Below are 72,089 nucleotides of genomic sequence, written 5' to 3'. Positions count from 1 at the left end.
TTTTCCCTTTGTGGAATTTAGTGTGTTTTTCAGATGGGTTTTCCCCTTATTGTTGGATTCGGCTGTGCTGGTCCACTATGTTGGTTGTTGCTGTATGTACAGCTTTTCATTTTTCCCTTGTGGAATTTTCCCTCATGGTTGGATTTGGCTGTGCTGGTCCACTATGTAGGGTGTTGCTGTGCGTACCGCGTCTTCCCTTTGTGGAATTTGTTTTTTCAGCTGTGTTTTTCCCCCAAATTGTTGCATCGGCTGGGTCAGCAGTAGTGTCATTTCATCCGCTTGTCATATGTGGGAGGCGGTGTCAGCATGGTACTGCCCAGGCCCCTTTATTGAATTTCCCATATTTGGTTCTGTCTACCACTCAACCTATTAGATATGTAATAGGTATAATGCAACCACTTCAGTGAGACTCTGTCGAACTCTTTTTCTGCCTAGTTTTCCCATTATTTTCACCTACAGGCATGGCTCATGGAACAAACGGTACAAAAACAAGAAGGCAGCCAACTTCATTGCCACTTGACACTCAGCATATTCAAATGCTACACCAGACAACAACATCAACTTTATAAAGTGTACATATGATCTTTGTTTTTGGTCATTCTTTATGATATAAAAATTGTCGTCTCTTGATCAATACGAAGCTGTATTCCTGTCCATTACAAGTGGCCGTTTGTGGTCATTCTTTATGATATAAAATTGTCGTCTCTTGATCAATACGAAGCTGTATTCCTGTCCATTAGACTTCCAAGTTATAGTAATGGCTCATCTATCCTGCTATGTCTTGCAAATATATTTACAAAGGCAGGCCTTCCAATAACCAATCAGAGGTTTCAGATGTTGGAAATCTTCTTGCCAGTTGAAGACCAAGATTTAGGACAGTAACTGTGCAACGTGCATGGTACAGAGTCAAATGTTGTAAGCCAGCTTCCCCTTTTGAGTAGGGTAAATTTATCAGAAAATCAGCTGTGTTTTCTGGTTTGGCAGCGTAACAATCTTTTAACCTTCCTTTTTCAATCTCAGTGCATTATTTCTACTTTAAAAACAGGCTCTCCAGCAATCATCCAGAGGTTTGGATGTATGAAGTCTATTTGCCTATGTGGCCTTACAATCAGTTAAGTTGTACACAAAGTATACATATAGGTCATCAGTTTAAGGCCAAGTTTAGCGTAGTTACTGTTCGCAGGGGCTGCAGTAAGTTGTGCCATTCTAGCTTATTGTCTGATGTCCCTAAAATGTTCCTCAAGTGACAAAATATAAGGAGAAAATAATGTTTTGTTGGGTTGGGAGGACGCTGTTTAGAATTATGTTTATGAAGTAGAGCAAGTTTTTATGGTCACACTATGCGCTTCCTCAAGACTAGCAGATTCATTTTCACATTGCCAACATTTTCTTTGTTATCTTTGCATTCCATGCATTGTGATTCCATATGGTAGACTATGCTTTTTTCAAAGAGAATTTTTCCCTCCAAAAGGGTTTTTTAATCTCTGTGTTTTAGAGCAAGTCTCTCTTTCATTTTTGTTCAGCCACAGTAGGAAATACAGGTTCTCAATTCGAGTTTTGTTCCTTGTTTCCCAAGGTAGTAATAAGAAGAGGAGGGTCAACAAGACTCGTAGTTTTCAGACTTTACCATAGTTACGGCTTTACCTCTATTGCTGTAATACAACAGAAGGTGGTAGCGTAGCCAAGCACTGAACAGTAAATAAGTAGGATGGCTAAATTATTGCTAGATAGACACTGGTACTGTGGTAGTATAAATTTAGCATACATCTCAAACATGCATTTGCCAATTTCTCAACACAACACCGGTCAACGTAGCAATCAAGATAAGACACTGTCGTGGACTTTCTTCTTGTGGGGCCGACACAAGGTGTGTCTTGTGGCGTGTTTGGGCCCACAAGATTGAGGCAAGATTAAATGAGTTACCTATAGTATGTAGGTGAATTCTTTGTTAGACTGTTAATTGGTCACCCATTTTGTGGCCCACTTTATGTATTTTGCAGTTATGAGCATGTTAATAATTGTTGTGGCCTAATTGATGTATCTCACCTTTACAACTTTAATTTTATTACACGTATAAGTAGGTTAGTTACTGTAGGGTCACACGTTTTGTACTACATGTATGTTTGTGTGTCATCAATTAGTGGCCTGATTGATGTATTTTAAAGTTAGTTTTTCATTAAATGGTCACCCATTTGGTGACCCATTTCACCCACACAGACATGAGTTGGGTATTCATTAATTTTGCCGGTGTTGTAGCTGGTCGGGGCACAGCATTACTACCAGTGATGTGGGCCTTGTCTAGCATTGACAGCGTTTGCAGGGGATAAAAAGCCATTCTAATCAAATTAAAAAGCATCAAAACAGGGATTTGTTAGCCATTACTTTACTTACACAGACAAATAATTCCAGAAATATGCAATTTGACAATAAAATGAACAAAATCCTTCCCAACCATCCAAATTTAGACGCATTTTCCCATACAAAATTATCATATTTACATCCACAGTTGTAAGATTTGTGATTGATAACCTGACCTTTTTGGATTAAGCAGTAAAGTCTACTGACAATACAGATGACTCTTTTTATAAATATACATCTTGAAAATGAAAGGCTGGCTGTTTACAAGACCTGTATACAATAAATTGACTCATGGCGACTTCCATGCAACACTATTTGTACAATACGGCATATTAGCTGCCTTGCCAAGACAATCTGACCAATGTTTATTGAGATTTTCATCACGCTTCACTTATATTGCCCGTTAGCATTTTTGTAATGTTGACTTGAACAAATACTAATTTACAGGTGAGCATGACGTGTGCAGCAATGCTCAATATTTTTCGATTTGACCAGGCACTTTAATTATATTATATTTGGAATTTTAAAAAAAATCATACATGTGAAACGTTGCCCCAATTACTAGGTCGGCACCCCAAAACTTCTTTTCAACACAACATATAGACAGTTCCTTGCTATTTTTTGGTAAAACAATGTGTTAGCAACACTGCAAACTTCTTTCTTCCAATTTGCTCATATTTCCTTATACAAATTTCATCAATATTTTGATATATAGTAATCAGGTGGCCCTTTAGAAATTAAAATCCAAATTTCATACCTAGTATCTGAGATCTGATTCCTGAAAACAAGACTTTTGACAAAAAATCGGGAAAAATTAAAAAATACATATATACCAATTTTATGCTTTTTAAACCAAATATCGGATATATTGTTCCTGCTAACATACGTACCAAATAATAACGTAATAACCCTCTTACAATATAACTATTGCAGATTATTAAAAATAATAATTTTTTGTTATTTTTTATCAACTCCGACAAAATTCAATTAGATTATAGATAACCATCTAAGCATTCCGAAGCTGGCTAAATTTAATGTGGAAATTATGCAGTCATGAGCTCCAAAAACTTGGTCTACAGCAAGACTGGCGGATGGATGGACATACATACAGACGGAGTGTGCCTTGGCCCGAGGAAAGTGACAGAGAATAATATAACAAACAGTTGGATTTAATGGCAAAATCGTTATATACACGAGCATTCGGGATGACTATCATACATCGATTTCATTAGTTTCTTGACCTTTCTACTCATGTGATAATTTTTATGACAATCAATCCGCAAGGCAGTTATGTATTGACAAATATAGGCAAACAACTTAATTTGAATGGACCATTTGATATCGTTTAGGGGTCTAGAAGATTGATAAGGTATGTACCATTATTTTTACCTGCTCCATTATACAGTATTTTTTTCCAACTCTCACGTCTTTTCTTTTTGTTAAGCATTTCTGGCGGATTCGTTTTTCAATGGTATTTGCTGGGAATATTTTGTTTTTTTTTCGAACATCTTTCAGATCCCCCGATCAGAATATCAAATGCTCCAACCCTTGGTATTAACCATGTTTACATAACGACATACAATGTCAGATGACAGGAAGTGTGTGACCTTTTTATAACCGTGATACTCTTACACATTGAAACGATTTGGAATATATTTGTTTGAAACCAAACCTGCTAAAATCACCTTCAGCTGTTCTTTCTACTGATTCTTTTACCGCGTTGCAACATCAAACACACAGGTTACCTTATGAAATACTTACTTAATCACATCAATGTACTCTTAGTTCCTGTAGGAATAAACTCGCAAAAAAAATCAGAAAATCTTTCACAAAATAATATTTATTAATTTTGTTCACATCAACACCTGAAACAGTTATCGAATCAATACAGCGGACTATTTCTGTAACGTTTTTCCGTCAAAAATAAGGAAGTTTCATAAAAACATAGCAAATAGGAGATATTTCACAGAAAATTTAAAACAAGCAACCTGGCAGCTCATAGAGATCCTTTGTGTTATGTACAGAATAGCTTTTTGTGACACGTGTTGATGAAGGAGGAAATCTGTGACAACCCACTTAAGGTAAACCTGACAAAAATGGCAAATAGCTGCAAAAATGCGTAATTGAAGAAGATATAATTCGAACATATTTAATTAAGATAATCAATAGGAATATTTCTACGTAATATCACAGATACTGCAAATGAAGATTTTTTGTAACACGTTTTTTGACCAAAAAGGGCAAAAATTGCCTCAAAGTACAAAATTGCAATTTTCATCCTGCTTTCACTACATTACATTAAGATAAACCCTTAGAATCTGTATAGTAAACATCAAACCAATCAAAAGTCTAGAGTAGTTTTTGAGAATTATATCTTTCGACCGAAAATGACCAAAGTTGCCAAAAAAAACCTTTCAAATATGAATACATTACATTTTGATCAACCTTATGAACCTGAATACCGAATATCAAAGCCATATGATGAGTAACTTTGGGAGAAAATAAAATTGTCCGATAATTGGGAAAATTGCCCCAAATTAAAAATAAAAAAATTAACTATAATTTTTACAAACTTGACTCAGGTCATCCCGACGAACATCATACCAACTTGAAAAGTAATCGGACAAGCCATTTCAGAGAAGATTTTCTGACGAAAAACAGAAATAGTACCCAAATATCCAAAACATGCAAATGTAATTCAAAGTTGCACACACCTAATTTAGAATATCTAAAGGAAGGTACATACTAAGTTTCAACCAAATCTGACCAACAGTTACCGAGTTTTAGCAATTTTCAGGGGTTTTCCTGTTTTACCTCATTTGCATACTTTTAAAACTGACATGCTCATTTGAACAAATTCAAATCTTCACCCCTTGGGTGCCTTTATACCAAAAAACTACGACAGTGCAGACATACATACATACATACATACATACATACAACATACATACATACATACATACATACATACATACATACATACATACATGTAAATGAGATGCAAATGTAGTGATCCGTCTTATATGATAAAGTGTCTTTGGTACCAAATGAGAGTTAAAAACCATAACTTCAAACAATGAAGAAGCCAGCGTGTGAGCTCGCATCGCATGCGATCATTGACCTTACCCATCATGGCGCAGTGAGCAGTCAAACAATACTCGTTGTCGCCACCGTTCATGGGTTCTGAGTCCTTGTCGTTTTTCAAAATGACGATAACTATAAATGATACAAAAACAGTATGGCTAAATAAGTATGAATTATAAGTCTTGCCCAAAAAAGCAATGTCGTTATAGCTGACTTTCTCATATACCCTAAAGGAATTACGTTTAAATAATTCTAATTTTTGTAAATTTCAGAGATAAAGAGTCGGCGCACGAAAGAATCAAAAACGTCTTTCTCCAAGTCTCTTTTGTTTTTCAACATATTGAATATCATCCCGTCCTCAAGTTGGTACTGCGCCCTCTTCGGGCCAGAAACACGCGCCCGCGGAAGCCAAACATCGCAAAGAAAAGGAAAGATGACACTCACTGAGAGCTGCTGCTAATCCAACGCAGACGAAGAAGAGCACGACAGAGATAATGGTTGACACCCTCACTTTACTCGAACAATTGCCACCCGAGTTTGACTCCTCCAAACTGCAGCGTTCGGATTTGTTGCTGAAACTCGCAGACATCGTTGAGTTTCCCTATGACTGATTACTGAGGACGAGAAAATAAAAACAATCGGTCAAGACATGTAGTTACTAAATTCTTTCTGATTTCAAATTCGAAATCATCACGTGACTGCTCAATGGATTACCTTTGCCGGTCTACCTGGTATTCACTGTACTTTAATTCAAAACTATTCAAACGTGAGGAGAGGAGGTATACATTCAGTCAATACTAGTTCAGTCAAAAGAAGCAAAAGCGACTCGGCGGTCGACACGCAGATAGTTTTTGCTTTAATCTGTACTTAGTATCCTACAGAATGTTGAACTTTGCACCGAGGAAATGCAGACGTTTCTCATTTCTACTCACACGTGCCAAGCAATAAGGTTGTTATTATAACAATAACATTTATGAGACTATCCATAAGAAGCTGCAAAGTGAATTTCAAAGGCGTAGGACAATAATATTATCAGAAGAAACAATGTTTTGACGAAAATGGTTAAAAATTTGCATATGAAAACGTTATCTAACTTTGAACATACATAAATGACGTTATTTCTTACAACTTACGAACCAAATTTGATTGCTACTATTAAATAGAACAAACAGTTTCATAGACATGAATTAAAGGAAAACTCTGCTAAGAAAGTGAATAAAAGGTCCTCAATATTTAAAATGTGCAGTTTTATGCTAATTTTATGTCAAATGACTCTGAGAAGTAACGTATTTAATTTCAAAGCTACGGGACAGTAGGTACACTAAAAGCATGCATGTTTAAATTAAAGCTCCTAAATTTCAAAACGCAACACATTGCAATGAATAATCGACAAAAATTTCCCATCAACATACGTGGAGATCTCTATAGCAGGCAAAATACTCAGTGTTGCAACATGTCTTCTCAAATAAGACCAATATTCTGCTGTCCCTCTACTTGTCTAATGCCTCATCGTTAAGGAAAGATGATACCCTGTTATGATCTAAACGATATTCTGAACAAACTGAAACATTAGAGATTGGTAAAAAATGGGAGAAGTCTTCGAAAAAAGTTAATGGACGGAATAGCTTGCATTGCAAACATTGGTTTTCTCGAGAGAATATCTTGGCCAAAATCGTCTGACCTACATCTTGATATGAGGAGATAACGCGATGTCATTGAATGTCAAGGGTCAGCGCTGAAAACTGATTTGTATTTGTATTTAATTGATCGCCAAGGGTCGGCCCTTGTGACAGCATGTCAGCAACTATTAGAATCACACCGATAAATGAACTGTCAAATAAACTCCAAGACAAGAAATTGACTTTTTAGGCTAGCGATTCTCTAGTTGTCATTAAGCTCAGAACCCGCGTGAATTATATTTTTCGGAAAGCCTAGATATTCAGGATCATTTTTTACCATATTGTCACCATTTTTTACATAACTATCACATGAAAGGTAATTTTCATAACCTTTCGAAAATCGGTTTTCCCTATGTTTTGTTTCAATGCTTTTAGATATATGGCTGAAATTTGAGTGAGTGCAAGCTTTTCTAACGATCTTCCAAAGTGTGTCTGAGAATTAAAATGTTCTTCAACAATTTTTATGCCGGAAAAACTTATAGAGCGATGAAATTTAACCCCAGTAATTTCTTTAAAATTGTGCTCAAAAAATTAGCAAGATATAAACAATCTGAGACACGCTTTGGAAGAGCATCGTGACAGCTTGCATTCCAGCACGTTTGAGTTAGATATTTTGAATTATTGAGATAAAACATAGGGAAAACAAAAGCAATGCACATTACCTGTCACATGACAGTTATGAAAACAATGGTGACACTGTAGTTACCAAAATGTTCCTCTATATCTAGGCTTTCAGAAATGTATCATTTACGGGGGTTTTGAGCTTATTAACCATCAGAGAATTGTTAGATTGAAAAGGTCAAGTTCTTGTCTTGGAACCTTGAAAAGTTTAGGTGTTGCATCTTGAGTCCTGTCGGCTTGTTGGAGAGTTTTGTAAGGGTACAAAATTCAACAATATAATTAAAATAGTACATCGCGTTCGACATAAATCGCGTATTGCTTATTTGCTCAACCTTCCGAGACTAATTCCATGGTCCCTCGCAACATGTAAACAGAACTGAACTCTTACCTAGCATTCTTATCAAAATTTGAATTGCAGACAATTCTAGCACAAGTTCAGAATTTTTGCATATACGCTTGTGTCCTCCCGCATAGTTTTCACTGTTGGAAGTCAGTTCCTAATTATTTGTCAGACTACACATCTGGCACAAACTCAAAGGAGTTAATGATGGTGCATTTCAAAGCACAGACCTACGAATCACCTTGCATGGCCTCGATAACACTATGATATACAACCCTTATCCTCGCCGTCCAATACAGATTCACTATTTGTTATCAATACGGCTATATCTTGATCTCAGCAATAAATTTGATCAGACAGTAAGGCCATCTATCAAAGTTTCTTTTCGTTCCTGCGGAAGTCAGATGCTTCAGCTCTATTTCAAAAACTGAGTACATACGATGGTCGGTACTCACCAGGCTGCTTTTCGTCTCTACTACTCTTTGAAGACAACGTTTATCACATGACCGAACGTGACGTCATGAAAGTAGCATATGTATGTTCGCCGTTTAAAATTCCAACCTGGAGCGCAATGATTCTTTTAGTTTCGAGCTAACTGTAAGTCAACACCATCATGAAAACTTTATGCCGTGATCGTTTATCATCCAAGTATTTGCTTTGAAAGTTCATAAGAAATTTGAGGGACTGGCAAATATATACTGTATCTGATACCATGCAACGTTCTGACATGCTCGCTGTGATTTCTCGAGCTATGCGGCCGACGAGAGCCTCAAGGGAAAACCATGCTCAATAATATGGATACAAGAGGCCGACAACTACTGCAGTCTGAGCTCTCTCTCTCTCTCTCTCTCTCTCTCTCTCTCTCTCTCTCTCTCTCTCTCTCTCTCTCTCTCTCTCTCTCTCTCTCTCTCTCTCTCTCTCTCTCATACACACACACACACACACACATTTTGTTTACTTTAAGCATGGCAACTTTCCGATGGCACGCATATTTTCCAACTAATGCTGCATTCACAAACACCTATTGAGGGGAGCGGCGCGAGAATTGATGGCGCTTGAAAATATCAAGGTTAAAGTTTGGGAGGGCATTTGAAAGGATCCGCACTGTAAAGTTAAGTGTTAAAGGATAAAACACCAATTAAACGCCTTTTTGTAACACTTTTTGAACGCGTCTAGACGTTCAGAAATTTAACACTACGTGTTCAACCAATGTTCAATTTTTTAACACACGTGTGCAGATTTTGAACACTTCGTGTTCATCAGACATTATATTGATCACCATGTGTACCATATCTGCACACACGTTGCACATGAAATGCGTTCAAAAAATTGAACGCATTTACGCGTTCAAAGGGCTGTAACACTTTTTGAACGCATGGACGCCGTTCAACGATAAGTGTGTTAAAGGTTAGAACACATGATATGCACTTGTTGAACACCTTTAATTTTGCGCGTTCATGGGGTGTTCAAGCCTGGAAATAACAAAACAGACCACTTATATTCAGTAAAATTATTTTATTTAAAAATACACAAAAATTCCTTTAGTAAAATACAATTATTTAGTGTCAATTGGGCACATAAACACCGTTGGTGTTTTCCTCTGACAAACTTTACAAAGTGGCCATATGGCCACTTTGTAAAGTTTGTCAGAGGAAAACACCAACGCTAATTAACACCTTCCTATCAAAACATAAACAAAAGAAAATCCCCATAAACACTGTAGATCGTTTTCAAACAATATGAACAAAGTAGTGACAAAACAGGTTTTCTTTATTGTGGATTACGTTATATGTTCATACTTGCAAAAACGTACCAAAACATCTCTTTGAAAAAGCTAAAAATTTGGCTTACTTGAATATATCACATTTTGATAATTCCTTATGTCTTAAAAATGTCTGAAATGTCTTTAATGTCTCAAAAATACAATTTTGTGTATTTCATCATAACTTGTACATATATGATTAGGAAAATCCCCGGAAACCTGTACTCGAAATATTAAATGAATCGTACTGGCCGTTTTGAAGAAAATTAAACGCTTGGGATGTAAACATTTGAGGATGATGCCACACATTCACCTATGATATAAGGTCTACGTCCTTAACAGCAAAGCTAAAATCAGTAACAAACCGAGAACAAAAGACGTCTTGATCTAAAATATAAAATAATCTAAGATTTGGTAGTAGGCTATGATCAACTAAATGTTACTGGCATAAGCCTTCAAAGACGTGAAGTTTCCTTCATCAGATGCCAGGGTGCAATGAAGATTTGAAGCAGAAAGCGACAGAAAATTCAGAGTGGAAATTTCAGAAAATTCCGAAATTTAGAGTGTAAATTTTTTACTTTGAATTTTCTGTGGCTTTCTGCTTTAATTCTTCATTCCACCATTGCATCTGATAAGGGTGACTACAAGTATTTCTAAGCTTATTCTACAGTAACATTTAGTTAATCATGGCGTTCTGGACATAGCTCAGATAAATTCAGAAAAAAATACAGAAACTTATCAATTCAGTTACTAACCCTCGAAAGTTCAAATCTACATCAGAGATGAACTGAGGTTCTCAAGCTTGTTTCCAGACAGCTATCTGTACACTCATACTCTTCAATTTCTGTACCAATATCTTCTGTAATAACTCTTCGATTTCACGTTCATCCAACTTTTCACATCCTGAAAATAATGTAACAATAGATAATATGGCGACATGAGACTTCAAATGAAAGACAATTTGGCCTTATTAGGTTAAGGAAAAGGGGTGACTTTTGTATACAGTGCCTCTTTTCGTCAATGTTACAAAATATTGGCTTCTTCGTGTCATCAACTGATGAAAAGTAAAAGCAAAGCCAACTCTCATATGCTAAAACAATATTCTTCGATGTCTAACTAAAGTTTTAAATTTACATGCGATTGTGGTTACTAAAAGACATGTGTTAACTGTGATTACGCAGCGGTAATGTGGCATATCGATCGCACTCGGGTCAAGGGTCATCGCTCCAGTGATGACCCTTGACCCGAGTGCGATCGATACCCCATGGCCCAAAACACTGCTGCGTATTCACAGCTAGTGTATGGTCCACCAGCCACTGAAAGAAATAAAGGTTTCTTCACGTAGTTAAGCTTTTTCAAAGTACAATACAATTAATTTCGAAGGATAATAATACAGATGCTTCAAAATCCAATACCTTTTAATATTTTGAAGAGAAAACTTACCCTTTCTGGTCTTGCTTTCGCACGATCACGACTTCAGCGTGCGCTTACAAGAAAAATGTCGCAACTTCCGTTTTGATGCATCATGGGATAAGAAAAGGCACCAAACTTGAACACCAAGTGTTAAGAAGTAGAACGCCTCTTGCACGCCGATGTTAAAATTAAAACGTTCAGTGGTTTTTTGATTTTCTTTTCAAAATTTCAAAATTTCAACCCGTAATAAACGTGTAAAATTATTTTTTATACTTCCTTTTTTAGAAAAAACATGCTTTCAGCAATTGTAGACCGGAAATATTTTCCACTTATTGTGAAATTCGTTACACCGAAATCCGTGTACGTATGCCGGACAGCGAGGTATTAGTAAAGTTAATATAGCCATTGTAAAGTAAAAAACACAAAAGATTGTTAATTGTTTCATAGTATTGTAAAATTGCTGTGATGCTGAGTTTTTGAACACTTGAAGGAGATAGTTGTTAACACTACGTGTTCAGGTTTAGAACATCATTGTTAATAATATGAACACTAGTGTTAACAATATGAACACTAGCCGTTCAAATTTGAACACCGACATGTACATTTTGAACGCGTAAAGACGCGTCTAGCGTCCGCTATTTTTACAGTGCGGGAACTTAAAGGGGGACTTGAAACAAAAGTGTCTCTGATTGATATGAAATATGAGTAGGGTTGTAAACTTTATTATTTGGCTTTAAGGTTTAGCTAATTATTAGAGGTTTTGTTGTATATCAACTGTTGTTAACGTTTCTTGTTGTACTACCTGAAACGTGATGAAAGTCCTGCACAGCAGTATATGTACAGTCGACATTATTGTTATTGTTCAAAATTAAATTCAAGTCTGCCCTAGAACTCAGTTGTCATCAATTACAATGATTACGCCTTTACAAATGTTATAGATATTGCACGTTTTGTCAGGGATAATGTTTGATAGTTTCCATGTGGACTAGCATGAGAAGTGAAATCATTATTTGGGATGAAATCCCAATATCATAGTTTTAGTCAGCATCTAAACTTTCAAACGCCCTATTTTAATCAAGTATAAAAGCATACATACAGTTAGTTTGCAATTGTCCAATGAATAGTTAATTTCCGGTGAAATTCTAAAATCAGATTTCTGATACACATATGCACTTGAAACCACACTATTCTTATTGATTACAATTATTTCAATTATCTGGAGTCTATATATGCAAAGATATTGCATGTTCAGGAAAAACTATTCAAAATTGTCTTATAGACTCAAACGTTATGTCATTTATAGACAGTATCAACATATGCACAAATATTGCAAGTTTTATATCGCGAAAAACTTATTCACAGTGTTGTCACAAACTGCAATGTATAGTGAGTCATGATTATCCGTGAAATTCCAAAATTAAGTTTCTTGTACAAATGAGCACTTGTAACCACCCTATACTAATCAAGTACGACCACCATGCACAGTAGACCAACATTTTCAATAAAGTCCAAAAATCTAATTTTCCCATCCTGTAATCTGGTAATGCATGTGTGGATGATGGATTGAATAAAAACAAACAAAAAACAAAACTACCATTCAGTCTCAGGTATGTTGCCATAGTATGTCAACGTACCATAAATGTTATTCGCTACATCTCGAAAAGACAGGGCTACAGAGCCACACACTGTATTGGTGATTTTGCTAGCGGGGCAAATATTTTGAAGCTCAACAAGCCTATAATGTTCTCCGTTCAGTGATTACATTCAATTGTTTCCAGCTAGCAGAGGATAAAAATGCGTTCCTCGGACCACAAAGCTCATGTTCCTAGGGAAGCTGTTAGTCATCATCATACCATATCCACACATAACATATTTCATTGGAAACTCAGTGAAGTTGAATCTATGCTTGAAGAATTTGCAACAAAAAAAATGCATGTTGCATTTTGCAGTCGATTATTTGTACTCTCTCATTTATAGCAGAGTTTGTTGGCTCAGCACGCCTGTTCATTTCAGTCCTACACATTAGCCCTCCTCCACAGAGTCAAGGGGAAACTCCAGAGGATTAGCTTCAACAGAGCGTTTCGTCAGGATATAGCCTGGTAGAGGACATTCATGAGACAATACAACGGTATTACTATGATATCAGTCAGCCAATACACTTACCCCGATGTAGGCATATCCACAGATGTATGCTGAATTGTTGTGGTGCTTGGTTGCACATAGGAGGCAACAGAACATAGTACTTCTACACAGAATTTCCTCATATACTTCTTGGGTACCACATTGGCATGGGCCATTGAGGTGGTTCAAAAATGTCTTCAGCTTCAGAGTGACAAAAGAGCTTGCATTCACATTCTGAACACTGGCTCTGGCAGCGACAAAGCATTCCTTCGGATCGCCAGGTACATTTGCCTGGTAGCTGCTGAACACAGCATTCTACTCAGGGCAATAAATGTACAAGGAGCTGAAACTGAATTGCAGACTATGCTTTTGACGCTGCCACCTCACCACAAATCATCATCATGAATTTGTTAGGCTTTCACAAAAGTATAACATTAACATTAAGTTTTCTAAAACCTGAACATTTTAAACTTATCTCTGACAGTTCAGTTTCCTTTTTAGACATAGGAGCCTTGCAAGCAGAAATTTTATCTATTTAACGAACACCCTTTCGACCAGGGATATTTCGTAATCTGAAAACAGAACTGAACTATTACCTAGCATTCTTTTCAAAATTTGAATTGCAGATATTTCCAGCATAAGTTCAGGAATTTTGCATGTACGCTTGTGTCCTCTTGCATAGTTTTCACTGTTGAAAGTAAGTTCCTAATAATTTGTCAGGCGTACACACCTGGCAAAAACTCAAAGATTGTGCACCACAAAGCAGTCACCTTGTGTGGCCTCGATAACACTATGACAAACACCCCTTATCATTGCCTTCAAATATTATCTCATCATTTGTTATCAATGCGGCTATACCTTGATCTAAGCACTAAATTTGATCGGGCAGTAAGGTCATGTATCGCACTTGCTTTCTTTTCGTTTTTGCGCAAGTTAAATGCTGCACCTCAATTAAAACCAACATTTCAATTTAAACCAGCATTTCACAGAAGAGGGTTTGACTTTTGGTTAACATTGGAAATTTTATCAATGGGTGGAAGATATGTAGAGAAATGCATTTATTTTCGTCAATGATAACACTTATCTTTTTCCTGTAGATAAATGCTCTGCGATTAAAAGCGGAATGGCTGAAGATAATTTGCCGTCTATCGCACATTATATGATATTATTTGACATATCAGAGTCCATGTGGCTGGAACGTGATATCTCCGACACAGAATAGCAATTATCCGATAGGTAAATTAGTTAACGAGAAACATACTGTATACGTTCAGTAGGTCGGGAAAAGCGCCAGGGGAAAGAGACCTGTAAATTAATTCCCGACTAAGGTTTCTTATGAATAGAATAAAATATGTACATTTATTATTGAAGAGGCGTCTTAACGGAGTTTCTCAGCGTATTCGGGCAGCTAGTTGGTGGCGAGAGACGCCAAAAATCACAATTTTGCCGCCTTTTCGGATGCAGGGATGCAAAAACATTGGGAGAGAAAACAGTCGTCTTTGACAAAATCGTATTATCGGAATTTTCGCACGTCTTAAACTTAGAATTTCCTTTCATTTGTGTCTAGAAAATTCACTATAGACTCTGTCACATTATATGTATTCCCAAGACTACGCAATAGGATGTCTTTTAGATGACGACGAATTTCCTGGGATCCTGCATTTTAAGTATTCAGTACAGCATATTCACTCTCCGGGGCAGGGAGTGACCGTGCGCAGAATTAATTGAAATTTTAAATTTTTGGAACTAAAGTGATTTTTACTTTGAAAACATCTTGATTATGTTTTGCTGTATTTTTCCTTTGCAAACAAATATGGACTCGTAACAACTCTAATCACGGCTATCTGAGCAGATATGGCGAAACGAGTGTCTGCACCCTTACTACCACATAAATTCAGAAGACCCCTGGAGCCACCCTGGACTTTAAACAAGCCAGCCCCCCCCCCCCGACCGCACCAATTTCCAAGCAAAGACCAAATTTACAACGATAAACAGTGACTCTGTGAGAGTTAAATTAAGCATTATGGAAACGCTTTGCACCAGGGCAAGGAGAAAACAACTGTTTGCAGATTTACGCTCTATGTTTGTTTCTTCATTTGAAGACAGAATCTAATCAATGTACACGAATACAACTCAAGGCTCCTGGCCTCAAGCTATTAGATGGTGACTTTAAGGGAATATGTCTATCTGCCTCTGTCTGTCTGTCTGTCTGTCTGTCTGTCTGTCTGTCTGTCTGTCTGTCTGTGTGTCTATCTGTCTGTGTGTCTGTCCGTCTGTGTGTCTGTCTGCCTCTCTCTCTCATTCATTTGACATAAAGCATATTAGAATCGCTTTTAAAGGCTGATTGCACGTTTTATAATATGACTGCAAATTCGTCACTCGGGTATTTCAATGGTATCGACAATGCCTTTACTTACAAATAAATATCGGCTAAAAGAATAATGAATCTTGGCAAGCCACTAAAATACATGCAATGAGGTAAAACCAGACCGGAATTTGATTCAGCCCGTTAATCGGCATTTATTGTTTCCCAACATTATGTAGCAAAGTCAATTACATCAAGCTTCACTGTAAATATACACTAAACTGGATGAGAGTTATAAAACTGAGGGTTAATTCACTAACGTAAGCTATGTGACTATATGGTTCAATAAGACAATTACGAAAACTTTGTAAAAATAGCAAAACAGCAATATTTAGAGATATGATATGTACAAGCAGCTAGTACAAACTTTTGACTGTTCGATTGTATGTGTCTGGGTATCTTTCAGTGAATAGAAGGAAACACTTGCCTGTCATATTTAGCATATTCCCAGTCATATTCTCTTTGTTCTCAGTAGACATGCTCGGTGACAAAACATCGCTGAAGCAAGAAGGAAACCAATTTTTTACACGACACATTTTCTAAGCAAAGGCTACGGAGAGGTTTGATTCTGGCTTTGCAGCGCAAATAACATGCGCAAATGAATTTCTTCCCAATTTAGCACTGGGACACGGCCATCAGAGAGAGATAGCTTTGTGACACATTTTTTGTTGATTATCATCTATCACCATTTATCTTACCAGAGACATTGGCGCCACCTGGACACACAGAAGATGCATTCTAATCGCAATTTATTACTGCCACGACTTAAAAGCAGAGACAGGGGGAGAGACAAAGCATTCCTTCAGATCACAAGAAACATTTGGCTAGCAGCTGTTGAATACAACGTTCTACTCAGGGCATATAGTGTACCAGCAGCTGACAACTGAATTGCAGACAATGCTTTTGACGCTGCTACCTCACCACAAATCATCATCATGCATTGACTAGGCTCTCACAAACGTATTACATTACGATAGGTTTTCTAAAACCTGAACATTTTAAACTTATCTCCGACATTTGAATTTCCGAGGAGCCCAGAAATATTATAGATTCAACGAGTAGCTTGCGAACAGGGATATTTCGCAACCTGAAAACAGAACTGCACTATTATCTAGCATTCTTTTCAAAATTTGAATTGCAGCCATTTCCAGCACAAGTTCAGAATTTTTGCATGTACGCTTCTGTCCTCTCGCAGAGTTTTCACTGTTGAAAGCCAGTCTATAAATTTTTGCCAAGCGTACACCGTAAAGTCGACTGCGAACAAAGAGAATATTGGTCTGCTGAATACGATAGGGAAGGGTCTCAGTCGTTAACTTCGCCGAAATCTCTCCATGTGTCAATGCCAATATCTGACGAATCACTCTGTTGAAGCATGACTGTGCCATCTACTAGATTATTAAACGTACACATGATATTTTCCCTTCTATTCACTGGAAGATATCTACACACTGTCTCGAACAGTCGTAAGTTTGTACTAGTTATATGTACATACCATATCTTTTTTATGATTTATCCCCATGATTTACCATTTTTATGAACGCCTATGAGTTAAATGTCTTGCTAATTTTAATCATAAAGTTGACATAATTGTCTTATTGAACCATATAGTCACATTGCTCACGTTGGTGAAATAACCCTTAGTTTTTACTACTCTCGCCCCATTTAGTGTATATTTACAGTGAAGCTCGATGTAATTGGCTTTGCTGCATAATGTCGTGAAAAAATAAATGAAGATTGTGTGGCTGGATCAAATTCCGGCTTGGTTTTACCAAATAAAATATATTTTTGTGTCTTGCCAAGATTCATCATTCTATTAGCCGATATCCATCGTAAATAAGGGCAATGTCGATACCATTAAAATATGCAAGTGACGCACTTGCAATCACGTTAAAGAATATGTAATCGGCCTTTTAAAGCAAATCTAATATGTTTTATGTCATGAGAGACAGAGAGAGACAGACAGGCAGACAGAAAGACAGACAGACAGACAGACAGACGGACAGAGAGACAGAGAGACAGAGAGAAAGAGAGAGACAGAGAGACAGAGAGACAGAGAGTCTTAAAGTGACCAGGAGCCTTCAGTTCGTGTACATTGATTAGATTCTGCGATAAAATGAAGAACACGTGAAGCAAAAATCTGCAAGGAATTGTTTTCTCTCTGCCCAGGTGCGCAGCGTTTCCAACATGCTAAACTCCCACACAGGCACTGTTCATCGTTGTAAGTTTAGTCTTTGCTTGGAAATGTGCGGGGTTGTGTTTTAAGGTCAAGGGTGACTCCAGGGGTCTTCTGAATTCATGTATTAGTGACGATGCCGCGACTCCTTTTGCCTCATCTGCTAAGAGAGACCAGAGTTATTACCAGTGCATATTTGTTTGATGAAAAAAGAAAAAAAACAAAACTAATCAAGATGTTTTCAAATTAAAAATGACTTTAGTTTTAAGGCTTTAAAATAATAATTTCAATTAATTCTGCGTAGAACGATCACCTCCCCGGCCCCGGAGAGTAAATATGCTGTACTGAATACTTAAAATGCAGGATCCATTATTATCTTCGAGACATATTCAGTAGGCTTGGGAATACAGATAATGCAACAGAGTCTATAGTGAATTCTCTAGACAATAGTGGAAGGAAATGCTAGGTTTAAGACGTGCGAAAATTTCGATAGTACGATCTTCTAAAAGACGACTGTTTTCTCTACCAATGTTTTTTCATTCCTGCATCCAAAAAAGACGACAAAATTGTTATTTTTGACGTCTCTCGCCAATTAGCTGCCCGAATACGCTGAGAAATTCGGTGAAGACGTCTCTTCAATTATAAATGTACAGTTTATATTATATTCCTGAGAAACCTTAGTCGGGAATTAATTCACAGGTCTTTTTTCCCCTTGCACTTTTGCCGACCTCCTGAACGTAAAAAGTATGTTTCTCGTTAACTAATTTACCCAACGGGAAATTGCTATTCCGTGTCTGAGATATCACGTTCCATCCAGATGGGCTCCGAAACGGCGCCTCGCCTCTTAAGTCCGGCTCAGTAGAATGTTCATAGAATGATGCTGGGAGGTTTTACAGCCGAAATATTTTCAACTGCAGATGTGCAATATCAGCAAGACCTCTCACAAGTAAAAGTAGCTGTCTCTCTTCCATTCCTTTCCTCGTAATGTTGACTTCAATGGCCTAATTTTATTTGTGAATTAGTGTGCAATAGGAGGCAAATTATCTTCAGCCATTCCGCCGTTAATCGCAGAGCATTTATCTACAGGAAAAAAGATAAGTGTTATAATGGGCGAGAGGACATTTCTCTACATATCTTCCACTCATTGATAACATTTCCAATGTTAACCAAAAGTCTTCCCATGAAATATCCTTGTTGAATATATACTGGTTTTGAAAAAGGGGAAGTGATTTGCACTGTATTAGGCGATATTACGGCCAAGAAATGTAAGGTATAGTCAGTGTTGTGTGAGGCGACACGACAGCCAAGAATGCCTAGAGAGTAAGTTTTGTACGCTTACAATGCTGTACATATATTCCCGGATAATTCGCCATACCCCGCTCAATTAGGTGCAAGGATGTATTCAATTTCCGAGTCTTCGCAGTGACGTTCGATTGCATGGCTTACTTCTGAGTGACGTCAGGAGCGGGAGAGTTATTGCGTTTGATACATACGATTTTTACTACAGCACGTTTATCATCCACCGACTACAGCATAATACGTAACCAGCAACAATATTCAAATCGGTATAACTCGTCGGATTTCACTTACCGTTACAGTGTGTCTGCGCGCATCATCTCAACCAGCTATTTGATTCTGTTCCACTCTCCTCTTATCGCAGATCCGAGAAGATATACGCAACTTGGCCATTATAACTTGTTTAATGTATACGCGAAAAGTGTACTGATTCCCGCTATAGCTGGAATACTGCGAGTGGCCATTTAGGCTAAGGGTAGAATGTGCTGCGGGAGAGGTGTTCGGACTTTCAAATTTCGACAATATATTTCTGATCTCTACAACTTGTGAGGGATCACTGTGCAGTAAATATTGAAGTAAACACAGTTTTCACCATGTTCAATTTATGTGTTGTGCAGGAGCAGCAAACTATAGCCGAGGTTATAATCAAAGTCGGTGGAGATGCACTGTTCAGAGGTATACTGCACGAACAATATTTGAAAGGTGACATGAACTGTGTTCGCTCTTGCCCTGCCACAACGAGTTTATTTGGTATCCTCCTAATGAACAGGTGATGGTGTGTTTTATTTCACCTAATCAATATTTTGACATTTATGAGCCTTGCTAAAAGTCAAGTTTAGTGGGTTTTGAATAGACATTGCAAGATTCCTTGACAACAGAAGTCAAGCGACATCTTTAGGCATACACACGACTGTCCAATCCCTATGTCAGGCTAGGTGGCGGGCAACATAGGGGTTTGATCCTACCCTGACCATCATGAAATCTAGTGATCTGACAATGGATGACCATGATTTGTCCGTGAATGGAAGTGATGATGATAAGCTGACCACGCAATACATTGATCTAGTAATGAATGGCTACGATTTGACCACGATTGCCCATAATAATGAGTGGATGATCAGCTGACCGTGAAATATGATTGTCATTACACATAATTTGTTTGAACGATGTAAGTGTGACTTTAAGGTGTGTGCATTTTGCCCTTGAAATTTTCTTGGATGTTTCATATGTCTTCCAGAAATTCTTTACACTCATATTCTAGTCAGCGGTAGCAAACTTACAGTGAGCCAGAGAATCGGGTCAGGTCAATATGTTTGCCGCACCCAGTATCTCAATTTTCATGGATACACCATTTTAACTTTCCTTTCAAAGCAATGCTCTTATGAGAACAAAAGTTAACCCTTACTTGACTCTCAGAGGTAAATTAGGTTCAGCTATTTCGTCTAGCAACATTAGAAATGCAAAAATTCTCTTAGTCGGTTACGCTGTGTGGCATCTGTCAACAGGCACTTTCAAGAGTACATAATAATGCATATGGCGATAGGAGGTCTCAGTCTTACAGTACAGCACTTCAGTCAATGTATTACATTTGAGAGTTGTGTTCTGAAAATTTTAGAATTGTTGACTTTTAGTTTAACTGGATATCCGTTTTCAACATTCTTATCATCCGTCGTTCAATGAGCGTGAGAAACAGAATCAAAGAAGTGTAATATCGAAGAAAGTTACCATACTTGGTAGGAAAACTTACAAGGGTAAATTTACTCGTTTTTATTCAGAAAGTCAGTCCCATTGACTCTTTCACAAAAAATCACTTATTGACAATAAGGCTGTGGTCAAGATCAGATGTGTGAGAAACAACTGAGGTAACCCAGCGGGATTACAGTGTCAAAGGTTTTGCCACAGGTTCTGTCGACTAATTTACTGTTTCATACCACGGTCTGTCAAATTGTATGTAGTGTCACTTTAGTCAGCGATGCGTAGTGTTGATTCGGTGGTGTCAGACATAAGAATAATTCATTGGCAGTCACAAGTCAGGATTGGTGCATACACTTCAATCAGACAGGTATTCACGTAATACAATATGCTGATATTTTCACTAGGAGTCTGCTTCCTGAGTTACAAGCTAATATTGCATGTGTGTATAAAATACTTTTTAGGGCAACTAGACAACTTAAGAGGAATGTTGTGCTTCAACTTGATCTATCATCCTAAGGTAGAACGTGCCTCGGGGACAGTTATTCGGATATTTAAATTTCTACAATTCTTTTTTGATCTACCACTTAAGACGGCTCATTTCAAAGCTCTTGGCTTAGTTTTTAGAAAATTCAAACTTTAATTTTCTCCCATGGAGTTAACGTAGGAAGGCCGCCATTTTGAATTTTGAATATCGTAAAAAATAGTGTATAATTTGTCGAGCTAGTTCCAAACTTTGCATGGTGATTCCCGATTTTTATTTTTGATTTGGGTAGAGAATAGTTGAAAGTTTCATTTAGGAAATTTTGAGCAAAAGTTTAAGTCTTTCATTTTCGAGGCGCGTACTAGCTTTATAGCGTGTGCGGTTGAACTAATTTTAGTTTGGTTAGTTCGTACTTTGTGGCAATGTGCTGAAGAATGACCGTGTTAAAGACATATGCAAGAAAGATCTCACAGTCACTTATAAGTGTAGTTGGGTTCAAATTCGATTATAAGGTTATAGTTACAGTGAGTATATCAGTCTGTGTTGTGAAGTATGATTGAATAGGTAAAACTTTTAAGTGCGAAATCTTAGTTATATCTGGAGTGTGTCCACATCTGAATCTGAGCGAAACGTGATGTATAATGTCATGATTTGCTGACCGTAACAACGTAATACATTAGACATTAAGCAATGAGTACAACTTCATGCATAATCTAATGTCGAAGACGACCTTGTTTGTCATCGTTGTTTCATTGTTGCTATAGCAACATTCGCGTACCATTCTTTTAGAAAATCGTAGGTAATAAGAAATATAGACACCTTTTATCAAAAAATCCTTCTGATGACATAGTCACGAACTCCTGCTGCAGCTGTCGGAGAGGCACAACATCTCCCGAGGGTGTGAAAGGCAGAATCCTAGTGGGGAAGGCCCGATGCATAAATCAGTGTGTGAAATGTACGAGCCAATACAAAGGCAAAGAGAGGGATAGGGGATCTTTTGCACAATCATCATACACAAAAGCAGGGCTGACAACCGGAGCTGGAATACTACCGACCATCTGAGAGAACGCCTTTACTGGACTAAGAACAGAATCAGAAATGCTAACAATTTGAATTCCATTCAGCAAATGATGAGTTGCTTAGTTTTACACCACTGTATTTGAATTGTCAAACCCGGTCTTGCGAATAAAAGGTCCATTGGCGCAAATGCTTAGTTGGTTTAAATTGAAGTGCAGCATTTGACTTTCCAAAAAAGCGAAAATAAACTAAGGGTTATACATGACCTTGCTGCCTTATCAAATTTAGTGCTGAGATCAAGGTATAGCCGTATTGATAACAACTGATCAGGTAATATTGGAATATGAGGATAAGAAGTGTCTGTCGTAGTGTTATCGAGGTGTCACGTAGCGTGGGCAGTAGACGTATAAGAGACGGCACGATACACCGAAATATATTCTAAGTCGTAGTACTTTATTCAGCTGAGTAACATAAAGTTACACGTTAAAACTTCTATATCTCACACTGGTCTAATAATAGGCGTCAGTCACGGTCAGTGTCGTCTCGAGCGTCGCAACAGGTTCTCAACAGGTTCTACAGCTTCTACAGGTTTTCCAAAGACGTGGTCCACCACAGTCAAACAGACTGGGCTTCTCACTAAAGTCGGTACGTCAAAGTCTCAGAGCGTCTACATCTCTGTACAGGAACACGTCAAGACGTGAAGCGAAGTGAAGTGAAGTGAAGTATCTCTCTATCTAGAATGTATACAACTTAAATCGTCTCTAAATCTGCATATTGTCATGCTTTTGGTATGCATCTATAGGCCTAATTAACTAAAAGAGAGTCGGCATACGTGAAAGACAGGAAGGTCGCTCCCATCAGTAATCTGTCAACATAACGCAGGAGGTCCTGTTTAAGCGTCCGGTCGGTGTTAATGACTTAAGCTGTTGTTAAAACAATACATTCACTAAAGACGGATGAACGGTTACATCAAAGGTCACGAAAATAAACAAGGGAGTCGTTCTCACGATGCACCACGTGCAGAAGGGGTTACTATAGGTCACTGTCGGTCATTCATTGTCAGTCATACAAACTAAATTCAAGTCATAAAATATCATATAATATTAACTATCGAGTGGCTACGTCACACCTCCCTAATCAAGATCGAAAGGCGTCCTCGCTCGATCTATAAATCAAAAATTAACAAAAACAATAAACAAAACAAAACAAAAATCAGCAAAGTCCAAAATCATAAGAATACAACAAAGTAATCAATGAAAACAAGTGTTACAAAACACTGTGAACTAGAGTTCGTAAGAGGTCGATATATATTCGCTTTTAAATTCAATGTTGTCAATACTCTCAAATGATGATTCAAATTCAAAATCACAGAGTCCGTTCGTTAAGAATAATTACAGAGTCATTGATGATGTTTTCAGTGTAATTATCTCTCATACATACGTGGATTATATTCGCTTCTATCAGTCCACTGGCAAGCAGGTATTTACATAATAAGGGCAGTGCGTTAAGTCGGCAAATACTCGTATTGTCACTACAATATTACACATGTCTTTTACCTTCGTCAATGTCCGTAAAAACGTCGTATTTCCTCGGCATTACAAATTACCTTCGGGTCAACGCCTCCTGTGGCCGGTTGACAGTAATAAGCCTCTGCCGGAACCTCGGTCTTCGTCCACTACAGACCGGAACGTGGGCTGATGATCGTCTCCGCGCGCTGGAATCATCATGCGGTTACTACTGCTACTGTCGTCTACTGCTACACGCGCCATAGTCGTCGTCGTCGGTAATAATGTGAATTACATCAACAGTTCCTTTACAGGTTCAATTTCACATGCCTATTCGTAATATCCACAAATTCTCAGATCGTTAAATGTCCGTATTTCTGCTGCCATGAAATCATATCAGTTGTCATTTCCATCTAGTCAATGTTCTTCATCAAAAGATTCCATCCATTACAAAAGTTCAATCTGATCTCTGTCTTCGGGAATAGCACATAACAAACGGTAGAACAGCGAACAGCATACATACCGATGAAGCAATAACGGCGAAGGCTTCTGGCTTGAGTCGATCCCTTCCGCTGCTAACCAAATATGTCACGTAGCGTGGGCAGTAGACGTATAAGAGACGGCACGATACACCGAAATATATTCTAAGTCGTAGTACTTTATTCAGCTGAGTAACATAAAGTTACACGTTAAAACTTCTATATCTCACACTGGTCTAATAATAGGCGTCAGTCACGGTCAGTGTCGTCTCGAGCGTCGCAACAGGTTCTCAGCAGGTTCTACAGCTTCTACAGGTTCTCCAAAGACGTGGTCCACCACAGTCAAACAGACTGGGCTTCTCACTAAGGTCGGTACGTCAAAGTCTCAGAGCGTCTACATCTCTGTACAGGAACACGTCAAGACGTGAAGCGAAGTGAAGTGAAGTGAAGTGTCTCTCTATCTAGAATGTATACAACTTAAATCGTCTCTAAATCTGCATATTGTCATGCTTTTGGTATGCATCTATAGGCCTAATTAACTAAAAGAGAGTCGGCATACGTGAAAGACAGGAAGGTCGCTCCCATCAGTAATCTGTCAACATAACGCAGGAGGTCCTGCTTAAGCGTCCGGTCGGTGTTAATGACTTAAGCTGTTGTTAAAACAATACATTCACTAAAGACGGATGAACGGTTACATCAAAGGTCACGAAAATAAACAAGGAAGTCGTTCTCACGATGCACCACGTGCAGAAGGGGTTACTATAGGTCACTGTCGGTCATTCATTGTCAGTCATACAAACTAAATTCAAGTCATAAAATATCATATAATGTGATTTATTGTTCTTAAAGGCCTCCGGCCCATATTACAGATTTCAATTGGAAAATACAATGGAAAGTAAGAAAGCGAGAGTACTGTCAATATCTACAGGCATTCATTTCTCAGCTTTGTTGCCTTGCACACAAATAATGCCATTTTAAAAATTACCATACCGTTTGAAGATGACATAAGTGAGTAAATTTTTTGATTTGTTGGGAATGTATATGACCACCTGGGTAAATATCTGCAACGTAAGTTCTGATACAGAGGGCAAACACAAATAAAATGATATTCATCCTCAATCTCGGAGGATCCACAAACTCTACAAATTCTTTCTTCATATTCAAGACCCTTCGCCCGCCCTTCCTCGACTTCCAACCCTAAACAACACATTCTCAGGGAAGCAAGAGCTTTCTTAAGTTTAAAGTCCATATCTGATCTTATGTAATTTTCTGTATGAAACTGAGTCTTAAAATTACAATACAGACGAAGTTTGTTTTTACTGCAAATATCCGAGAACCACTCCTGTTTATACATATCTATTGCTCTTGTCATAAAATAATTAAGAAATAGGTTGAAATCACCAGGGCCCTGCCAGAGCCAAACTTCCCCAAAGCCATGTTCATACAAAAGATGTTTGACATGAGTTGCCCAGGACACTTTGTTGTTTTTATCGAGTGTTACAGCAAGATCATAGGCATGTTTTGTTATTCTGTTCCCTGGCATTGACAAAAGTTTAAACCAATATGAAAGGACTTTTTTATAGGTGGAAATATAAACTGGTAGTCTCCCACAGTCCCCTAGAATACAGGCATCAGGGGTAGACGACTTGACACCCAAAAATGTTTTAAAATACTTGAGTTGCACTCTTTCAGCAAAGTGATACATATCATAACCCCATAATTCTGCTCCGTATGTCAAAACTGGCAATATCATTGTGTCAAAAAGCTTGCAATATTCATTAAAAGGTAAGGTACCAGTATTTCTAATCATACGAAAAATACATCCCATTGCTTTTCTGGCTTGGTCTGCTAGCATGCCAACGGCTTTACTCCAAACATTTCTACTTGATAACATTAAGCCTAGATATTTGTAGTAACTGACAATAGTGATTTTTTTGTCTATTTAGAAACCAATTTTCATTTTTTTTAACTACCCCTCCTCGTCGGAAAACATAATTTGTGTCTTATTCATATTTACAGAAAGTTTCCATTTCTGACAGAAAGATTCCAATACTCTAATAAGTCTTTGTAAGCCAATTGGGGTATCACTGAAAATGGCAACATCATCGGCGTATAAAAGAGCAAACAAATCATACAATTCTTGTGTAAGTTGAATACCACCATATCCTGAACTCATCAACATAGCATTTAACTCATTAATAAAGAGCGAGAACAAAAAAGGGCTTAACATACAGCCTTGCCGTACTCCGACCGAGCAATGAAAGAAATCGGTTACTCCTTGATTAGCCTTTACATAAGATTTAACTTCATTATACATAGATTTTAAAGTGTTGTACATTCTGCCCCCTACTCCTTCTACACAGAGTCTATATAACAAAAGGTGATGATTTACAGAGTCAAAGGCTTTACTGAAATCCACAAATAAACAGTAGAAACGGCCCTTTCGTTTAGTTAGGTATTTCTGTATCATGACATGCAGAATAAAAACATTATCAACAGTACTAAATCCACGTCTAAATCCTGCCTGACACTCAGTAATAGAACCTTTCATGTCAGCCCACCTGACCAATCTCTGGTTCAAAATATAAGTAAAGATTTTCGCCAAACAGTTTAATAGAGTAATACCTCTGAAATTGTTTGGATCTTGAACACTACCTTTCTTGTGAAGTGGTACAATAATCCCTTTGCTCCATTCACTTGGAAACATACCGGTGTCAAAAATAACATTAAACATGAAATCCAGTAGAGGAATTAGACTGACTTTTGCATTTTGATAAAACTCATTTGGGATACCATCTAGGCCTGGGGATTTGTTACCTTTCAAATTTTCAAGTGCCAGTTTAATTTCTGTAATAGTAATTTTCCCATTAAGTATATCGTCAAAGATATTATCTTCTCCTGGTACTTGATCTACATTTGCTAAAAAGTCTTCCACTGTAATATCGAACATAGTTCTATCACACTGAGGATTATGCAGTGATTTAAAATGATTTATCCAATCTAGAGGCGAAATATTCGGTGCTCGCTTTGCAGCCCCTGTAAAACGTTTGACTTGTTTCCAAATGTTACCCTGACCAATGTTCCTGCAAAAATCATTTCTGAACTCACCTTTGTTAACTCTACAAATGGTTTTAAAATGTGACTTCCGTTCCTTATAAATATTTAAACTTTCCCTGTCATTTGAATTTCGAAAATGCCTAAGCGCTTTGTACATTTCTCTCTTTGCCGAATTACAATCTTTGTTGAACCATTTGGGTTGCAGGCTTCTACTGTCACTCCTCTTTTTCAATGTTACCTTAGTGTAATCTGCCGCAGCCCAGTATAACAAGTCATAAATGTCAGCAACTAACTTATTTACATTATTTACATTACCTCTATTTTGTTCAACCAAATGCTTTACACGCTCTTCACCTTCCCTTGATGATATCTTTGCGTCGAAAACACCCGTTTTTTCTTTATCCCATTTTACATATGTATACTTCTCAAACTCAATAGCGCTAAATTGCAGCGTTTTTTCTGCATGACATAACCCTTTAATTCTCAAGGTAAATATCAAGGGAAAGTGATCGGAATCACTCTTTTCTTCAACACTGAAATAAACAATATCATCAAAAATCATCGTGGACGCAATAACATAATCTACAACACTTGTCCCTCTGTTTGCAATGCAAGTAAATTCACCTTTATGGTCATTTCCACATCTTCCATTGAGAAAATGAATAGAGTGATCCCGACACAATTCTAATAGTCTTCTACCAAATGAGTTAATAATTGAATCTTTTGAATGTCGTTGACTGTTAAAGTTATCTATGTAATAATTTTCTTCACTAAGTGGTACATAACTGATCGAATCATTGATAATATAATCATATTCTTCTGCAGTTCTGGCATTAAAATCGCCCATGAGTAACAAACAAGAATCAGGATACCTAACTATAATATCTGAAATATGATGATCCAGCAACTCAATTCCATTCTTTTCTGATGTGTATCGTTTTGAACCTTCAGGGGGACTATACAGACAACCCACAATCATATTCTGAGAAAAACCAAACTTAGTACAATCTAACAAAAGGAACACTGAGTCTGGCATATCAGACTTCAATCTAGTAATAGCTTTAGAACACCAATTTTTAACAAATACAGTGACTCCCCCACCAACTCTACCCACTCTTGATAACTTTTCCCTACACGAGTGATATGTTTGATAATCATCTAAAGTGATATCAGATAGTAGGTCTTTGTGTAACCATGATTCAAGCATACAAATAATATCGAATTTTCTAATGTAGCTGAGGAAATCAATATTTGACAGTTTCGTATATAAACCCTGTACATTCCATGAAATGAAACTAATGTTCTCTCGATTAAAACAGTCTTTTGGACCTTGGCCATCATCCTATCTTGTCCGTCCTTGTCTAATTACGCAATCTGTAGCTTCATCATAAACATACGTTTTCTTTGTGCCGTCTTCATAGGCTACAATTTTCTTATAGTTCACAAGGCCCTTATACCTTGCTGAACAAGTTCCTTTCGCTTACCAAATAACTTCTTCCTGATAAAGTTAGTTTCCATAGAAACTGTTGTTCAACGAAGATATCAGTCCCTCTCAGATTCTTCCCTTTCGACAAGATTTTCTCTTTGTCTTTGTACTTACTGCACATCGCCACAATTGGTCTCCCGGTACTATTGGCACTGGCCCGTGTTCCCGTTGACATCCTGTGCACACGTTCAAATTCAATATCATCTGTAATGTTCATTTTCTCTGATAACAACGACTTTACTTTCTGTTCTGTCTCCTCCCATGTTTCGTTTTCATCTTCTCGTACGCCTCGGAAAACTAGATTGTTTCTTTTGGATCTATCTTCCATTTCCGCCTTGGCAGTTTGTAGTTTCTTCATTTCTATCTCTATCCTGATAACATCATCCTCTAGACTTTCCATCTTTTTTAGTCTTTCTTTATTTCCTTCGGCAGTTTGTCTAACTTCATCTATAGCATCTTCCATGTTATTAAGCTGAGTTTCCATCTTTTCCATCTTCTTGTGTAAAGACTTCGTGTCTCTTTTTAACTCTCTTATGTTGGTTTGAATGTCCTTCAGTATATCTGTTAACGTTTCATCTGTGTTTGCTGCCGATCTGAGTTCGCCAGTTCTTGTTAGAGTTGCTTGGCGGGTCTCCGGTCCAGGGTTCAACTCGATGTCTCCAGAAAGCTGCAAGAGTCTGGTAACAAACGGATTTCTTGTGGCACTCATTTCGGTGTATGTTTGAGTAATGCCAGGGGAAAGTGCGTTCAGTTGATCCGTGAGGCCATTGCAAAGAGAGTCTACTCTACACAGTGTACTCTTGATTTCTGTTGTGTTCAAAGTCAAACGATTTTCAAATTCAGCGGACTGGAATGTTGTTATTCTACCGGCTACAACCATCCAATGGTGTAGCTTTTCAGTGCCATGAACAATGGTATATGTAGATATTGTTATGTAAGTACATATCAATATGCAGCATGCCAGGCGGTATGCAAGATCGTTTGCTGAGGACCATTTGGTAAACGGTGTGTACATCGGGATTTCAACACAACGCCAACTTTTTGGGTGCGCAAACATCCCAATAACTGCTCTCCACTGCGAAATTTCCATTCCCATGGCTTCTCTGGTAGTACTTCCCAAGATATGGCCAGGTTTTGTTCGCAATAAACGACGTCTTCTTGAGATATTTTTGAAATTTTACAGAGCTCAGAAATACGTGTGCTCATTGTACTCTGCCTCATTTGCATCCCCCAAAATATCATATAATATTAACTATCGAGTGGCTACGTCACAGAGGCAACAAAAGGTGAGTCATACGTCTGTGCTTTAATGCTCCATCACTAACTCCTTTGAGTTTGTGCAAGGTGTCACGGCAGGGACAAAACATCGCTGAAGCAAGAAGGTAAGTTTTTTACATGACATATTTTCTAAGCAAAGGCTACGGAGAGGTTTGATTCTTGCTTTGTAGCGCAAATGAATATCTTCACGCTTTCGCCCTGGAACACGGCCATCAGAGAGATAGCTTTGTTACACAGTTTTGTTATATATCATCCATCTGATTCAGCATTTATCTTATAAAAGACGTTGGCACCACCTGGACACACAGAGGATGCAGTCTCATCGCAATTTGTCAGTGTCACGACTTAAAAGCAGAGACAGAGGGAGAGACAAAGCATTCCTTCAGATCACAAGAAAAATTTGGCTAGTAGCTGCTGAACACAACGTTCTACTCAGGGCATATAGTGTACCAGCAGCCGACAACTGAATTGCAGACAATGCTTTTGACGCTGCCACATCACCACAAATCATAATCATAAATTTGCTAGACTTTCACAAACGTATTACATTAAGATAGATTGTCTACAACCTGGACACATTAAACTAATCTCTGACTTTTGGATTTCCTTTTCAGATATAGGAGCCCTACAAGCAGAAGTTTTATCGATTCAACGAGTAGCCTTTCTAACAGGGATATTTCGCAACCTTAAAACAGAACTGAACTGTTACCTAGCATTCTTTTTTAAAATTTGAGTTGCAGACATTGCCAGCAAGGTTCAAAATTTTTGCATGTATGCTTGTGTCCTCTCGCATAGTTTTCAATGTTGAAAATCAGTACTAGTTTCTAATTTCAGGCGTTCCCACCCGACACAAAGGAGTTAACGATGGTACATTTGAAAACACAGACCCAAGACTCATCTGGCGTGGCCTCGATAACACTATGACAGACACCCGTTACCCCCGCCTTCCAATATTACTCATCATTTGTTATCAATGCAGCTATACCTTGATCTCAGAACTAAATTTGATAAGGCAGCGAGGTCATGTATCACATTTAGTTTTTTTACGCTTCTGCGCAAGTCAAATGCTGCACCTCAATTTAACCCCACTGAGCATTTGTGCCACATGGATCTTTTATTCGCAAGACAGGGTTTGACGATTCAAGTATAGCGGTCTAAAACTAAGCAACTCATCATTTGTTGAATGCAATTCCAATTGTTTGCATTTCAGATTCTGTTCTTAGTCCAGTGAAAGCGTACTCTCACATGTTCAGTAGCATTCCTGCACCTGCTGCCAGCCCTGCTTATGTGTACCATGGTTGCAAAAGATTCCTTATCCCTCTCTTTGCCTATGCCTTGGCTCGTAAATTTCATACAATGATTTGGGTATTGCGCCTTTCCCCTAGGATGATTCCTTTCACAGCCTCGGGAGAGGTTGCCCCTCTCTGACAGCTCAGCAGGAGCTCGAGACTGTCTCATCAGAATGGTTTTTTGTTAAAAGCTATGTATATTTCTTACTGACTACAATACTCTAAAAGAGTTGCACGTGGATGTCGTTACAGCAACAATGAAACAACGATGACAAACAAGGTCGTATTCGATAATAGATTATGCATGAAGTTGTACTCATTGCTTAATGTCTAATGTATTACGTTGTTACGGTCAGCAAATCATGACGTTATACATCACGTTTCGCTCAGATTCAGTTGTGGAAACATTTAGAAGTTTGCCTATTGAATCATACTGCACAACATAGACTGATCTACACACTGTTACTTTAACCTTATAATAAAAAATCATTATCTGTTAAACAACAAAATAATACAACAGCATACTAGATTCACAGTCAGCAATCGACACACATTTTGAATTACTTTGCCTGTCACCATACATAACATGCCTTTTCATGCCTCTCTCATCACTCTAAGCCCCAAATGCAGAAAACGGACGTCTGAGAGATCGAACATCGGAAATTCTGCGCCCGAGACCGAGCATTTTTATAAGTTTGGATTACGTACAGGCACACAGTATCCTACGACAAATACGCATTACGTTCATATCGACATTGCATTTTATTCGCATGCAAGACGAACACTATACTTGTCAAAGAATACGTGCTGCAGTCACACAGAAAATGTGTCAAGAGTCCAAATCACATGAAAAAAATAACAAATGTTTTCGTAAATTTATACAAAAACAATAGTCCTGGCTTTTTTTTGCATATTAAAAATAGATTTGTCTCTTTCTGTACTGCATACGCATATACGGTATACGTCGACCGTCGCGACATTCAGGGGTGGCACAGTGAAGTTACAGGATCTATTTTTGATGGATAATTTGGACGTTAACTGTACCAGAAAACAAGCAGTTTTGAAATAATCCAATCGTGCGATGACTATAACTGTGATGAACACTTGTGTAGACTGTGCTGCCAGATGCAGCGAGAGCTGGACGCTGACACTGCTCGTTGCATTTGACATCAAATTTCGTCGCAGTCGCCAGGAGTCATCCCATTGTTATTTTGAACTTCTTGGTTGGTGTACATCGTTAGGACATTCCGGTCTGTTACAGCCCAAGCTTTGGTAAAGATTTATCAATTTATTTGTATATGAACAAATACTATCTTCATTTTAAAGAGTGGTAGGATATATCGCGTCTCGACTCCTGCAATATCAAGCAAAGTGCAAGGTGCGCTGTCACCCTAATATTTGTGAACATCACATCCCAAATGCGCTGCATAACATAATTTCAACAGAACATAATGTCAGGTTTATGTTTTCGCACTGCCTTTGATGCAAAACAGTGCCCCCATGCCTTAATTTAACTACAAGGCAAGGGTTGAACTTCAAATTTGTGCAACCACTCTCCGTATTAATTTTTTTGGGAATATTTTTGTTATTGCTAAACACTTAAGCCGCTTGGAACTAATTTGTGATAATTGGACAGTGAAGTAATTTCAGTTTGATCTGCAAATGTAAGCTCATCTACTTGTTTTTATGAGTAATTTGTGATAGTGCAACATTTATCTACAGTGTACCTAGAACACTTAAGATAATTTTGAACAATAAGGAGATCCAATTCTCCCAAATTAGTTCACGGCCACTGATTTTGAAATTGTTCTAAATACGAATAATTGTGTGAAAGCAAATAAGGGACGTATTTGGACGAGAAAAGTAAATATCAAATCGTGCTTACCAGATACTACCTTGTGCGCACAAGATAGTAATTCGTGCGCACATGATAACATTTATTTTCTTGGTCCAAAATGTACCCAAGGATTTCATATCAGGGATAGACAGGGAAGAACGTATGTTCATGGTCCTATATTGCCGCGTACCTCTAGACTTTGGCTACTTCTCTTTTCTTAAATTCTTAAAATCGCGAAAAATATGTTGATCTCTGGTATATGAGGTAAAAAGAGGATAAGAATAGCTATCACACCAAGGCGAAATGTCAAGAAACCCTGTAACACACTCACCTCCCGTAATGACAGCCACGATGTATGTATTATTATGTAATGACTAGGTTTTCTAAACAACTACGATAATGTCGCCTATAGGGCCTGAGATCTTTTTATTTCAGAATATTTAATCACATTAAGCATATTACCTATCATTTTGCATTTTGTAGTCTTCATCCTCCAATTTTGAATAAACGCGCTATTCTGTACAAAGGATATTGAAAATGACATTGTATGGTACTTTGAAATGTGCTGAAAAAGAAAACAGACAAGCTATTGTACAGAATGCGCCGATGACTCAATTTCTGCTGACCTCGAAAATATATACACTATGTCTTGAAGAAACGATTGATGGCTACAAACCTTACAAACCTCTGCATACAGTCAGATAATGAAAGTTAATATTTGGCACTCGTCACCCTATATGTCGATACTGATTGAGTTACTAGATCGTGCACCGTGACATAGTGTCATCATTACAGTAAGTTATGATGACACGCCGATGCAATGCCATAATCAAGATCGCCTCGCCAGATTACATATTTAGCTGCAAATTGTAGTGGTCATCATATATTTATGGAAAGACAACTTTAGAATCAATATATGAATTACCTAAGTATCAGGTCCGCTGAATACAACTGCTCTTAATGCAATATAAAGGCATCTCTCTCTCTCTCTCTCTCTCTCTCTCTCTCTCTCTCTCTCTCTCTCTCCCTCTCTCTCTCTCTCTCTCTCTTCTTCTCTCTCTCTCTCTCTCTCTCTCTCTCTCTCTCTCTCTCTCTCTCTCTCTCTCTCTCTCTCTCAATTTAGTCGCTGCTTTTTGTATTTTTACATAGATTTTAATGTTTTTCCTCCATCGTGACTTTATAAAACTCATAGGTAATGATTTAAAACTAACTTCAATTGACTTACAAACGGGCACAAGTCGGATATCTGTAAAGTAGGATTCGTACCCTCTCTTTCTATGTAACAAACACTGAATACTAGCTCTGCATATTTATGTGACGGGAAGAGCCTACAGCTTTCATCTTACCATTGAAAGTTGTGTTTCGTACAGAATAGTTTAACAGAGCATTTCCACCGACTTTGATGATATTAACTTGGCTGAAGTTTTCTGCCTCTTCACAACGCAGCACCCCAAGAAAACATTAGTTCACGAAAAGCAGAGGGTAATTCACAAATTCAGAATCACTATTCATCTAATTATATTTATTGTAAGAAAATGTAAGAAACATATTTACAATTAAATGAGTTAAATAGACATCAGGCCAATAATGATGATATTTAGCCATGATGTTATCAAAGCGACATTTGCCGTTAAATGATCAGAGTTATTGTATTAAAACAATTTGTTTAGACAAACTCTTCCTCAGGTATTTTGGCAAAGGCTTAAGTTGTGAATTGATATTATCTGAAATTGACAAAGAATGTAGCGATGAGAAAAAATCAAAAGAAAAGTTTCATGGAGGAAATTTCTTCACAGACATGAGTACCTTTGTCTTATCGTCTCTGCGTTGAGCTTGACTTTCTGGTCTGTTGATAAATTTTGCAGTATTTTTGCTCTGTCTGTAATATGAGTTAATGTGTTTACTCTCAATATCACGTCGCAGTGTCTGGCGTTAACTTGACGACTCTTATGCCTAATGACCTTGATGACAACATGATTCAAGTCCTAACTTGATTCACTTGCCAGCATTATATTACAGGTGAGTCGATAGAATTGTCAGGTCAATGCTGACACTTTGCATTACAACAAGAAGCAGAAATTGCATTTCTGTTCTGGAACCAAAATTCTGAAGATATAGAAACTAAAGCCACAGTCCCTTGAAGTACGCCAAAATCGATTAATCTCGCTATCTCCTTCCCCGAATGATTATACATGTTTTTATAAGGCAAAATTCTGAGGCCTTCTGACGGCATTTAAGTGAATAGTATACTTCAAGTTTGAAGGAGGTGATAAACGCGGTTCACCACGTATAGCTCGACATATTTATACTCTTACAATTCTTTTACCACAATTGTCTGTGTTTCTTGTTCGGCTTTAAGTACTTTAGTTACTTCAGTTACAAATAGGCCACAAGGGAAAAATTAATGAAGACATTGTAAGCCGTATATAGAGGCTGTAATAGCTCTGTTATAGTATAAAAGCCTGCTCAAAAGTACATTTGGATATGCAATCTTAGATATATGAAATACTATCTACTAAACACAAGTCGGAAATATTTAAATATACGTTGTTTTTTGACGACGCCCACACAAGGTATTTTCGGTCAAGGCTACAAAATTCAAAATAACAATAAACAGTCCGTATCTGACTTCACATTAAATAGGATTTTGATATCGGTGAAGTCATTTAAATTTTATACATTCAAATAAAACTGAATAATATTAGGAGAGTTAATCGCATTCTCTAATTCTAATTTCAACATATTCATATGATATGATATGATATGCTATGCTATGATATGATATGATATGATCTGATCTGATATGATAAGAGCAATATTCTACCGGTGTTATGATACCTTTTAAACAAAATTTAGGTCTCAGAAGCAATGACATGCACGCCCAGTCCAATACGAATTCATCATTGCTCTATCAAACAACTGTATTTCATCTTCTGTACCCAGCTTTGCTACATATACCATGGTCACTGATTTCATCCTGAAACGTGTCGTGCGATTTATATCTCGTTAATGTTTTCGACGTTGTACAACAGAGAAATATCACAATAGTGGAGTAGGATAGCTGTTAAATAAATTGGTGTTTTAGACAATGATGGTAGAATAGATCCCTTTAAATGTTCGACAAAAAACGCATGAAATGCAAAATGAATTATTACTAATTTCATGGCAGAGAAAGAAATGTCGTCCAAGTATCTTTACAGTTCAAGCGGGAAACATATTTTATAGATTCGAGGTGACAAGTGAACTCCTTATCTTTCATTTCAATGTAAATTGGGGAAATTAAATTCAGTATTACGTAGATCATACAATTGATGAACAAATAATGTTTCCATTGGTCCTGGCATACCGGGTCACAGATCATAGACAGCGCAACCATTCGGCTTCTCTACCAAACTGCACACTTCTTGTCGGGGTTCATAGGACTGGACTCCGGGCAATGGAAGACTTTAGCAAACTCGGGTAGGTTAGAGATTGACCCCTCGACCCTGTAGATAAAACATAGATTGGTTTCAGGTAAGGTGCGGAAAGTTTGATAAATAATAGATAAATAAATGATAAATATCAGTTTCAGCTTACTTACTATAATAAGTGTAACTTCAATAATTCAACTTCGAAGGCTTTGTTTAAATACGCGTTACTGAATTCTAACGAAATACTCCGTGGAAATTTATCCAATTTGCCAATTTCTGACCTAATTCAACCGTTCATCGAGCACTTGGCCATACTTATGGTTCTTCATGTCACCAGGGCAACTTTACGGCCACCATAACAATTGAGCATTTACCGGAAGCATTTTTGAAACTTTATTGCCAAACTGCTTTGTAAAAACTGACCTGTAGCGTCCAGGGCTGTGAACACCAGTCAATATTGCATTCCTTGCTCCCTGCTCGGTGTACTTGCTACACCACATCTATGATTTAAAGTTAATGGAATAGAAAATCATTCACATGTAGATGCGTCACAGATTATGGTGCTTCCAAAAGTAATGTTCTAAAATCAACCAGAGACTGAGTATTAACTACAACTGCGGTGACATACGACAAGGTGACCAACTTTGAATGCTCGCGAAAACAACCATCGGCCTTTTATAGTGGTCTACTACTCTGAACGACGTTTTTGACTTTCGTAAAACCGCCGTTATGAGTACTAGACTAGCTTATAAGGTGATGGTATCATGTATCTTGTGGATATCACACACACACACACACACACACACACACACACACACACGCAAAATATACCATTGTTTTATTTATTATCCATGGCTGTGGAAATCGTTTGTCGACTAATCTGTCATCATGTTTCAGAATGTATTAGAATTAACTTCCTCTCTATAACTGACAAGTGATACTGCCCATTTAAAAATGAATGAGAAGAAAAAAGACAGACGTACAGAGTAAATGGCCGAATTTTGGTTACAGCCGTGTACTCATAAAAATAGAAAGTATGTGACAGGCGATAAGGACAGGAAATATTTTAAGAAAAGCACCTGGGCAAAGTTGACGAACAGCATTTGATCTTGAGTCAAATCAATTCCAGGCAGCCTTAATTCTTCGCCGTCCATTGTCTCTTCCACCATCTTACGGTATCCCTGGAATTATGAATAAGGAACGGAATTTCTAGATGCTCATTCTCTGTTACAAGATATCTATGCATGGACAATCATAAATGGTAAGCTCTAACAATACTCAATTTCTCTCGATAGGAAACAGCATCAATTTAACGAGTTTACTAACACCTTTGAGAGTTCAAATAAAATACCATGACCAGGCTTCTAAAGGATTGCGGTGTGTGCAAATTAATACTCCTGATTTTCTCAGAGAAAACAATAGGTTGAAACGTTTGTATGACAATAATCTGTTCGCTTGATCGTAATCTGTCATGACAATTGCCGCCCGCTGATACTGAATTAATACGATGAGATTTTGGTTTACAATATGAAAACATTCAGAGATTTGTCGACCATGTAATTACCTACCTAGACTCTCCACAGTCGCTGTGCCTTGTTTTGTGCGCGCCCAAGGTGGGCCTGCATTCGAAGGCTACGCTGTGCAGCTAGGAGCACGCGCTGCCAGACACAGCGACTGTCCGTTTTTGCAAGTATATGAATATTCATAAGGGCAGTGACGTCAAAAGAAACACCTATCTAACTGGGCGGAGAGAATATATACTAGTAGCTGGTACACTTATATACGCGGTATGTTTTTATTTTTCATTTTTCATTTTATTTGGCTATGGTACTTGTCTTTTTTATTTTGATTAACGGATGTGCGGAGTTCTATAAAGTACCCGGATCAGGCAGAAATCCAACCGGTCGCTTGCAAGAACGTCCAGACCCTGGGATTCGCGTCGCGTCTCTGAAGGGCGCGCGCGTGTTCTAACAGGGAAGAACGCGAATCGCAGGGTCTCTGCCAGACTATTACCTACCCTGTATGCCTCTTTCAAACCGCCATTGTCGGCAATATTTTCTCCCAGAGTCTGGGCCCCGTTCAACTGCAAAAGAAAGGTAATGTATATGTCATCGCGATAAGTAGTTTGCATTACGGTCCTGGATTTTGACTCGGGTATCTCATCGGAAATAACATTAAAAGTGTAAATCGATGGAGCCAAATATACAAGACACTACTTATTATCTTCGAATTTAGGATTTCCTGTTGCGGAGAACAAATTGCCTAGTCCAAGGTCTAACACTTGTGTGATTTAATTGCAATAATCTCCTTGAGTTTGGCACTTTTTTGCCTCGATGATTTTGTGCGATAGACATGTCATTCTCATCTCAGAGTTGGGCAAATACTGTACCCTGACAAAATAGTTACATATTATGCTTGGAATATCGAGACAAACTTTTGATGGATCGTCTACAGTTTCATAAGATGTCCAACTCACTGAGAAGCTACATGTCAAATTTGGAAACTTTCAGAACGAAGATATATATAATTTCTGAGAGCAGAACGAGGAATTTATTGAGATAGGGGTCTTTAGATTTATTTTGACTGGAAGTCAAGTTCTAGAGGTGTTGAGATCTGCTATTGTAAAAATTCAGAGAAAACCTTGTAGTAGCGGCCCCAAGGCAGACCCAGTACTATGCGACTGAAATCGACAACTAGGAACGTACGAAATAATTCCAGTATTAAGAGCTCTCGCTCTCTATTGAATGTTTATTTCAGATTTTCATTACGTCATAATCTAAAGGCAGTGCACTGACAATGATTAAAACCTACCGTCATGTTACACTCCTCCATGTAGTAGTCATCGTATTGGTCCTTAATGCACTGCGCTCTACCTACAAAGGCTTCAATAGATTTATCAGTCCACCACTGTTCCAGGTTACCGTCCTTATCGAACTGTCGCCCCATGTCGTCGAAACCGTGAGTGATCTCGTGACCGATAAACATGCCCATGCCGCCGAAATTCAAGTACCTACAAAAATTGAAACAGACGTTAGTAAAAGATAGAGTGCCGTTCATTATAGCAAGCCAAGTGTTGCAAAATTCGTGAATTTTATGTTTATGTCTAGGAAAAGCATTTTTGTGTTCATAAAAACCATGTTTATATTCATGAAAAACATTTTTGTGTTCATGAAACACATTTTTGTGTTTATGAATTTTATGTTTATGTTCATAAAAACCATGTTAATGTTCATAAATTCTATGTTTATGTTCATGAATTCTGTGTTTATGTTCATGAATTCCATGTTTATGATCATAAATTTCATAAAATTTCATAATTATGTTCATAAATTTCATGTTTATGCAATGTCTTCAAAAAACCATTTTTGCGTTCATGAATGTATGTTATTGTTCATAAAATCCGTTTTTGTGTTCATAAAACCGTTTTTGTGTTCTTGAAGTTACGTTTATGTTCATAAAGTTTACGTTTATGTTCATGAAAACATTTTTTTGTTCTTGAATTTTATGTATATGTTCAAGAAACCCATTTATGTGTCTATCAACCATATTTTTGTGTTCATTGTTTGTTATTATGTTCATAAAATCTCATGTTTGTGTTCCTGAAAACAAATTATTTTCATGAATTCGATGTTTATGTTCATTGAAAAACATTCATCTGTTCATAGTTTTTATGTTTTTGTTCATTAAAAACAATTTGTGTTAATGGATTTCACGTTTACGTGTATGAACCATATGTTTTTTCGTAAAATCATGTTTGCATTCTAAAAAAAAAACGTTTATATGCATGCACTTTTTCAGCTCTAAGTTGCGCTCTGCAGTTCTCAGATGTGGCCATATTATGACAGACTGATTTGTGGCCGCAGCGTTTTTACCCCTTCACCCTCCGAACACCCAGCCCACAACACCGTCCGCGCAGCATATCCCAAAATCCTAAAACGACACGATGATGAACCATTTTCTCGAGAACAGATCCATCTTGAGGCGGAAATCGCGCCCTTGGCATACACTATACAAAAAAACTCTTTTTGAGTGTGCATCCGCCATGGTAAGACAGCCATTGATCATCGCGGTGAGAGACAAACTTGCTAAGCCTACAGGTTGTATATCCTGTTTCTGGGCATGTCTGGCGAAATTGAGGGCCCTACAGTGTAAATTACTTCAGTGTGCAAATCCCCTTTCACAAGTTCCAATCCACTTTGGCCAAATCAATTCAATTTAGAGATTACATTAAATCAGGTAGGAACCTTACGGTTTACATAAGTTTCCTGGATGAAATACAAGGGAAGTGTAATAAGCTCAAGCTGCCCATGGAATTTATCATCTGCCTTATCCTTATTAACAAAAACTCCCTTTGTTGCACTTTGCTATTTCTGGTGGCATTTTCGACAGGATCTGAAATTCGCAACTGACAGTGCGTTTCTGTGTCATCATATATATCTAATGCGACACATCATATATATCTAACGCGACACATCATATATATCTAACGCGACACTTATTCCGAGGAGAAACCGCGTGTTAGTTACGGACTGATAATTACTCCGTCACATGATTTCAAACGATTTGCATAGCGTATAGTTTTATATATATCTGCGAGCACAGGTCGCTGATTGCCCGGCTGCCAGGTTTGTTCGTCCCGTGTTGCTGTCGTAGTCTCGTATCACCAAGAGACCGCGGAGATTACAAGTGCAGCCAACGGAGCTATCAATCGAAAAAGGTATTCTGGAAGCAATTTTGAGGGCCGGGGAAATTTTCATTTTACTGGGGCAGGGGATATATTTTAGGTGGCAGTGGAACAAATTATACTTCATGAACATAAACGTGGATTTCATGAACACAAAAATAGCTTCTATGAACACAAAAATGGTTTTGATGAACATATTATTAAACATAAAATTCATGAACACGAAATTGGTTTTCATGAACATAAACATGGAATTCATGAACACAAAAACAGCTTTTGTGAACACAATAATGGTTTTGATGAACATAAACATAAAATTCATGAACATAAAATGGTTTTGATGAACATAAACATAAAATTCATGAACACGAAATTGGTTTTCATGAACATAAACATGGAATTCATGAACACAAAAACAGCTTTTGTGAACACAATAATGGTTTTGATGAACATAAACATAAAATTCATGAACATAAAATGGTTTTCATGAACATAAACATGTAATTCATGCACACAAAAATGTTTTTTATGAACATAAAAATAGTTTTCACGAATTTTGCAACACCTGGCTTGCCATAGTTCATGAACTGTGTAATGATCTATTACATACAACAGTCCCTCTGTGTACATACCAAATAATGATTTTTCTCCTGGAGACGGGTTTGAATTTTCGGCAGATTCGAAGCAGTCAAAATGAGTGATTGGAATAATATACTACCACACATTCAACAAATCTGTAGCCAGACACTCGTGAAGCAGAGAAAGGGAGTCACATACCAGTGACATTTGGAACATCGCAGTTGCTCACCTGAAGTCACAACATCCTCGTCGAGTGTCAAAAATAACCATTACAACAGGGTCTTTGACCTCTGACCACTATGATATGAATCTGATAATAGCAAGGCCTTGCCCAAAACTGGAGCAGGACGCAATGCATACATAAACGATCCTAATCATAAGCTGAATTAAATAATATTTTGGATCTAAAGGTCTTAGTATCCAAACGAAATTAGTCAGACTATGGTCGACAGTGATCAATACTATAAGAAGGGTAATACTTACTCTGGCGAATCTTTGTGATAAAATGGTGGTTGAAGAATGCCGGCGGGAAAAGCTGTAACATAAATGGCGGACAAACCGTTTATAAATGACAGGAATATGTCTTGCAGTTGTTTTTATGAAAGGCAAAGGTTTAATCTCGTATGCAAACGTAGTGGGCGCTACAATCAAAGGTATATAGAACATGAGGCCAATCAGGCTTATCAGTTTCCAATACTTTTGAACGCAAAAAGTACATTAACTTACTGGCACTGTTTGTCCAATGATTGTAGTATCCGTTGAAAATAGCAGGACCGGCCAACCACCTTTTGAAATAAAAGCAGAAAGAATTTGTGAAACAAGGATCGAATCGAACAATCACACTGGGATGGGTATCCATTGCTGCTGTTGTCATGTGCATTTGAAATATCCTATAACTGACTATCACCCAATAACTGTGTAGTTAAAAACGTTAATGAGAAAACCCCTTAGCACAAACTCTGTTACTAAACGCTCATTACAATGACAATACAGAAGTGTAGACAATGTTTGCTAACTAATAAACACCCTGTGTTTTTGTAAATAAACGAGCGTGTTTGCAAACTTGCACAGGGGGGAGTGGTAACAGCCAAAGAAACTTTACAATGACAACAAGAGTGCACTTAATCAGGTGTGAAATGGTTGGTCTGGCTACTGTTGGAACACATGCCCCTAGACGTATAAAGCACATTCTCGTTCAAGGGGTTTATTTCTTAGGTCAAGAAATCACTCGGATTTGCTAGAAGCCTGTCTCTGATGGGGCTATTTCTGACATATATGATATAAATACAAATGTTTGAACTTTGGAAAAGGTACAACTCTCGGTAGATAGTTTATTTGCGTTGCGATTTTATATCTTGCGCACGGGGTTAAGAAATCAAGTCATCGTTCAGTCAGCACATCAGGCAAACTTTCAAATCAATCTACAGTCACCTCCGCCGGATTGGTTCTATTTGACGCTATCTCAGTAACGAGGCATGTCAAATTATCATACATGCAACTTTATCAGCCAAACTCGACTACTGCAACTCCTTTCTTCCGGCCTTCCTTCTTTACTACAACGAGCACAAAATGTTGCAGCAAGGATAATCACACGCACCAGGAAATTTACCCCAGTCACTCCAGTTCTGGCTCATCTCCATTGGTTACCAGTTCGTCTCAGGATTGACTACAAAATTTCGTTGTTAACGTTCAAAGCTATCCACAACCAAACGCCTGCATACATCAGTGATCTACTCCAGCCTTATATTCCCACACGCGCACTGCGCTCATCTACCAAGAAACTTTTAACTTGCACAACCTACAAAAACATAATCTATGGTGGCTGTGCCTTCTCTCACGCTGGCCCTAAACTATGGAATGCACTACCACTTGACATCAGAGAATCTACAAACTTAGAAACTTTCAAAAGAAAGCTGAAAACACACATGTTCACCAGAGCATACAGTGTGGATTAACCATTGAGCGTCAAAGAGCAAAACTTCTGTTTTTGATTTTTGCGCTATATAAACTTTTGCTGATTTATTGATTGATTGATCGTGCTTCGATTACCAACCTTCGAAATAAACCTCGGTGTTTACTTCATCGGTGATTAATTTGCAGGCAAGTAGTCAGCGGCCAGATTCTTGGCAGAGAGCTTATCAAAATGAGTCGCACGGTGAATTCATTATGGAAAGTTGCAAAAACTGTTGTTTCCTCCTTTCTATACATTATGCCGGCCGGCGGTCGGACCTACAATGTGAATAACACTTGCAGGAGAACGTCAACAAAAAACACCATGGCCTTTGGTCCCATTTTCTATGTATCCATCTATCTGCCGAAAAGTATGTAAATTTATCTAGTGTTTCCTCCTGAGTTCACAATATCAAAGAATGCCCATATAAACGCTTCGCACTACAATCTATTACTAAATAAGAACTGAGTTCCATTGGTCATGAATATATCCATTGCACCGCCAGAAAACGACACAAAAGGTTCTCCAGACACCATTGCAAAGGCATTGGCTTTTGCCAGGGTGAAACCTGCGAGGGAGACCAACCCAGACTCCGCTGATTTTATCACAGGGGACGCATTACCCAAATAAATCATGTTTCAAAGGGATAGAAAATATCTGAATTGGATAGCAGTGTAAAAAACTACCTGATGATAATTACGGACCTCAGTCACTTGTTTTCCTAAACATGTTGGCCGGCCGTGCTCAAGTTAACACCGTGTTTACTACATTTCATGGTGTTTACTTCAGCACGGCCGGCCAGCGTGTGTCGGAATACAAGCGACTGAGTAATGTACTTAGTAATTTGCCACGCATAACATAACACACAAGAAGCAGCCGATATGCGATAGATGAAATACGGAGAAAGTTGGTATGGAGTTGTTCATGTTTTTTCGGGGCATTTGCTTGCCACATAATTTTATCCGTTCACGAGTATCATTCATCGTTGTTCTTTTCCCTTTGTCGGCAAGCATAGAGTATGGTTTCAGGACAGTTACCATCCTGACAAATACCCCCTGGAAATCACCACCAGACATTTATCCCAGCTAATTACCACCGAAACATTTGCCACCAAAGACATTTACCACCTGCATATTAACCCCCTAACACTAATTACGACAATTTTTCTCTGTCGGAAATGATGTTCCGAACAATCGCGAATACTGCGTGTGCATCTTTTCTAGTACTGTCTCCTGCTGGGTGCTACATTGATTTAGTCCTCACTATGCCTTGCAAGTGTTACTATACATTTTAAATTTTACCCTATGCCTATCAGGGAATCGAAGCAGGGATGCCTGAACTAAAGACCCCTTTAAAGGTATACAGTGACCTGTAAACTAAATATATGGTCAAAGTGGCATTCCTTGGTATTCAAAATGCCCATGTTAGGGCGCTGTTTTGAAAAAGTGGCCACCCGCTGAAAATCTGTGATTGGTTAGATTATCTCTTTCCATGGTAACTGTGGCAAAATTGGAACAGGTGACAGTACACCTTTTACCACTACGCAATGCGAAGTTGTCTGCGGCTGTCAGTGGAAATGTTCCTCTTGAACTTGACACTGTATGTCTAACCATGCACTATATAATAAATGAATACTATAAATGACATCAGAATAACAGCTATATGTAATAACGGACTGAAATAATGTCTCTATACGAATCATTTTATCGGCTTACCCTAAACCTAACCTTGACCCTAACACTGGGCAACTAATAATATTTGTCTCTTTTTCCATCTTTGTCTTTTTTAGTTTCAACCGGGTTGCATCGAAAGTTACGCACATCTTCAGTTTCATGTTTTACCGATAGAATGTGTGTTAGATTTTGCATAAACTATTTACTAATTCCTTCATCAAAAACATCTTAAATACACACCATAAGGGTGTTTGAATCATAGACAGTGTCTATGCTACGTGAAAAAATTTGAAACTGTTTGAAAATAAAGATAATGAATCAGACGTCCATTAAAATTAATTTTTAAGAGAGGGAGTAATTGTCCGAGAGGTGAAATACTTGTGCGGTAAGTGTCCGAGTAGTAAGTGTCCGGTGATAAATAGCCAGGTGGTAAATGGTAGGTGGCAAATTTCCAGGGACTAAATGTCCGGGGGGTAACTGTCCTGATACTTAGAATATACCATCATTCTGGAATGCGTGCCGCGCATCCATTAAAAATGTCAATCATGACAACGTGTTAACAACATAGCCATCGTCAAGTGTGCCATCTTTTGTTACGTTCACATGACAACATTTCCCTCCGAGAGGATCCTTTTGTTAATCAACTCGTTCTCACCTTAGACTTAATCCGGCAAACGGCGCTTTTTCACCGCCGTTTGGGGATTGCAGCCAAAGGTGAGACCGAGTGAACCTACAATGTTTGTGCCGGCTTGGTTTGGCATGCTGAGCGTTCTGTATGCTCTCAGTCAGTTAATCATAGGTAAATAAACCTTGGATGCAAGGTTTATTCACTTATGACAAATTTATTACATACATACATACATACATACATACATACATACATACATACATACATACATACATACATACATACATACATACACACACACATACACACACAAACACACCCATCCATCCATCCATCCATCCATCCATCCATCCATCCATCCATCCAGACAGACAGACAGACAGACAGACAGACAGACAGACATACATACATACATACATACATACATACATACATACATACATACATACATACATACATACATACATACATACATACAAAACAGACAGACGGACGAGTCGACAGACAGACAGACAGACAACCAGACAGACAGATAGACAGACATACAAGCAGACGACGGAAATGCGCCGATTATTTCCCCTTTGCTGTAAACATATAGCCAGGCGGGAGTGAAAATTTGTACTTACTCAAGCTTAACCACCGGTTTTCTGAGATTTTCAAACAGTCTTTGAGTGTTCTCTTTTAGCAGCTGCAGATGATTTTCAAAATACTTTCCAGAATCGAAATCGTACTGTATAAAACGACAAATATTGGCATAACATTGGCTCATAAAGTGACGATACGATCAGTTCAACTGTAACAACGTTCTCTATACCTGTCAAGACTGCAACAAATGTTCACAAAGATAGCATTGGGGTAAATGTTTACGATCAATTCCGCTTGATAGCAGTACACTTGGGTATATATAAAACATATCCCATATATTAAACCGATGCTGATATTTTCGTTTAAAGGGAAATTTTCATATATATATATATATATATATATATATATATATATATATATATATATATATATATATATTTATATCTATATATTTATATCTATATTTATTTTGTCATGCTTGGAAGAAGTGATAGAAAATTCAAGTTCATATTTTAAAAACCTGAAATTGTCAATATGACAGTGCATTTTGCAAGTGAAGACATTGCATTGTCAACGTTGACTCACATTTTTATAGTAATTATTCAATTCCTCATCGTCCTTAATCCAGTCTGGATAACCAATTTGACGATTCATAGCTTCGGCCTGGAGATCAAACGAAGATTGGATACATACAAATGACGACAATGTCTATTTCACTAAAATGTGTATTGCGCACTTATAACCATTGTCACAACCATCATTTAGTGTGTCGTAATATAATAGGCAACAATATAGCTTCACACTTAGCGCACTTTTTGTAAAGGTATTACGAGAAATGCCATCTGAGTTATGGTTACCACATTCCACACCTTATAATGAGCGGTCAATATCACCATGTCTCTGTTTCATTCTTTCGGCCTTTCTATCATGGTATCCGTGTGTCTACCCATACCTTCTCCTTGGCGACTACTTTCGTTGGTGCGTCCATCCATTCTGATTCATCGACAAGTACAAGAAACGCTTCTTGGACGAAGTCGATCATTTTATTCGTCTTAAAATATAAAATAAAAATATATGTCATAGTTTCTGATATAATTGTGTGAACAAGATTGTATTTAAAACTCAATGTGTTTTGTGCTATGCTTTGTTGTTACCAGCAACTTGCGTCCTGTTTCTAAGGCATATCACTAACTTTTCTGTCATCGTAAAGCGCTCTTTCGAGGCAGAGAAGTGACAACGTTATCATTATGTGTATCTGCAGGATATACATCATTAAAGCCCCAATATTCGTAAGTTTCCTCAGATACATCATCCCTTAGGTACATGGAATTTCGAAATCAAAATCATCAAACCGAACTGTCATATACAAAAGCCACACCTCTAATGTAAATGAACGTAGAGACTCTGATGACAATGTGAACGCTCTGCATTTGAGTGTACTTTCAACTCGTTCATAATATCCTCACACATTGCGACCGCCAAAACCTGTCTATGAAACAAAATAGCGCCCTCATTGAGATAAGTTGTAAACTTACACGTATTTTGCTCTCCTCATCATAGTGAACGTCGACAAACATTCTTCCAACGGCGAAACCCATGACGCTGTTAACTTGACCTACACAAGTCTGCCATCGGGCGCTCTCAGAAGCTGTGCCGTACAAAACTTCGTTGTATCTCTGTTTAACGTCACTAAACTTAGAACTCAGCTGACTGATCCTGTTCATGATGGTGATCCAAACGATGTAATTGGCTATCGTCCTGTCAGAGGAAATGATGTAATACAATCAACAACATCCTTCCTTCTGATATTATAGGTTGTATACCATTACTTTTTTCTCTCGAAAGTTTCAATATGAAGTAAAATCGTAATTAGTGTATGATCACATCAATTAGTCTTGGTAGACATGTGCAGCTGCATGAAAAATGAATAAATCATCGTTACAATCCTTGTTGTTGCATTTATTGCATTTCAAGGCCTCCGACCCAAATAAAAATCAGAAAACATGTTCAAAGAATATAGTAGAGCCATGCAAAAGATACATATCTGAATATGCACTATAAAAACTGCCATTCTCCTATGCAAAGCTCTGAATACAAATTGATAGAGTTTAAGTAAAAGATCAGACGTTTTTTTTCATAAGTCTTGTAAATTTCAGGAGATTTGCCTCTTTCTGAAATTCTTCCGGTAAGTATTCCTCTCTGAGACCTCTGTACGATGGGCAGACTAGAACAAAATGATATTCGTCTTCTATTTCAGAAGTGTTACAAAAGTACAGATTCGATCTTTTATATCAACATTTTGTCGTGTCGCCTCTTCAATAGCTAGTGCCAAATATAAGCATCTGAGACGAGCAAGAGCAACAATATATTTCACATTACAAGAGAAAGATAGATATTTTTCTGGTTCAAGTAAACTTTTAAAAGTAGCATAAGTACAAAGTTTATGTTTCTGCGTAATTACCATCATCCATTGTTTCTTGCACACATCAGAAACACGTGTTGTGAATTGTTGCAAAAACTGCTCTTTGTTCCCAATCTCATGGAAGAGCCGAGCATACCAAAACCAAAGGAAAAGAAACTATTTTTCAGTGTTGTTGCCCAGGTGTGCCACGTCGTATTAATTAATCTGTGAAGCATCAAATATGCCTGCTTTAGCAATCTATCTATCGGCATTTCGAGTAATTTAAGCCAATAATTAAGACACCTCTTCAAAGTTACAACGAAAATAGGTCTACGCCCACAATCACCCAAAACCGCTTCTTTGGTTGTAGTGGACGACACATCTAAGAGCCTGTTAAACCACTTTCTCTGTACTTTTTCGAGTACTTGGAAACCTCATACCTCTGCACCATAACATAAGATTGAAATAATTACAAAGTCGAAAAGATTAAAATAACAAATTACAGGAAAGTTACATTTTCTGTAAGATGAAATTGAAATGACACTCATGGCTTTCTTGCTTTATCTGCTTAATTTAAAACACCCTTAGTCCAATTGTTTTTGAACGATAACAATATACCCAAATACTTATGATACGACACTGTATCCAGTCGAGCTTCTCAAAAACACCACCGCTCGTAATGATCTCTGTGGCCTCCCTTACGAAAAATGACAATTTTAGTTATGTCAAGATTAACTTTCATGTACCACTTGATACAGAATTGGAAGAGCACATTAATAAGACGTTGAAGATTTATGACTTAGTCAGCAAACATTACAATGTCGTCAGCATAAAGAAGACAAAAGAGGTCATATAGGTCTTGTGTAAGTTGAATTCTAAGTTGACCAGGGTTCGAAAACATAGTATTCAATTCCTCAATAAAAATAAAAAAACAACAAAAACAATGCATCCTTGACCTACACCATTAGGGCATTCAAAAGAATCTGACATATTATTTCCTGACGGAACACATGCTTTGACATTATCGCACATGGAGTATAAAATGTTGTACATTTTTCCTTTTACACCAAGGAACAGTAATTTATACAATAATAATGTATGATTGAGCCGGTCGAACGCTTTAGAAAAATCAATGAATAAGCAATAAAATGTTCCACTTTTGATACTTAAATATATTTGACTGATCGCATGTAAAACAAAATATTATCGATGGTGTTGTGACTTTTGCGGAAACCTGTTTGACAATTTGATAAAATATTTGTAGAATCTGACCATTTCGTAAGTCTTGCACTCAGGATTGATGTGAAGATTTTACAAAGTACATTCAGTAAGGAAATACCTCTGTAATTATTTACATCCTCTTACTCCCCCTTTTAAATAATGGAATTACAATAGCGATAGCCTATTCTCGAGGCAAACTTCCAGAGTCAAAGATATAAATGAATAACTCAACCAAAATAGGAAGGATTACATCTGCAGAAAACTTATGAAATTCGCCTGGAATCCCGTCTTGGCCATGTGATTTTCAATTTTTCAACCTTCGAAGACATTGTACAATTTCGTTTTCAGTAATAGGTGAGTTGATAAAGATATCAAACTCTACATTTGAGAGCTCTACAGATACTTGGGATTTAACTATTTGTTCAATGGTCTTCAAAAAAATTCAACATCATAGTCATTCGAAGTACCATTATAACATTCTTTGTAAAAATTATCAAAGTAGTCATATCACACATCAATATCAATATCGCTTCTAGAGGACCCTTTTCTGCTGAGAACAGATTTTAAAACATCCCAGAAATCTTTAGAGCATTTCATACAGGTATCAAGCAGCTGCGTTCTAATAGACATTTGGTACATTCTCTTGCTATCCCTGCAGATTGACTTGAACCTTTTTTGGCTTTTTTATAATCATTGACATTTGCAATCGTGCTGTCATGTCTGAAAATGTTTAACGTCTTATACATAATTTTCTTTGCCGTTTTGCAGTCCTTCCCTAATCATGGAGGTTGTAAAGTGTCGGCACAGTACGCATCACTACCAGCCGACTCAAGTGCCTCATTTAAATGTGTGATAGCCAAACTTGTATTTGGTTGTGAATCTCTGACTAAACGCAGAAGACTCTGAACTTCATTTGACACAAGGTTCTGTTGGAGATTGTGATTGCATTGGATCCATATCACCGGTACCGTCAAGCACTCTCTCGGTTGGCATTTCTGACATTTCTATTGCTTTGAACAGTGACACCTGTAGAGACTATATGCAGATGACAGATCAATGGAAAATGATCTGATTCACTCCTAGCTAACACATTAAAATATTTTACAGCGGCAAACAATTCAGAGGAAACCAAACAATAGTCTACTACGCTTGCACCATTTGGAGTAACACAAGTCATGTTCCCTGCCAACATTATCTGCAAGTCTTTCATTGATGGTATGCAAATCAAAGTTTAAACGCATACATAGAAGTGTTATGAAGCCTCATTTATGATTGTGTCCTTTGAACTACGTGACAGAGAAAAACAATCTGACATATAATTATAATCTTCAATTCAAATGTGTTTAGTTGAATCGTCAACGATGTAATCTATATCCCTTCCACTTCTAGCATTAAAATCCCCAGTAATAGTGTAAGACGTGTCAAGGAAATTGTTTCGCTTCTGAATCAAATAACATTCTAAATTTTGTATACTATTGGTGCTATTCTGTGGTCTAATACAGCATCATCTAAGATAACATCGTTACCCTGATTAAATAACAATTTATCCAGGCAGAGAACGATAAAATTATCTGGAGCAATATGTAACCTTCGTACTAGGAGCTTTTACTTACTTACTCTTTACTTACTTTTACTCTTAATATACAAACAATCCTCCATTCAGTCTCCCTCTACGGCTTTGTGTTATTGCGTTACGGAGAAAAGCGTATAATTTTCAAGAAAATTTACAGGAAACCCAGCAAGACCAAATGTTACCTGAAAGCAGCATATGTCAAATTTTGTACACAGTGATGTAAAATCAATATCGTAAATCTTGTTTTATCAAACCTCTAACATTCCAACATAACAAAGATAAATGTGAATGTTTCGGGCCGTGGCCACATCCTTGTCTGGGGACTTCGGTGTTACGTGTAGGGAGTTGTTCGACTTGTCGTGTTCGTTCGTTGAATCTGTAGACAGTTATTCTTCCGTTCTGACCTATACAAAGTAATTTCAAGTTGTCATATCTAACCTTTACTTTAATTTTTCTGCCATTAGCAAGAAGGGATTTGCGAAAATCCAGCAGTGAAGAACGCATTGTCCGTATTCTTTTCAAGAAATCTTCCCCTATGCTGATGTTCGAACCTTTCAGCTTGTTTGCATTCTCCAGTATCCTTTCGCGATCTTTAAATTTCGTAAACATAGCAACGATCGGATTGCTTCCACGGACTGAGGAAGCATTTTTAATCCTGTGCACTCTTTCAAACTCGCCATCCTGCGAAAGTCCAAGATTCTGATTCAGTATTTCTGACACTTTTTCTTCTGATGTTGACCACCTTTCATCGTCCTCCCCTTGTTGAACACCACAAAATATCAAGTTATTTCTTCTTGATCTATTTCCAAGATCATTTTTTCTTGTTTCAACCTTTCATTTTCGCGAATAAGGTGTTCGACTACTGTTTTGAGTTCATCTTGCTTTACTTCAATGTCGTCTCTCTTAGCACTGTTTACTGAGGTACCTTCTTTGAGGACGTGTATCTCGTCTTCTCTTCCATCCATTCTCGACTGTAGTTGATCGAGTTTGCAGTTCATGCATTTTGCGTCAGCTATCAGGGTTTCTCATGATATCTGAAATGTCCTCCTTTGTTGCCGGTTGGTTGTTACTTCGTAACGTGGGAGGAGCCCCTGGGTTTTGTTCGATGTCATCTTAGATCACCAGCAGCAAGATGAGACATGTCTTGACAGCCAACGACACCTGTCTTACTGCCCACATTGGCATAACAATAGCCACCATGATCCTGGAAGACTTTTCTTACTTACTGTATTGCCTCCAGAAAAACACCCAATTCTCATTCTATAAGTCCAAGGTGATTCCCGTCGTCAAGGACTGGTGCAACACGGTTTATCTTCAGGGTACCGGGTTTTCAGCTTGAGATAGTAACTATAACATAACTATTTTTTGGAAAATTCGGAGACCAGCTTTCGCATGACACTACTGCTCTTAACCGAACACACTTTTGGTCAAGTCAACTGAAATCCAACATTTCATTATTTCAAGCAATTGTTTTTCCTTTGATTTTCAGGAATTTCTGGGTAATTCATAACACCGACTTGATCAGCATTGTTCAAACGCGGTGTGACATAGTATCACCTCAATAGTAGGGGTCCCAGCCTGTCTGCCAATTTTCACGTCTGAGTCAGTGCTAAATTCATAGGATTTCCCTGACTTTTTAATAAACTTCGCTGTCAGCCTGATTTTTGTCCTCGTCCGTTGTCGTCGTCCATCCCTCCGTCCGTCCGTCCTCTGTAAACAATTTCCTTATCCTCTAAAACCGCAATTCCGATTGCTTTGAATTTTAATATAAAGTTTACTTGAGGTGACCTCACTTAGGTTTGTTCAAATTTGCATATTTGTATTTTGAAGGCAATTTTGTCATTTTTGGTCAAAAAATCTTTACAAAATTTTTAAAACTACAGACCAGTGAGCTTGGATAAGTCTCTAAGGATGACCGATTACACTGAGATTTGTTCAAATTATGCACAAACATGCAAATTTTTATATTTAGGGCAATTTTGTTGACATGTTCTAAGCGACCATCTAAATGTGATATGTTCAAATTCTGATGGAATTTTCAGTTGTGCATTTTTGCAGCTAGTTTTGCCATTATTTTAAGGCCACGTAAATGAGCTATGAAAGGTTTCCATCTTCTTCATCAACGCTTCTGTCACAAATAGTTATTCTCTACATAAAACAGCGGACTGTCAATCTCAAGGTTGCTTGGTTCATATGCAAGCTAGTGTTTGCTAGCTACGAAATGGTTGCCGATTTATTACGTAGCGTACAGTCTCGTGTGAGTTTTTTTTCAGAATGTGTTATAAACTGTCTACTGAAGGACTCGAACACTTCACAAATGATAGCTTCTCTTAAACTGCATCAAGTCATTTCGATCGTTACTGAAGAAATAATTTGAATTGTAAATATCGAAACTGTTGAATTTTATGATTTGTAAACAATACCTGTGTGGAGTGTTCTGAACAACCTCAGTAATTTCTCTGATGTGCCGTGGTTCAGAAACAACTATCTCTTCACTGTCCTGGAGATCTGCAGACCAGCTTGCTCCTAACTGACGGAAGAAATCGAGCCAATCAAACTGAAAATAGAAAAAGCCAGATTTTATATCAGTTATATAACACACAATCATTTGCCATTCTACTGAGAAATCGTCACTTCTGACGACTATGTGCGCCTTTATGTGTTTCTTCCATGAGCGACCTCTACTAACATGCCACTTCCATACTACTCTCAAGCCAAATTGCGAAGCTAAGTTTCAATATTTGATTTGCTCGAGAGAATTAAACTCAATATAAACCACATAATGCAAAAGAAAATAAATTGTGCGGACGTAATTTCAGAAACCAAGCCAAGGTCAATGTTAGCCGTTTGCAAGGAAATCCATCAAAATTTCGTAGACTTATCTTATTTCCTTGAAGATTGAATTCAATTTCTGACTTTGGTAACATATGAAGGTTACATTTGCTTCCCTCGACAGAACCTCCCTGAGCACTGCTGGATACATTACCCCTGTCACATTGTACTGGAGTTGAGCGATTGTCATCTTGTTGTACAACGCATTGACGTCACGACGTTTATCTTTTTGTATTGTCAACTGGCAAAAGATATAAGGGTAATATGTTTTAATAGGTAAAGAAGCAAATGAACAACCTCGCTTATTTGTAAAAGAGTAGGGAAGAGTAAGTAAGGGACAGAACTGATAAAAAGGAATACCGATATTACAGTGGGCACCTGGCAGACATACAGATTGACAGACAGACGGACAGACAGACATACATCAAAATAAATCCATCCATCCATCCATCCATCCATACATCAATCTAGCCATCAAACATCTATCCATCCATCCACCAATCCATCCATACATCCATCCATCCGTCCATCCATCCATCAACCAAGTCACCCGACCACCCAACAACGCACAGACAGACAGACAGACAGACAGACAGACAGACAGACAGACAGACAGACAGACAGACAGACAGACAGACAGACAGACCTAATAGACAGTAACAACATAGGAAGTGGTTCACAGGCCGATTGAAGCAAAATGTAAAGTAGAAGTAAATGAACAACCTCGCTCGTTTGTAAAAGAGTAGGGAGGGAACAAAACTGATAAAACAGAAATACAGATATTACATTTGGCATCTAGTAGACATGCAGACAGACAGATTGACGGAAAGACAGAAGGACAGACAAACCGATGACAGACTGACAGACAGATAGACAGACAGAAAGACAGACAAATAGGCGGACTCACGGACAGTCAGAACCAAAGACAGAGGAGAAGAAACAAGTAACAGAAGGAAGGAAAAGAGTAGCGAGTGATGTAAAATGGCAACTAATATCGAAAAGTAACTCACATTAGCAAGTCTAATCTCAAACTCAATCAGATCATTGAAGTCTCCAGCTGCAACATCTGCGTCTGCACCCAACATTGTTGCTATAGTCGTCATATACTCCAGATACGCTTGCAGATACTGAAGGAGAATTATACAAACCTACTCCTGAGCAGACATTACTCATTATTTCTAAAAGTACATTTCTCTGGCTCTAAAAACCTATTACCTACTTAAATTTGAACCTGAAATCGTAACATCCGAACAACTATCGACGTATTCTAGGAAGATAGTAACCCATAGACTTGAAGTTGAAAAGATAGAGAGATGCCAAGCGCTGAATTTTCACGTACGATATACTACAATAAACCACAAGCAGCCTGTATAGAATCAAACCTTGTTGCTGCGACGGTCTTGCAAATAATAGTTCCTACTAGGAAGTCCAAGACTTGGCTGATCGAGCTGAAAGCGAAAATAATCGAAATGCATGAAATATGTCATGGCTCGAAAGGTCAATAATTAACGTTTAATGGGCTATAAGTGTACACGCTCATTTTAATTTACTCAGCATCATGTAGTTATAAAATATGCAATTGATTCATTTACTCCATTGAAGAGAATAATCTTGGAATTTTATCTTTACGTTATGCTTAAAAGTTTATTCTCATTTACTTACAATTACATTATTCAAACGACCGTTTGCGAATCAAAGCTCTCCATAGCGTAGGACGATGCCCAAAAATGGAAAATGGCCGAAAAAGTAAGAATGCATATTGTAAGCATTTTAAAATCTTTGAAAGAGATCATCTAGTTAGACATAAAACACAGTGCTATATTTGCGATGTAGCTCAGTGAGGACTGGTAGGAGATCTCAGGTCTCATTTTAGCCACCGGAACAACTGATATCGGTTTTGACCAGTCAACTCAAAATATGCATTCGCTTACTCTCGCATATATTATTTCGTGAACTGGTTGAAATCTGTAGTCATGTTTTTTACCCCTTGGGCTGTATTAAAAACATCTCTGGAGGGGTTTGGAGTATTGAGGAAAGGAATTGAAAATATCAAGGGTATGTTGGAGGCAGTTAAACGGATTTTGGGACTTAAAGGGGGACTTGCAACAAAAATCGTCTCTGATTGATATGAAATACGTGTTGGGTTGTCAATTTAAGCTACAACGTTTGGCTAATTTTGGGTAGTTTTGTTTTGTGTATCCATTGCACTTTCTTGTTCAAATCCCTAAAGCGTGATGAAAAGTTCAGCACAACCATATCTGTACAGTCAGCACCGAATTCAAGTCCGTACTAGAATTCATTTATGATCAATAACAATGATTACGGTCTTTACACATATACAGATACAGCAAGTTTTTGCTATGGAAAACATTTAATAACCATCTAAAATATAATTTCTGGTGAAATTCCAATATCATATTTGTTGTCCGCATCTGAGCTTTCAAAACCTGTTAGGAATCAAATACACTTGCACCAATTATCAAACACTTATAAAAGCAAAGATTAAGTTGGTTTAGTATTATAAAACATTATTCAGAGTCTTCTCATAGACTCCCATGTATAGCGAATCAAGCATTTTGGTGAAATTCCAATATCTAATTTCTTGTAGACATGCACTTTGAACCATACTATTCTAGTAAAGTACACTTATATTACCCAACGTCTTTAAGGTGGTTCTGCATGTTGCCAACACAGTATTTTCAAGGCAATATTTATCATCAAAGATACAAGGAAACCCCCTCATACTATATATTTTAAAAAAGCAGAGACTCTAAAGTTTAGTATGGTAGCAGTAGCCTACTCGAAAGATGAAGTTGGTGTATATTTTGGGTAAAAACCCTCAATTTTCGTATTAATGATAAAAATTAATTTGAGTCAATAACTTGACAACATTTTCTGAAATGTTATATTTTACTTAAAAGAAGAGTAAATGTAGAAAAAAACGACTATTTTATTTTGCATTATCTAACATCATTCAAAAATGGCAAGGGTTGAAAAACTGACATTCAAAAAAGTGATTAAAATCATGATTAGTAAAATTCAAACTTTCGGTGAAATTCTAAAATTCCTTGTAGACATATGCACTTGACACACTCTATTCTAAACAAGTACATTTATGCCAATTATACAAATTTATATATGCACAAATACCGCTAGTTTTATGTTTGAAAAAAAAAGTTTTCTAATAGAGTACCGTGTAGAGTAAATCGATGGAATCAAAAATTCAAATGTTTTGTACACACATGCACTTTTTACCTGCCATTTCAAGCAAAGCGCATTAAGATGAACTATTACACATATATAAATGTAGAGATATTACTTGATTTTATCGCGAAATGATAACATTTTACCCAACAGACTCCCATGTGTTGTGATTTCATATTTTTTGACGAAGGACTTTATCGGCCAAATTTTGCCTTTCTTTGCGGAGGAGGCAGCTTAAAACTTATAGCAAGTCAGAAGGGGTATTTGAACGCATTGTGGGTATGTAAAGGGAGACATTCGAAAAAATCTGAGTAATTTTTTGGAATCTCCCGCCCCATTCTCCCTCGATCGAGGTGTTTGTGAATGCAGTCTTTGTAGTTACATCTAGTTTGATGTAAGTTTACACAAGTTCTTCAATGACATTATTTTTAAAATAGTATGAACGGTAAAGCACGTGCCAAGAGATCCCTCAAATTTTTCTTCGAGCAAAATTATTTACCATCGTCCAATGTAAAGTGATACAAAGGAGAAGTCGATGCTTCAATTTTAACGAAACACACGTAGGGAAATTACATCTTACCTTCAGTATGTACCTTGTTGAGTCTTTATTGTCGATATCAACGTTCGCTTGGTATATCACGCTCTTTCCGTATTCCCCACGCCCCAATGCTAATTGGTCTTCCAGATCAAAGACACTCTCATCCCAATTTCCGCCAGAGTTATTGCCGAGCACGGGCCAGCCACCCAGGTTCTCCATCAGATCTACCAACGGTTGAGAGCCCCGTTCCTCTATGGTGTCTGATATTGACGAACAAGAATAAACAGCTGTTTGGTATTATACATAAAATCATTCCCTCCAAATATATCGGACAAACAATTTCGAGTGCAGAAGAGGACTTTTCCTTGTTATCATTTGGTTACTTGTCAAGCGGACGTCGGGGCAGCCTGACATTAAAATGTTTACTTGAAGGTGCGAAAGCCACGTAATCAAAGAGATAAAAAAGTTCACAAATTTGGCGAAACTTGTGACGAAGTACAAATATTGTCAGTCTGTCATCAACACTGCTTGAGTTAACAAACTGTGCAGTGTTCCTCGTGCTAAAAAATTACATTAATGGAAACTAGAGATCAGTTGAAGATGATGAAGACGCTGCCAGGGCTTTCAACTCGAACAAGTCCCATAAAAAATCAAGGTCAGTCAAATAATCAATGTCGAATAACTTCAACATGGACGGGAACATGACAGAGATCACTTGACAAACACACTTACACTTGACAAACACACTTACCAAGGTCTGTACATGCTAGGTAATTTTTCTTTACGTTCTTCACAGGATCGAGATCGTCGTCGTTGATCTGTTGTTCAATCAGATCTGAAATCATAATGGGGAGGGAGTTTATGAGAATCTACGAGGTATAGCAGTTATGTAGGGATGTTTCATTAGACGATGGAAGCGACATGTAAACGTTTTCGTTATCCTTAGTCTGGATCCCTTCTCAATGAAACCTGTGAGTTGTACGACACAACCAACGCAAATGAATGTTATCATAAAGCGATGTGAGCTGAATAAAAACCAGGGGTATGATGAATTTTAACAAGTTACAGCAAAAAAGTAAAAATGGGACATCCCATTTAATTAATATGTCATGTCTAATCAATATTATGTTTAGTAATAATGCATACATAAGTATAAAGAAAATGACAATATTGCCGTCCTCACAATAAGTAGTTATCCATCTTAAAGATAACAAAATACTAATGCCATGGGGTTACAGCTTTCAGGCGCGCAAATAAGCTGTAATTTACATTTACGCAATCAATTTTTTGCCATTAAAAACAACAGTTGTACACATATCAAACACATTACATAGGGGTTCAAAATGGTGCATGCGACAAAACCAAATCTCATAATACCTCAATTGTTCTCATAGCGATCTGCGTTGGTACATTTCAGCTTTATGTCGACGTCATCGCAAAGTGTTAGAAACGTGTCATATCTTAAGCGATCTTCATTAGTGACAGTTTTCTTGAGCCAAGAACCACAGGAAAAATTCACAGAAGTCATACCAAGAGTAAACTTCAAAATACATCCGCCCCAAACTGTAAGTTTGTGTATAATTTACAAAAAAAAATCAAAGGACATAATATATCTCCAGAACAGAGATATTCCTACCTTTCAGTATAGCATTTAGATCATCCGTTAACTCGCTAGATGTCATGACCGAGGACCTGTCCTCAGGTACGACAGTCCTTTTCTTCCATCTTCCGCAAGAAAATTCAAAGAAGTCATCGCAGGGGTCAACTTCCGTGTTCATTCGTCCAGCCATAGCACCAGCTATATGCATCATGGGGATATTGGACAGTTTTTGAACCGGTCGGGAAAAAATACTTGAATAACTCGAAAAAATTATCTTTAGGAAGACATGGACTTTAAGGAACACATCATAAATGTACAAAGGTTTTGTTGAGGTGCACAGGTTAGTAATGACTTTGTTTTAGTTTCATCATATTCTGGGGCACTCAGAAGCGGCAGACAGACGACTGATACTCAAAGCAGGCATATTAAACATGCCCATTTCCTGAAAAACCTCCGAGCTACGATTTTGCAGTATTTTGGGTACTGTGAAAGAGTGCAGGTTTCATAAATACGCTACCATCTAATTTACAAGCTCACTTCTACTCGCAAAGTCGACCGTTTGACCAAAGAATTGAGGTACGCTCCTCAAAAGCCAAAGTAATTAAGTTTTTGTTTGTGACCACCAATTATGTAAGCGTTTAAAAACACAGAAGATTTTACATGCGCAAGTGTTGTTTCCATGAATTGTGAAGGTCAATAACATCTGTCACAATGCATACATTGAGCAAGCGTTTATTCATTTAAACCAGATATGAACTGAATATGCTCACGTGTTTTACAACAGTTCATTAATAGTAGTGCGCTTCACAAAACAATGAGATGTATGTTATCTCTATATGTAGCAAGTTTTTTTCAACTTCGCACAGTACTCTCAGAGTTTAATCACTAATTACAAAACTTTATTTAATATGCAAATGAGCTGTTCATTAACTTGACACTGCTCAATGGTTTATGGGACAATTAGATATCCATCACTTCAACATTTGTAGCACGTTTTATTTAATTTAATGTTGTAATTTTAGAGTAATATCACTTATTACAAAGTTAATTAAATATGCAAATAAACCCTAAATTAACTTGACACTGTTCAATGATTCATAGCACAATTAAATATTTATCAAATCAATATCTGTAGCACATTTCACAAAATTTTGGTGCCGAAATTTCAGAGTTATATACCTAATTACAAAGTTTATTAAATATGCAAATGAACCCTTAATTAACTTTACACTACAAAATGCTTTACAACACAGTTAGATATCTGTCGTATCGGTATGTGAAGCAGGTTTCATCACATTTGATGCAGTTATTTCGGAGTTATATAACTATTTAAATACTTCATGAAATATGCAAATGAGCTAATTATTAACTTGACAATGCTCAGTGCTTCTCAGTATAATTGGATATTTATCAGATCAACATCTGTAGCAAGTTTCATTAAATTTAACGCTGTAATTTTGGAGTAATATCACTAATTAAAAAGTTCATTAAATATGCAATTGAACCCTTAATTAACTTCACACAACTAAATGCTCTACACCACAATTAGATATCTGTCGGATCAGTATCTGCAGCAGATTTCATCACATTTGATGCAGTTATTTTGCAGTTATATCGCTAATTACAAAACTTCATAAAATATGCAAATGACCTATTTGTTAATTTGACACTGCCAAATGCTTCTCAGTACAATTAGATATTTATCGAAACAATATCTGTACCCACTTTCAAAGACTTGGGTGCCGTAATTTCAGACTTATAAACCTAATTACAAAGTTCATTGAATATGCAAATGAACCCTTAATTAATTTCACACTACTAAATGCTTCACACTACAGTTAGATATCAGTCGGATCAGTATCTGCGGCAGATTTCATCACATTTGGTGAAGTGATATCGGAGTTATATGACTAATTAGAAACCTTCATAAAATATGCAAATGAGCTAGTTTTTAACTTTACACTGCCTAATGCTTCTAAGTATAATTAGATATATATCAGATCAATATTTGTTGGAAATATCAAGTTTGGTGCAGGAATTTCAGAGTTATCTCACTAATAACAAAAGTTCATTAAATATGCAAATGAGAAGATAATTGACATGACACTCACAGTATCATCATAATGTTCTTAGATTGTCAACTGTGAAAAGTTTCATGAAATTTTGTGCAGTATTTCTTGATATATGTCTACACTGTCATTACCGTCTCCATAGGGAAACCATTGTACGGGAAAAAACGATATTGCATAACTTCATTAATATGCAAGCCACAATAACCAAAATCTAATCAGTTCTTGCAAGTAGCATATGGTACCTGTGTACCAAATCTGACTTGAATCCGTTCAGGCGTTTTTGAGTTTTTTTCACATACACACACACACGAACAGACAGATAGACATCGCTATGACATTAGCCCACGTGTTTACACACGTGAGCTAAAAATGGTAAATCAACATTTGTAGGAAGACAAGTTACGCGTCGGTGAAATCCATTATTATTCCAAAAGACTGTTTGTTTGCTTTTTAGCTCACGTGTGTAAACACGTTGGCTATTGTCATAGCGATGTCTGTCTGTCTGTCCGTGTGTGTGTGTGTGTGTGTGTGTGTGTGTGTGTGTGTGTGTGTGTGTGTGTGTCTGTCTGTCTGTCTGTTTACACGCTAACTCAAAAACGCCTGAACGGATTCAAGTCAGATTTGGTACACAGGTACCATATGCTACTTGCAAAAACTGATTAGATTTTGGTTAGTGTGGCTTGCATATTAATGAAGTTATGCAATATCGTTTTTTTCTTTACAATGGTTTCCCTATGGAGACGGTAATGACAGTGTAGACATATATCAAGAAATACTGCACGAAATTTCATGAAACTTTTCACAGATGACAATCTCAGAACATTATGATGATACTGTGAGTGTCATGTTAATTGCCTTCTCATTTGCATATTTAATGAACTTTTGTTATTAGTGAGATAACTCTGAAATTTCTGCACCAAACTTGATGATACTTGCAACAAATATTGATCTGATATATCTAATTATACTTAGAAGCATTGGACAGTGTCAAGTTAATAAATAGGTCATTTGCATATTTTATGAAGTTTTGTAATTAGTCATATAACTTCGATATAACTTCACCAAATGTAATGAAATCTGCTGCAGATACTGATCCGACTGATATCTAACTGTAGTGTAAAGTATTCAGTAACGTGAAATTAATTAGGCGTTCATTTGCATATTTAATGAACTTTGTAATTAGGTATATAACTCTGAAATTACGGCACCCAAGTCTTTGAAATTGGGTACAGATATTGTTTCGATAAATATCTAATTGTACTGAGAAGCATTTGGCAGTGTCAAATTAACAAATAGGTCATTTGCATATTTTATGAAGTTTTGTAATTAGTGATATAACTCCAAAATAACTGTACCAAATGTTATGAAATGTGCTGCAGATGCTGATTCGACAGATATCTAATTGTGGTGTAGAGCATTTAGTTGTGTGAAGTTAATTAAGGTTTCATTTGCATATTTAATGAACTTTTTAATTAGTGATATTACTCCAAAATTACAGCGTCAAATTTGATGAAACTTGCTACAGATGTTGATCTGAGAAATAACCAATTGTACTGAACAGCATTGAACAGTGTCTAGTTAATAATTAGCTCATTGGCATATTTCATGAAGTTTTATAAGTAGTCATATAACTCCGAAATAACTGCATCAAATGTGATGAAAACTGCTGCATATACTGATCTGACAGATATCTAACTGTGTTGTAAAGTATTTAGTAGTGTAAAGTTAATTAAGGGTTCATTTGCATATTTAATAAACTTTGTAATTAGGTATATACCGGTAACTCTGAAATTACGGCACCAAATTTTGTGAAACGTGCTACAGATATTGATTTGATAAATATTTAATTGTGCTATGAATCATTGAACAGTGTCAAGTTAATATAGGGATTATTTGCATATTTAATGAACTTTTTAATTAGTGACATTACTTTAAAAATACTGCATTAAATAAAACGTGCTACAAATGTTGATCTGATGGATATCTAATTGTCCCATGAAGCATTTAGCAGTGTCAAGTTAATTAACAGCTCATTTGTATATTAAATAAAGTTTTGTAATTAGTGATTAAAATCTGAGAGTACTGTGCGATATTGAAAAAAACCTGCTTCATTAGTGATAACATATATCTTATTTTTCTATGAAGCGTACTACTATTAATGAACCTGTTGTAAAACACGTGAGCATATTCAGTTCATATCTGGTTTTATAAGGAACTGTTCTCTAAACGCCTGCGCGCGCCAACGTAAACGAAAGTTAATTTCTTCGTCCTTTCACCTACTGTACTCTATAGCTGTAACTTATTTCTTCAGTACATTTGCTCTAGGTACAGTGCAGTTTCCTGTCTGACTTCCCAGAGCATGATGTACTAGTACTTAGGCTTTAAACACGTGGCAATATATCCAGTATCCTCCTGTTTAATGGTGGGCTTGTTATTGCTGTCAATTGAACTTACATCTGAATTCATTTGTCAGTCATGGTTATTACGCATATTCAGGCTATAGTGACAATCAATTACCAGACTATTCAGCATGCTCTGCCGGGAGTAGACACGGATCTCGAATGTTGATACAAGGAATGAAAAATAGTGAAACAATAATCAAAGCTTCTTTTATAGCATTTTAATATGCTATGCGTCAATGACACTTTGCTTACATTTGGTTGCATGTGGCAGGCCAGAATGAGTGTATACACGATTTACGTCTATAGACCTAAGTTTGTGATATTCATCGTCAAGTGCATTTGAACAAATTTTGATGTACCGTCCATTGAAGTATGATATTGTTGGGAACTTGCAACTGTTCATCACACACACTTTCACAATACCTTGCAGCCCAGTACGTCATCACTAGTGTTAAAATCAGTTATACCAAACTAAAGGTGTACATTATAATATTGTCATGTATAAAATTAATATACACAATATTTTGTTTCTCTACGGTCTATGCTTGCACAATCAAAGACTAAGGTAAAATGTAATAATGGGCATTGTTCAGAGCTCCAACTGTTAATGATGCTGCCACAGCTACATGATAATGGTACGTTTCAGACTGCCACCATGTTAAATAAGTACTAGTATTGCAGTCTCAGAGACAAATGGGGAAATTTCCAAACACAAACATATATACCGCAAAGTCTTAAGCATCTGACATGTATATTACTTTTAACGTCATTCTAACCAAATGTAAATGCATCATACCAGGGATTTGAATAGATGCCACGTGAGTTACACAGACAAACAACTCCATAAATATACAATTTGATAGTGGAAAGAAACGAAATCCTTCCAAACCAAATTTCGAAAGCATTTTTTCATACAATATTTTTATATTTACATCCTCACTTGTAAGAGTTTGTGATTAATAACCTGAACTTGTTGGATTAAGCACCGAGGGTTACTAACTAACACAGTTTTGTTATCCTGCAACTTGAAAATGAAACACGGGTTGTTTACAAGATCTGTATGCTTTAAAATTTACTCATAACGAGTTCCACGCAACACTTTTTTGTTCAACATGGTATGTTAGCTGCCTTGCCAAGACAATCTGACCAATGTTTAATGAGATTGTCACCAAGTTGTCACTTATTTTACTCAATATAACTATTGCAGATTATTAAAAATCATAATTCTTTCTTCTTCTTTTGTCAACGCCCACAAGATTCAATTTGATTATAGATAACCATCTAGGCATTCCGAAGCTGGCCACATTCAATGTAGAAATTATTCAGTTATTAGTTCTACAAACTTGGTCTACAGAAAGACTGGCGGACGGATGTTAATACAGACAGACTGGCATACACAGACTGGCAGTGATGACATTGGCCCTAAGTGTGCCTTAGCCAAAGGACACTGACAAAAATATAACAAACAGTTTAATGTAATGATAAAATAGTTATATATACAAACACTTAGTGTGAATATTATACATCAATTTGATTATTTTCTTGATCTTTCTACTTATATGATAATTTTTAAGACAATCAACCCCCTTAACTTAGAAACCCATCAGGAAAAAGTAAATATGATTTATTTAAGTCCAACTGGCGCATCTACTTTTGGAACGACTTACAAAACCAATACGTCACAAAACAGAAAATGGATCAACTTAAGAATTTTAACCGTGGTGAACGTGACTATTCTTTTCAAATCCTGACCTAGCTGACTCGGAATCTTCGACTGAATTACACTGCACTGTAAAATGTGTGCACAAAGACGTTGGGTTGGACCATTTGATATCCTTTTGGGTCTGGAAGATTGGTAAGGTACGTAGCATTTTTTTACCTGATCCATTGTGTAGTATTTTTCCTCTCTCCCACATTTTCTTTTTGACAGGCCTTTCTGGCATATTCATTTTTCACTGATATTTGCTGGGGATCATTTTTTTCGAAAATATTCCAGATCCCGAGATCAGGATACCAAATGGTCCAACCCTTGGTATTGACCTTGTTTATATAACGAGATACAATGTCAGAATTTGGAATATATTTGTTGGAAACCAAACGTGCTAAAATCACCTTCAGCTGTGCTTTCTAATGTATAATACATACATACATACATACATACATACATACATACATACATACATACATACATACATACATACATACATACATACACACACACACACACACACACACATACATACATACATACATACATACATACATACATACATACATACATACATACATACATACATACATACATACATACATACATACATACATACATACATACATACATACATACATACATACATACATACATACATACATACACAGACATGTAAATGAGATGCTAGTGAAATGATTCACCCTATACGATAAGGTATTATTGATATACCTAATGACAGCTAAAAACCATAACTGTCGGATGTGGCGCGAATTATTTCATTTTGCATGGGGTTCGACTATTAGATATAGGTTCTGGTCGGTAAAATTGAGGGAAAATCTCAAGGTGCAAATATTATTCAAAACATTGATCGATTATTTGTGCTCCGATAAGCCTATAACAAACTTCAAACAATGAATAGGCGAGCACGTGAGCTTGCATCGCATGCGGTCAATGACCTTACCCATCATGGTGCAGTGAGCAGTCAAACAATACTCGTTGTAGCCACCGATCACAGGTTCTGAGTCCTTGTCATTTTTCAAAATGACGACAACTATAAATGAAACAAAAAGAAGAAAGTATGGCTAAATAAGTATGTATTATCGCTTTTGCTCAAAACACCAATGTCGTTAAAGCTAAGTTTCTCGTATACCTTAACCTTCTTTTAATAAACCATAGACAGTAGATGTCCCCTCTCTACTGTCTATAAATAAACCCATAATATCCAGAAATTCCAACTAGGAATTATATGTATATAATTATAATTTCTGTAAATTTTAGTGATAAAGAATCGGCGCACCATAGAATCAAAAGTGTCTTTCTCCAAGTCTCTGTTGTTGATCGATATATAGAATATCATCATCCCGTCTTCAAGTTGGTACTGCGCCCTCTTCGGGCCAGGAACACGCGTCCGCGTCCTCAATGAGCAGCATAAGGCATACATCGCAAAGCAAATGAAAATGATACTCACTGAGAGCTGCCGCTAATCCAACGCAGACGAAGAAGAGCACGACAATGATAATGGTTGACAACCTCACTTTACTCGAGCAATTGCCACCCGAGTTTGAGTCCTCCAAACTGAAGCGTTCGGATTTGTTGCTGAAACTCGCAGACATCGTTGAGTCTACCTATTACTGATTACTGAAAACGAGAAAATAATCGGTCAAGACATGTAGTTACTAAATTCTTTTCTGATTTCAGAGTCGAAAATCATCACGTGACTGTTCATTGGATCATCTACCTGGTATTCACCGTGCTTTAATTCAAAACTATTCATACGTGAAGAGAGGAGGTATACATTCCGTTGATACCATTTCAGCCAAAATAAGCACAAGCGACTTGGCGGTCGACATGCTGATTGTTTTTGCTTTAGTCTGTAATTAGTATCCTACAGAATGATGAAGTTTGCACCGAGGAAATGCGGACGTTTCTCATTTCTACTTCCAAGTGCCAAGCAATGATGTTGTTATTATAACAATAACATTAATGAGACTATCCATACGAAGCTACCATGCGACTTTCAAAGGCGTAGGACAATAATATTATCAGAAGAAACAATGTTTTGACGAAAATGGCACTAAAATTTGCATATGAAAACGTTATCATACTTTGCACATAAATAATGACGTCATTGCTTACAACTTTCGAATCAAATTTAATTTCTACTATTTAATAGAACAAACAGTTTCATAGAAATAAATTTAAGGAAAAAAAGGGCCAAGAAAGTGAATAAAAGGTCCTCAAATATTAAAATGTGCAGTTTTTATGCTAATGATTTTTATGTCAAGTAACATATTTAATTTCAAAGCTGCGAAACCGCAGGAACACTAAAACATGCATTTTTAAACTTAAATCTAAATTGCAATAGAAGCTCCTAAAATACGAAAATGAATAATTGACAACACTTTCCCTTCAACACGCGTTGATATTGTTATAGCAGGCCAAATACTATAGTGTTGCAACAAGTCTTCTTCAAATAAGATGAATATTCTGTTCTTATTCTTGTCTAATGTCCCATCGTTAAAGGACAGAATACACTGCAATGATATAAACGAGTCTGAACAAACTAAAATATCAGGGATTGGTCAAAATTGGACAATTAAAAAAGTTGATGGACGGAATTGTTTGAATTGTAAAAATTTGCTTTCTCAAAAGAACATGCAGTCGCGCACACCCATCTTGGTATTATTCGTCTGACCTACATCATGATATGAGGAGGTAAGACGATATATCATAGGACGTCAAGGGTCAGCGCTGAAATACAATTTGTACTGACTTGATCGCAAAGGATCAGCCTTTTGACAGCGTGTCAGTAATTATTAGAACTGGACTATCAAATAAACTGTATCATTCATGTACAGTGAAAAGTTGAAATGTTACATCTGAAGTCATTATGGTTTGCTGGAGAGTTTTGTAAAGATACAAAATTCAATAATACAATTGTTATAGTACATCGCGCTCGACTGAAAATTCTGGTATTCTTCATTTTATGGTTTGGTTGCTCAACCTTCCGAGTACAAATTCCATGGTCCCTTCTTAAAGGCGGGGACGCTGTTTGTCATTCCTATCGAATCCAAGGATGTGCCCAATAGTAATGTAACCACAGCACTTCTCAGTTAAATCTAAAGAACATTGATTGATGATTCCGGTTCTGACGATACTCACTTTAGGTCAACTGAGTACATGAGATGTTCGATACTTACTGCGCTACCTCCCGTCTCTGCTACCCTCTAAAGCCAATTTATATTACATGACCGAACGTCACGTCATGAACGTAAAATATCCATGTACAGCGTTTAATGTTCCGACCAGGGACTCAATGAACCTGCTTGTTTCGAACTAGCCGTGAGTTAACACCATCATATAAAGCGATTGCCTAGATCGTTTTTCATCCCAATAATTGCATTGAAACTTGAGAAGATAATTAGAGAATATAATAATGGAGCCTGAGAAGATAATCCTACTCAGGACAAAACTGTACCAGGAGCTGACAATAGACGAAGCTTTTGACGCTGCCACCTTAGCACAAATCCTTATCATGAATTTGCTAGGCTTTCACAAAAGTATTACGTTAAGATAGGTTTTCCACAACAACTTATCTCTGACATTTGAATTTCCTTTTCAGATATAGGAGCCCTGCAAGCAGAAGATTTATCGATTCAACGAGTAGCCTTTTGACCAGGGATATTTCGCAACCTGAAAACAGAACTGAACTCCACCTAGCATTCTTATCAAAATTTGAATTGCAGACATTTCCAGCACAAGTTCAGAATATTTGCATGTACGCTTGTGTCCTCTCGCATAGTTTTCACTGTTGGAAGTCAGTTCCTAATAATTTGTCAGACTACACTTCTAGCACAAACTCAAAGGAGTTAATGATGGTATATTACAAAGCACAGGCCTACGAATCACCTTGCGTGGCCTCGATAACACTATAACAGACATCCCTCATCCTCGCCTTCCAATATTACCTCATTATTTGTTATCAATTCGACTATACCTTGATCTCAGCACTAAAGTTGATCAGGCAGTAAGATCATGTTTTCGTTTCAGAGCAACTCAAATGCTTCACCTCAATTTAAACCATAAATTGTTCGGTACTCACCAAGCTGCCTCCCGTCTCTACTACTCTCTGAAGCCAATTGTTATCACGTGACCGACAGTGACCTCATGAAAGTAACAGATCTATATCGGGGTTTACAGTTCCGACCAGGGGCACAATGAACTTTTTAGTTTCTGACTGGCAAATCTACTGTATCTGATACAGTGGAAAGTTCGTTCACGCTTCCTGCGATTTCTCGAGCAAGGTTGCCGACGACAGCCTCAGAGGAAAACCATGCTCAAGTGACCAACAACGACTGCCGTCTGAGTTTTTACTTACGATCTCTCTCTCTCTCTCTCTCTCTCTCTCTCTCTCTCTCTCTCTCTCTCTCTCTCTCTCTCTCTCTCTCTCTCTCTCTCTCTCTCTCTCTCTGTCATTTCGTTAACTTTAAACATTACAACTTGCCGGTGGCACGCATACCTTCCAACTCAGGTTGCATTCACAAACACCTCTGAAGGGGAGAGGCTGCAGAACTGACGATCGCGCTTGAAAATATCAAGGGTATGTTGTGGGGCATTCGAAAGAATTCGGGGACTTAAAGGGGAACTTGAAACAAAAGTGTATCTGATTGATATAAAACATGAGTAGGGTTGTAAATTTAATTAATAGGGTTGAAGATTTAGCTAATTTTGGTGGTTTTGTTGTCTACCCACTGTAGTTAACGATTCACGTTGTACTCCTTGAAACGTGATGGAAAGTCCTGCTCTGCCGTATGTGTACAAACAGCATTATTGTTGTTTAAAATTGAATTCAACTCTGCACTAGAATTCATTTGTCATAAATAACAATGATTACACGGTCTTTACAAATATTACAGGTATTGCACGTTTTGCCAGTGATAATGTTTGATAGTTTACATGTAGACTACCACACTGTAAAGTTAAGTGTTCAAGGATAGAACACCAATTAAACGCCTTTTTGTAACACTTTTTGAACGCGTCCAGACGTTCAGAAATTTTACACTACGTGTTCAACCAACGTTCAATTTTTGAACACACGTGTGCAGATTTTGAACGCTACGTATTCATCAGACATTATATTGAACACCATGGTGTTCCATATGTGAACACACGTTGCACATGAAATGTGTTCAAAAAATTGAACGCATTTGCGCGTTCAAAGGGCTGTAACACTTTTTGAACGCATGGACGCCGTTCAACGATAAGTGTGTTAAAGGCTAGAACACATGATGTGCGCTTGTTGAAAACCTTTAATTTGAGGCGTTCAGGGGGTGTTCAAGCCTTGAAATAACATTACGGACCACTGATATTCAGTAAAATTATTTTATTCTAAAAATACACAAAACATTTCTAGAGTAAAATACAATAATTTACTGTAAAATGGGCAAATAAACATTGCCACTTTGTATGTAAAATGTGTCAGAGGAAAATACCAACGGTGTTAACACCCTCCTATCAAAAACATAAGCATTAAAAATCATCATAAACACTATAAATCGTTTTAAAAAATATGAACAAAGTAATGACAAAACAGGTTTTACTTAAATATTGTGGATTATGTGTTATGTTCATACTTGTTTAAAGCTTACAAAAAAATCTGAAAAAGCTCAAAATTTGGCAAACTTATTGC

The 72,089-nt window shown here is 37.3% G+C and overlaps 1 protein-coding gene across 1 annotated transcript; it reads right to left on the bottom strand.

Annotated features, from left to right (window-relative positions):
• Positions 1 to 34,833: 34,833 nt before the first annotated feature.
• Positions 34,834 to 70,531, bottom strand: LOC139136707 (membrane metallo-endopeptidase-like 1). The gene is made up of 21 exons (XM_070704516.1): positions 70,503 to 70,531; positions 67,869 to 68,038; positions 67,362 to 67,451; positions 60,252 to 60,413; positions 59,367 to 59,450; positions 58,658 to 58,875; positions 56,256 to 56,321; positions 55,884 to 56,000; positions 55,028 to 55,114; positions 54,465 to 54,598; positions 48,382 to 48,604; positions 47,799 to 47,897; positions 47,432 to 47,509; positions 46,888 to 46,991; positions 42,736 to 42,794; positions 42,493 to 42,544; positions 39,558 to 39,756; positions 38,764 to 38,829; positions 37,826 to 37,927; positions 37,170 to 37,246; positions 34,834 to 36,821 (listed from the first exon to the last, which is right to left on the bottom strand). Exons 2-21 carry the CDS (start codon positions 68,011 to 68,013, stop codon positions 36,722 to 36,724), a joined length of 2,262 nt encoding a protein of 753 aa, XP_070560617.1. The 5' UTR covers positions 68,014 to 68,038; positions 70,503 to 70,531; the 3' UTR covers positions 34,834 to 36,721.
• Positions 70,532 to 72,089: the final 1,558 nt, after the last annotated feature.

Source organism: Ptychodera flava, chromosome 7 (genome assembly GCF_041260155.1).
Source record: "Ptychodera flava strain L36383 chromosome 7, AS_Pfla_20210202, whole genome shotgun sequence".
Lineage (NCBI taxonomy): Eukaryota > Metazoa > Hemichordata > Enteropneusta > Ptychoderidae > Ptychodera > Ptychodera flava.
The sequence above is the reverse complement of the archived record's forward strand: the minus strand, read 5'-3'. Positions and strand labels throughout refer to the sequence as shown.

Bases quoted from the DNA above. Each gene is read 5' to 3' on its own strand.
- LOC139136707 (XM_070704516.1), bottom strand. From the start codon at position 68,013: ATGTCTGCGAGTTTCAGCAACAAATCCGAACGCTTCAGTTTGGAGGAC. The intron at 67,452-67,868 runs GTGAGTATCATT...TTTCATTTATAG, and splicing joins TGGATTAGCGGCAGCTCTCA to TTGTCGTCATTTTGAAAAAT. The intron at 48,605-54,464 runs GTATTGTTTACA...TTCCTCTGACAG, and splicing joins GTTCAGAACACTCCACACAG to GACGATAGCCAATTACATCG.